The 71,278-nt window shown below is 37.6% G+C and overlaps 2 protein-coding genes and 1 pseudogene across 2 annotated transcripts; all 3 read left to right on the top strand.

The window, feature by feature from the left end:
• Window positions 1-32,024: 32,024 nt before the first annotated feature.
• Window positions 32,025-32,972, top strand: LOC104876322 (olfactory receptor 52K1). Its single transcript, XM_010644294.1, has one exon. It carries the CDS (start codon window positions 32,025-32,027, stop codon window positions 32,970-32,972), a length of 948 nt encoding a protein of 315 aa, XP_010642596.1.
• A 14,063-nt stretch (window positions 32,973-47,035) lies between these two features.
• On the top strand, window positions 47,036-48,019 carry LOC104876323 (olfactory receptor 52L1). The gene has a single exon (XM_010644295.2). The coding sequence runs from the start codon at window positions 47,066-47,068 to the stop codon at window positions 48,017-48,019; it is 954 nt and encodes a 317-aa protein (XP_010642597.1). The 5' UTR covers window positions 47,036-47,065.
• A 10,095-nt stretch (window positions 48,020-58,114) lies between these two features.
• On the top strand, window positions 58,115-59,086 carry LOC104876324 (annotated as a pseudogene).
• The last annotated feature ends 12,192 nt before the right edge of the window (window positions 59,087-71,278 follow it).

Raw genomic sequence — 71,278 nt, forward strand, 5'->3', positions numbered from 1 at the left:
AGAACACTGTAATATTTTTTAAAGTCTATTTGTTCAAAGGTATAGTTCAATTCTATTTCTTTGTTGATTTTCCGTCTGGTTTATCTATTTGTGACAGTGAGGTGTTGAGGTCTTCATTATAATTGTGTTGTTATTTGTATGATATTTTATTTCTAGTAATATTTGTTTTATGCAGTTGGGTGTGCCAGTGTCTGGTGCTTATATAGTTGTTATCTCTTCCTGTTGAACTATTCCCTTGACCAGTATGTAACGATCTTCTTTGCCTTTTTTTCTGGCTTGACGTCTACTTTGTCTGGAAATAGGATAGATGATCATGAATTTTTTCAGCTCTCATTGCATAGAATATTGTGTCCTTCTTTGGATTTTTAGTCTATTAATTGCCTTTTGGATTAAATCTATTTCTTGTATGTAGCAGATCATTGCATTTTATTTTTTGATCCAATCTGCAAATCTTGGATCAAAAACCAAAATGCTTAGTCTTTTGCTGTGGACATTCATGTTTAGAGTTATTACTGAAAAATATGGACTTCCTCTTGACATTGCATGGATTTCCTGTTATTGACCCTCCTCACCTCATTCTTCTTAATCGTTCCCCTACTTAATGTATTCATTTCTTTAGACCTTTTGACATTGTTTATGTTTATTTTCATTGTATCTTTCTAGGATATCCTTGAGAACATTTTTGGAGTGCTGTTGTGGTTGTCCTGAATATCTTAAGGTTCTGTTTATCATGGAAAGACCTTACTTATCCATCAAATTTGAATGATAGTTTTGCACGATATATCAGTCTGGGCTGGGAGTTGTTTTAGGGGTTGAAACACTCTACTCCAAGCTCTTCTGGCCTTTAAGGGTTTTGTCAAGAAGCCTGCTGTAATCATAACTTTATAAGTGATTTGTTGCTTTTCTCTATCAGTTTAAGATTCTGTTCTTTATGTAGGACTTCTGAAACTTTGACTATGATATACCATGAAAGGTTTTCTTTCTTTTTTTTTTTTTTTTTTTTTTTTTAATATCTGGGATTGAACTCAGAACCTTGTGCTTGATAGGCTGATGCAGAACCACTGAGCTAAATCCCTGGCCCTAAGAGGTTCTTTTCTGATTGCCATCACTTGGGGCTCTGTATCTGTGTGTTAAATTCCTTCTCCATATTTGGCAAATTTTATGCTGCTACAGTGGTACCTCTATTCACAAATAATTTTGTTTGAATAATTTAGTTCACAAACAGAAGTGTTTGGCAAAATTTTGTTTTTGTTTTCAAACTCTGAACTGGGTGACAAACACGGCTGTGGCCATCTTTCCCACATGAACACAAATGTGGATATCATTTCCAGAATCATGGAGTGGTTCATGAACTGAGGAACCTCTGTATTTCCATGAACAGGTTTTTTTCTGCCACTCATTCTGTCATCTGATTTTTTCACTAATTCTAGTTAATCTTAGATTAGTCTCTGCATTATCTGATAGCTGATGGATTCCCCTTTCCACAATATCTTGTTGCTTTAAAAGTATCTCTGAATTATAATTACCAGCATCAGCCCTATCAAGAAACCAGTGTGAAGAACAGTGTGTCAGAACTAGAAAATACTTTCTATGTTTGAAATATAATTTTTTTTTTATTTCTTGGCTGTCTGTTAGTATCTTTTCATGAACTCTAATTCTTTGCTAAACTTGTCATTCATGTTTTGCATCATTTTTGTTTAGCTTGGTTAGCTTTTTATTAATGTCTTCAGTATGCTCCCTAGACATTTTGTTTATTAAGTCCATTATCTGTTATATCATCTTTTAAAAAATTAATTTTATTGGTACATTTAATGTATTCAATATACTGACACTCATGGTTGGAAATTTGTACCTTTATATAATCAATCTTGGTTATTTTTCCCCCTTCTCCTGCCCTCCCCTCAATCCTTCCCTCCCTCCCTATCTACAAAGCCTTTGTTTCCATTATTTTTCATTTTTCTCATATTAATTCCATTCCCTTCTTTCCTTTCCCCTACCCCTCCCATATCCTCTTCCTTTTTGTCCCTTTTCCTATTTCACATTATCTATTATACCTTTTAATTCTTATTTACACTTTCAGTTTCTCACACTAGAGAAACTATTCACATGTGTGTCCTATTTATATCACTGAAGAGTATCATCTCAATGTGCCTCCATTTAGGTATAAATGTCTCTAATTTCTCATTTTTTATGACTGAGCAGTATTCTTTTTTTCTTTCTTTTTTTTGGTTTTTGAGACAGGGTCTCACTAGGTACTTGAGAATGACCTGGAACTCCCTATGTAGCCCAGGTTGGGCTCGAACTCACAGCAATCCTCCTGCCTCAGCCTCCCGAGTGCTGGGATTACAGGCATGCACCATCACATCCGGCTAGTATTCGATTTTATTAAAAAAACACATACACACACATTTTCTTTATCCAGTCTCCCATTGATGGGCAATTTGGCTGCTTCCAAGTTTTAGCTATTACAAATTGTGCTGCTATGAACATTGGTGCACATATATCACTATGGTTTGATTCTTTTAATTCTTTAAGGAGGATATCCAGCAGGGGAATAGCTAGGTCAAATGGGACTTCCAACCCTAGTTCTTTGAGGTATCTGAATACTGATTTCCACAGTGGTTGCACCAGTCTGCACTCCCAGCAGCAGTGGAGCAGGGTTCCTCCTTCCCCACAGCCCTGCCAGGATTTGTTATTGGTTGATATCATGATAGCAGCGATTCTTTTGGAGATGAGGTGGAATCTCAGTGTTGTTTTCATTTGTATTTCTCAAATGATCAGTGATGTTGAGCATTTTTCATATGCTTATTTGCTATTTCTACTTCTTTGAGAAATGTCTGTTCATTTCAGATGTCCATTATGGAACTGGGTCTTTAAATTTGGGAGGTTTAATGTTTTAAAGTTTTTTATATATTCCAGACAACAGACCTTTGACTGAGGAACAGCTGGTGAAAAATTTTTCCCACTTTGTGGACAACAAAGTGGGAAAAATTTTTCACCAGCTGTTCCTCAGTGCTAGCTCATATGCAACTGAGGTTTTTTTCATAAAATCTTTTCCTACATCAATGTCTTCAAGAGTTCTGCCTAACCTCTTTTCAGACTGGTTTAGTGTTTCTCTTTTAATATTTAGATCTTTAATCCACTTTGATTTTATTCTTTTTAGATTTTAAATTGAATTTATTGTTACATTCTAGGTAGGCAGTACAGTTACATTCATTACTGGGATCTTGTACCTTTACATGCCAGGTCTTGGTTCTCATTTTTTTCCCTTGTCCCCACCCTCCCTTCATCCCCTCCTCCCCTCCCCACCTTCAAACACTTTAATTCCATTTTTACATTTTCTCATATTTTTTTCCTTTTCCCTTATTCCCCTTTCCCTATCCTTCTCACTGTCCCTACACCTTTGGTCCTTTTCTTCCTATTTCACATTGCTAATTGCCCTGTTAGGACCTTGAGTACTATTTTAGTTTTTCACACCAGAGAAACTATTTGGTATTTGCATATGTATGACTTATTTATTTCACTTAGGAGTATATCCTCAAAACACTTCAGTTGTAGTTTAGCACATGGTGAGAGATATAGATCAAGCTTTAATCTCTGGAAAGTTGAAACCCAGTTTTTCTAGCACCATTTATTAAAGAGGCTGTCTTTCCTTCAGTTAGGGATTTTGACTCTTTTGTCAAAGATGAAGTGACTGAGTGTGTCTGGACTTGTTTCTGCGTCTTCTAATATGCTCCACTGGTCCTCAGGTCTGTTTCTTTGCCAGTACCATGCTGTTTTATTTTTTTCACAGTAGCTTTGTAGTATAGTTTCAAATTGGGGATTGTGATACCCCTAACTTCTCTTTATTGCCTAAAATTGCTTTTGCTATTCTAGGTCTCTTCTTCTTCCAAATGAATTTTTGGATTGTTTTCTCACGGTCTGAAGTGTGCTGCTGGGATTTCAATTGGGATTGCATTGAATCTATACAGCAGTTTTGGAAGTGTGACCATTTTTACTATGTTGATTCTTTCTATCCAGGAGAAAGGGATGTCTTTTCAATTTCTGATATCATCTTTGATCTCTTTTTTCAGAGTGCTGTAGCTTTCAGAGTAGGGGTCTTTAATTTCTTTTGTTAGGTGGATTCCTAGGTATTTCTATTGTGAAAATGCTGCTATTGTGAAAGAAATTGATAGCCCCATTTCTCTCTCAATGAGCCTGTTCTCCATGTACAGAAAAAGCTATTGATTTTTGTTAACCTTGTATCCAGATACATTACTGAATTTGGTTATTAAGTCTAGAAGACTTTTGGTGGAGTTCTTGGGGTCTTCTATATAGAGTATCGTGTCATCTGCAAATAACGACAATTTGACTTCATTTCCTATCTGTATTCCTTTTATTTCTTTCTCTTGTCTAATTGCTGTGGCTAATGTTTCCAAAACTATATTGAACAGGAGTGGTGATAGTGGACATCCTTGTCTTCTTCCTGATTTTAGTGTGAAGGATTTCAGTTTTTGACCATTTAGTATGATATTGGCTGTTGGTTTTTCATAGATGGCTTTTATCAGATTGAGGTGAAGACCATGTATTCCAATTTTCTGTAGGTTTTTTTTTTTATCATGAATTCGTGTTGGATTTTGTTGAATAATGGTTCTGCATCTATTGAGATGATCATATGGTTTTTATCCTTGGCTCTACCAATACAGTGTATTACATTTATTGATTTGCATTTGTTAAACCATCCCTGAATCCCTGGGATGAATCCAACTTGGTCAGGATGTATGATCTTGATGAGCTTCTGCATTCTATTTGCCAGTATTTTTTTTAAGGACTTTTGCATCTATGTTCATTAGCAAGACTGGCCTATAGTTGTCTTTTTTCTTTTCGGTCTTCCTCTGCTTTGGGGATCAAGGTGATACTTGCTTCCAGGAATGAATTTGGGATTATTGCTTCCCTTTTAATTTCATTGCAGAGTTTAAACAGGAGTGGCGGTAGTTCCTCTCTAAATATCTTATAGAATTTAGCTGTGAAGCCCTCAGGGCCCTGGCTTTCATTGGTAAGTTTTTAAGTACATTTTCAGTTTCATTGATTGATATCAGGTCATTTAAAATTTTTAGGTCTTTTTTTTCAACTTTGGTAATTCATATCAATCTAGGAATCTGTCCATTTCTTCTGTATTTTCCATCTTATTGACATAAAGGTTTTTGAAGTAGTTATTGATGATCCTCTGGATTTCTGTTGGGTCTGTTGTAATTTCACCCTTTTCTTTACTAATTGCATGGATTTGGGCCTTTTCTCCCCGCCCTTTCTTTTTAGATAAGGATGGCTAAGGGTTTTTCAATTTTGTTTATTCTTTCAAAGAACCAACTCTTGGCTTTATTGATTTTTTGTGTCATTCTTTTAGTCTCCATTGTAGTAATTTCTGCTCTAGTCTTTGTCATTTCCTCCCTTGTATGAGCTTTGGGATTGTCTTGCTCTTCTTTTTGTAGAAACCTAAGGTACAGTGTCAGGTTGTTTAATTGCACTTGCTCTGTTTTCCTAATATGACTATTAGGAAATTTCCTTCATAAGACTGCTTCCATTGTGACCCATAGATTCTGATATGTTGTATTGTCATTGTAGATATAGGAACTGTCTAATATCTTCTTTAATACCCTCTGTGACCCATTGGTTATTCAGGTGTGTGTTCAATTTCCATTTGTTTGTGAAATTCTTGTGGTTTCTTTTGCTATTGATCTCCAATTTTATTGCACCATGGTCTGATAATATACAGGAGACCACTTCAATTCCTTTGCACTTACTTAAACATGTTCTATGAGCAAGTATGTGGTCTGTTTTGGAGCTTGATCCATGTGCAGCTGAAAAGAATGTGTATTCTGATTTTGTGGGGTGGAACACTCTATAAACATCTGTTAGGTTCATTTGTTCAAGAGTTTGAGTTCTAGTAGTTTGTTGTTCATTTTCTGTGTAGTTGATCTATGTATTTGTGACATTGGGATATTACTATTGTGTTAGTGCTTATTTGATTTTTCATGTCTGTTAGTATTTTTATATAGTTGTGCACTAGTATTGGGGGCATATATGTTTATGATTATCATCTCTTCCTCTTGGATTGTTCCCTATAGAAGGATGTAGTGTCTTTCTTTGTCTTTCTTAGTTAGTGTTGATTTGATTTTTTTTTGAGATAGGGTCTTACTAAGCAGTTGAGACTGACCTGGAACTCACTATGTAGGACAGGCTGGTCTCAAACTCACAGCAATCCTCCTGTCTCAGCCTCCCAAGTGCTGGGATTACAGGTGTGTGCCACCACACCTGGCTAGTGTTGATTTGAAATGAACTTGATCTGCAAAGAGGATGGCTACTCCTGCTTTTTTTCAGGTTCCTGTTGCATGGAGTATTGTTTTCCACCCTTTAACTTTCAGTCTATGAATTTCAGTCTATGCATTTCTTTTTGAAATAAGTGCATTTCTTGTACAAGGTGTATTGTTAGATCTTACTTCTTGGCCCATTCTGATTGGTGAATTGAGACCATTAACACTGATGGTTATAACTGATATGTATTGACTTATCCTTATGATGACCTTTTCTTTTTGTTGGATTCTCCCCCTTTGCATTTATTTTCTTGTCATGCCTAATGGATTCCTTCTGCTGTGCTTCCTGGGGTTGTGATCCTTGTTGTCTTTTCCTAGGATATTGTTTTAAAGATTTTGGAGTGCTGTTTTGGTATTTATGAAGTGCTTTAGGTGCTCTTTGTTATGAAAGTATCTTTTATCTCCATTGATTTTGAAAGACAGTTTTGCTGGGTACATCAGTCTGGATTGGAGGCTGTTTTCCCTCAGGGCTTGAAATACATCACTCCAAGTTTTTCCCTTGAGGGTTTGTGTTGCGAAGTCTTCTGTAATTCTGATAGGCTTTCCTTTGTATGTGATTTTTCTTTTCTCTGACTGCTAATAGAATTTTGCTCTTCTGTTGGGATTCTGGAATCTAAACTGTTATATGCCTACATGTACATTTTTGTTTCTGATCATGGCTAGTTGGAGTCCTGTATGCCTCACTTATCTGTATGTCAAATTGTTTTTCCCTACTTGGGAAGTTTTCTGCCATTACTTTTGTGAACAGTTTTTTTTTTAATGTCATCTGCACTCTGTTTCTTCATTGACTCTGATCAGTTATATTCTTCTTCTTTGCATCATCTAGCAGCTGTTGGATTGATTTCTCATAGTCCATTACTATTTTTAAGAAATTTTTCTTTTCCTGTTTACTAATGTCAATCTTATCTTCTGTATCTGAAATTCTATCTTTGCAGTGGCTTATTCTGCTGTGCAAATGGAGTTTTTAATCTCCTGGAAATTTGTTTTATGGATTCCATTTGTTTCCTATGTTGGGATTCTGTCATGTTTCTCAGCTCTTCTTTTTTTTTTTTTTTCATCTGTGTCTTCTCTAGATTTATTAATCATAGCTTGCACTATGGGTACAATTCCTGCTGTTATCTGGGAAATTATTTCTGGCTTCATTTTTTTCCAGATCCTCTTTTGTTGCCAGTTCAGGGAGTCCAGGTGGTTGAATGTCAGATTGTTCCATCTTGTTTCCCTTTGGGGTTGCCTTAGGTGATCTGAAAGTCTGATTTTGGGACTTGTTTCCATGTCTTCTCATTTCAGCAGATGCAGTCTTCTGTGCCTTTATGAGACAACTTTTGGTTCGTTCAGTTTTCTTCAATTCTCAGCAAGCCACCAAGAGTCCTTTTTTCTGCTGCTCACCAGTATACCAATTCCTGGGTTCAAGCCACCAATGCTTTGGGATGGGCTTCTGACTGAAGCTTGTGCACCTGCGCAGCTCTTTCCTGAGCAGGCCTTGGCTGGGCAGGTTTGCCTGAGCCTCTTGTTTTGGGTTGGATCCCTGGCTGGGATCTGCCTCCAGCCCTACTGGTCTGGAACATACTGCTGCTCCTCAGGACTTGCACACACTCACTGATGCTATGGGGCAGGCCTCTGACTGAAGCTTGTGTACCTCTGTAGCTCTTTCCTGGGCAGGTCTTGGCTGGGTGGATTTCCCTGAGCCTCTGGGGTCAGGCAGATCCCTGACTGGGATCTCACTCCAGCTGGGCAGGTTTAGACCACACTGTTGCTCCCCTGCACACACTCAGGGATGCTATGGGGTGGGCCTCTGACTCTAGTTATATCATCTTTGGCTTGCTGACCACCTTATTGATCTTTTTTGTCTCCTTTGTTCCTTTCCATTGATGCTCCAGGGATCACCTTTGGGGGACCTGGGAATTTTTGCACACATTTTGTTGTGATGTCTTTTCATGTTTCTATTATGTGTGTGTGTGTGTGTGTGTGTGTGTGTGTGTGTGTGTGCATGCATATGCATGTATGGTTAGATTAAAGGTCAGTTATGGAAAGATTTTTTTAGTATGGAGCTCTCTTTAGTTAGTGTCTGTTTCAATTGATGCACTCTGGATTTTGCTAACTGTAGATCTTTGCTTCTATCCCCAAATCCAACCTCCTCTATTAATTTTTTGGTGGGGAGTGTGCACTGTAATTGGCTCAGTGCCCTGTCCTCCAGAAATGAACTGCAGTATTGTTGATGACTCAGAGACAAGCCAGATACTAACGTATAGGAAAAATCAATTAATAGAAACAAATACGCCATCCTGGCAACAGCAACAAAATCAGCAACAATAATAGAGTCAAAGACAAACTGGATATTGAAAGAATAAAAGTTATTCTATCAGCCTTAAAAATAGAAAAAGAGTAATTATAAAATAGACATCAAGACAAACCAAATATTGACATATAGAAAATTTCCACTAAATGTAACAACTACATTACTATTAGCAATAGAAAAGAATCAACAATGATACACAAAATAAACTAAATATATAAAGATTAATGAAGCTTAGTACTAGTGCTAATATAAATGAAGGGGGCAGAGAAGAGGAAAATAATGAAAACATTTACAAAAGGACATGAGGTGCGAAAAGTGGGATAAAGAATTCTATGAAAGAGTAAAAGAAAATAAAATAATGAGAGTAAACAAGAAAAAGAAAAACATAGCAAAAAAGAGAAAAAGAAATCCCTCCAAACCAAAAAAAAAAAAAAAAAAAAAAAAAAAAAAAAAAAAAAAAACCCCCCCAAAAAAAAAAAAAAAAAAAAAAAAAAACTGAAGGAAAAGGGAAATGTGTAAAAAAAATTCCTCCATTTTAAAAATTTTGTTTTGTTTTGTTTTGTTTTGTACCTGGAATTGAACTCGGGTCTTTGTGCATGTGAAGTAGGTTCTGGAACCACTGAGATAAATCCCTGGCCCTCCGTGTTTTTGAATGAGTGATTTCTTTCAACAGTGGGTAGTATCAGAATTCACCAGATATAGGGCAGGAATTGTTTCCCCATTCCAATTTGTGAGGGATGAGCCAGGTGTGATAGGTGAGATAGAGTGGCACAAAACTAATAAAGCCATTAAAGAAAGCTTAGTTATCTTTTCTTGATCAAGTGTTCATTTCATGGTTGTAACTTTTAACTATTTCTGATAAAGCTGATTCTGACTGTTACAGTTTAATTGCTGTTTTGAAGGAGGGAAAGAACCTTGGAATTACTTAGTTCAGTATTTTCATAGAAGTCATTGGAAAGAATTTTACATCCCAGTTCTGAAGTGTGTACTTGCCTATCAGACTTAGCTATAACTTTTACAGTTTATCCAGCACCCACTTTGAATAATATACTCAGTTGCCCATTGCCTAGCTCCTGTAGTATGTGGCAGCCAAGAGCTTCCTTCCAATACCTTCCTGATGTGGTTTAGTAGCAGAGAGATCCTACTGAAATATATCCTTGTGAAGAACTTTTGCCAGTGTTCTTTCATATAGTTTTACAGCAAGTTCCACCAGCATAGCATGGTTGCAACTTTTCTCCTTTTCAATATTCCGTTCTGTATCCTCACCAATAAGGTCTGGATTTCAGGTCCTTAAGCAATTTATCTTATTTCTAGTGGCAGGGGACACTCTTTAGACCTGTTCTCCTTGTATTCTTTATTTTTCTGTCCTTACTTGTAAATCCTTTGATATGCAATGGTTAATATTTATATTAATTATTCCCTGTCAAATGGTCATGTAGTCCACTCTTCTTCTTGGACCCAGAATGATACATTGGAAGAATGAAGTATACTAGAAATTGTTATGAATGACAAGTTTAATAGAGTTTCACTGTCAAATAGAAATGAAGTTTGCTTATATAGTTGTGAGCACTGAAAGTTCTAAAATATATTATTTTGGTAAAACAGTGTTGTAGTTGAATATGCTTTTGAACAAACTTTTAAAAATACTGGAATTAAACAATGCCTAGTTTTTCATGCTTACAGATTCTGTGTGTTGGGAATTCTAGAGAAGTGTAGTGGAGATAGTTAATTTTCACTCTGTGGTTTCACTTCCTGAGTCTCAAACAGCTGTGGACAATTAAATGGTCAAGGCTGGAATCTAAGGCATCTGCAGTGCAGTCTAACTTCTTGGGGTGGCATAATTCCAAGGCTGGATTCAGCTGGATGCTTAACTGGAGAACTCATACATAGCCCCCTTATGTGGCTTGGACTTCTCACTTCATGGCTGTTAGGTTCTGAAATGGAAGAATCCTTGAGGGAGGATATTGGAAGCAAATGTTCACAGAGACACAGGTAGATCTTTACATGATTTTTTTTGCCTTTACTTCTTCATTCTATTGGTTAAAAGTAAACTATTAAGACCAGCTCAGATTCAAGGGGAAAGGGAATTTGATTTAATCCCTTGATGGGGATTTGTTAATATGACATTGAAAATGTGTGTGTGATGGAAATAATATTATGGTCATCTTTGGAATATTCCATACCCAGCAAGATGCTTAGTGGATAACAAAAAGTTTGGAATTGGAAGGAGAAAATACCATGTGGCTAACATGCACTTTGGGTATATTAATCAAGAAGGATAAGCTTGCCAGTATCATGTTTATTAAGTTATACATGCTTCAACCTGTCAAACAGAAATATTCAATAAAACTTTCAAATATGTAAAATAAGGATGTGAGGAGATCTGTGAAAGAGTAAGTAAAAGCCCTCATAAAATATAATACAATATATAAATGGCAAGAGCACAAGAAAACATTGGAATGATTATATATGTAGAAGGAGTTAGTCCTATTGAAAGGGCGAGTTTCTCAAATTTACTTAAAAAATAAAGACAAAGTTAAAGCTGTTTTCAAAACACAGGCTGAAATTAAAAGTATAAAAGTGTCATGGAAATAAATAAATGAAAAAAGACAAATAGAAAAATAAAAATGAAGTAGTATGAGAATATTACAATTGTGTAAAGTAATACAAAGGTAAATATAACACGCATTAAAGAGAAGCAGTTTTTAAGAATAAGATAGAAGGAACAATCCTTTTTCCTTTCTTATGGCATGTGGGAAGGAGACAAAAATTAAAGACAGATCTTTCCATTGTGTTTAAATTGTTTTTATTATTTTAATCCACAAAATATTATAATAAATGTACTTGTTCTTATATTATATATAAGATATAGATAGATAAGATATTTTATATATACAGCTAGATAAGTTTACCCACAGAATAATTTCCTAAAAATGAATTGATGGTACAAATGGAAGGAATGGCTCTGATTGATGTTGTCAAAGTATCTTTTAAAATGTTATTCTGGTCCTGTATGAGAATATAGGTGTTACAACACTTGATATATAATAAAATATATTCATGGATACATTGTAGTACTTTTTACACCCATAATTGGTTCATTAGTTTGTTTTACCACATCCATGACCTAAATCAGTAATTTCCATTTTCATTTTAAAACATTTTCAATAGGGTAAGCAAAAATTGATGTTCAATTTTGGTTTAGTTTTTACTTCATTATTTACTAAACTTTAATATATTCAAAGATTTAATATATATGCTGCCAAAGTGAGCACTCTTACTAGCAATTAAAATAATCTCTTCAATAAAAAGACTAGCTGTAATTTTTTGAGTATTATATTAAAATTTATATCTTAATTATAGAAGGAACAATATCTTTATTCTCTTGATTCAATTCAGAATTTTGTTTTTCTTTCTGTCATAGGTGGTTTTAGAACTTATTTCATTTTTGTTACTTTTTTTCTCTCTTCATATTTTTTGACTGTTTTATCTAAGAAACTATACAATTATGATTACCGTTTCAAAAATATTCTCAAAACAACTATTTTATAGTACTACTTCCAAGAACTAGTACACTTTTATTTTTGTTTTTCATATTAAAATGTTTAGACTTTTCAAAACAAAATAAACAAAACTAGCTCTAAACTTTAAATAAGATGACTCTACAAATCTCTTTGGTATAGTGCTGGCTAAGGATTTTCTAATCAATAATCTTTATTAGTTTAGGTGATTTAATGTTTATTTCTGACTTTTTAAGAAAAAAATCTGACATTGGTGAATTCCATAGCTGTCTAAGAGTCTTGGGTCTATAATTTAAGTAGAAGAAGTTCCTGTTTTCACCATTCCTTTAGTATTTACAGAGAGCTGGTAAATTTGTCAGAATACATGAAGCAGGTGTTTGTTCACACTTTCTCTGGTAGTTATTTCTACTTCCTCTAACATGTACAGAGTAGATCTCAGACTCTCTTTTCTCAGTTTTTCACCAGATCTTACAAGTGAAGATTTTGAAGGAAAAGAGAGTGAGAATTGAAAGTATCAAGCTAAGAAAGTAAAAAGAAAGCCAAGAAAGATGATAAAGAGAGGCAAGGGTGACCAGGACAGAGACCTAGGAACACAGAAAGGACACTGCTTCCTCCCTGCCATCTCTGGCCTCTGGGTTATTCTGTACTCAGGGATGCAGAAAAGAGCCTCAAGAATGGAACTGCTTTCTTTCTTTTTTTCTCTTAAATTATTTTATTGGCACATTTTAGGTACACAATACATTTACATTCATCATTGGGAACTTGAACCTTTAAATGATGTATTTTTTTCTCATTGAGTTTATTGGTACATTTTAGGTCTACAGTACAGTTGCATTCATCATTGGGATCTTGTACCTTTACATGACAGGTCTTGGTTCTCATTTTTTCCCCTTACCCCTGCCCTCCCTTCACCCCCTCCTTCCTTCCCTATTTACAAATACTTTATTTCCATTTTTTCATTTTCTCATTTTTTTCTTTTCCCTTATTACTTTTCCCCTACCCTTCCCTACACCTTTAGCCCTTTGATTCCTGTTTCAAATTGTCAATTATACCATTAGGATCTTATGTACCATGATAGTTTTCACCCCAGAGAAACTATTCAGTATTTATACATGTGTAACTTATTTATTTCACTTAGGAGTATGTATTCATTTTCCTATGAATGACTCTAGTTTCTCATTCTTTGTGGCTGAATAGTATTCCATTTTATAGAAAAACCACATCTTCTTTATCCAGTCTCCAACTGATGGGCAAATGGGCTGTTTCCAAGTTTTAGCTATTACAAACTGTGCCGCTATAAACATAGGTGTGCATATATCACTGTGATATGATTCTTTTAGTTCTTTTGGAAAGATACCCAGCAGAGGGATGGCTGGGTCAAATGGAACTTCTATTCCTAGCTCTTTGAGTTATCTCCATATTTATTTCCATAGTGGTTGCACCAGTCTGCACTCCCACCAACAATGGAGAAGGGTTCCTTTCTCCCCACAATCCTGCCAATGTTTTGTACAATTAGTTGTACATGATGTAACTTAGTTTCTATTTTTTTCCCATTCCCCTGCCCTCCCTTCAAACCCTCCACTTCTCCTGTTTGCAAATAGACTTTTGTTTCCATTTTTTCTTTTTCTCATATTTCCCCCTTCTTTCCTTTCCCCTACCCCCCCATTTCCCTACCTCTTACTACTTTCTTCCTATTTCACATTATCGAATATTCATTTTAATTCTTATTTACATTTTCAGTTTCTCATACCAGAGAAACAATTCAGTATTTACATGTGTGTCCTATTTATTATATTTAAGAGTATATCCTCAATGTGCATCCATTTAATTACAAATGTCTCTACTTTCTCATTCTTTATGGCTGCATAGTACTCCATTTCATTAAAAAGCCCCACATTTTCTTTACCCAGTCTCCAATTAATGGGCACCTGGGCTGTTTCCAAGTTTTAGCTATTACAATCTGTGCCATATAAACATGGATGTGCATATATTGCAGTGCTATGATTATTTTAAGTCTTTTGGGAAGATGCTCAGTAGAGGAATATCTGGTCAAATGGGACCTCTAGTCCTAGTTCTTTGAGGTATCTCAATATTGATTTCCATAGTGGTTGCACCAATCTGCACTACCACCAACAATGGAGCAGCGTTCCTGAGAATAGAACTACTTTTTGCAGCTGCTTCTGTTCTCTTGGCTACACCTCTGTTTTATGGCTTTGTTGTTGGGAGTGCATCTCTTCCTTTCCTCTGAAGGTTGGGCTGTTCTACCAGGTGGAGCCAAAAATACCTTATACTTTGTTTGCTTTTCCCTTCCTCCAGGAGAATTTTCTAATTTTCTTCTTTTATGCCCTAAGACTTGTTCTTATTCTTCACCACTCTGGATGGTCCTAAGTGATCTAGGAAGGTTATCAAACTCAACTTGGGAATAGAAATACTCATCCCTCAAGCCCATTTTAAAATTTGTTTGTCACTGACAAATAATAATTGTGTATATTTATGAAGTAAAAATATGGTGTTTTGATCTGCGTATACATTATGGGAAGATTTAATTAAGTTAGGTAACATATCTATCACCTTACCATTGCATGTTTTTGAGTACATAGAACATGTTTAAGTAAACGCAAAGGAATTGAAGTTATCCCATGTATATTATCATACCATAGTGCAATTAAACTGGAGTTCAATAGCATTAGAATCTGCAAGAACTTCACAAACATATGGAAATTGAATAACACTCTCCTGAACAAGCAATGAATTACAGAGCAAGTTAAAGAAGAAGTTAGACAGTTTTCATAAATAAATGTTAATGCCAGTACAAAATACAGGAATTTATGGGATACAGTGAAAGCAGTTCTATGTGGGAAATTCATAGCATTGAATGCCCACACTAGGAAAACAGAGTGAGCTCAAATAAAAAACATAATACTGAATCTCAAGCTCCTAGAAAAAGAAGAACAACATAAACTCAAAGCTCATACAAGGGAGGAAAGTATAAAGATCAGAGCAGAAATTAATCCAATGGAAACAATAAAAAAATCAATGAATCAAAGAGTTAGCTTTTTGAAAGAATAAATAAAATGATGAACCCTTAGCCAAACTTATCAAAAAAGAAAGAAAAGGCTCAAACTCATGAAATTAGTAATGAAAAAGGTGAAGTCACAACAGATCCAGCAAAATTCCAGTGGATTATCAGTACCTACTTTGAGAACCTGTATTCTAATAAGATGGAAAATACAGAAGAAATGGATTCCTAGATACATATGAAGTTCCAAAATTGAATGAAGAAAATATAAAAATTCTAAACACCCCAATTAAATTCAGTAAAGTTGAAAATGTAATTAAAAATTTAGCAACAAAGAAAAGTTCAGGTCCTGATGGATTCACTGCTGAATTCTACAAAACATTTAGAGAACTACTGCCAATACTCTTCAAACTTTTCAATGAAATTGAAAGGGAAGCAATACTTCCAGATTCATTCCTGGAAGCAAGTGTTATTCTGATTCCAAAACCAGGGTAAGACCCAACCAAAGAAGAGAACTACAGGCCAATATCCCTAAAGAACATAGATGCAAGAATCCTCAGTAAGATACTGGAAAACAGAATACTGAGGGTCATCAAGAAGATCGTACACCCTGACCAAGTTGGATTTATCCCAAGGATGCAAGGATGGTTGAACATACATAAATCAATAAATGTAATACACTATATTAACAGAGTCATGGACAAAAACCATATCATCATCTAACAGATGCAGGAAAAAAATATTCAACAAACTTCAACAGCCATTCATGAAAAAAAAATGCAGAAAATTGAAATAGATGGTCTTTATCTCAACTTGATAAAAGCTATCTATGAAAAAGCAACAGTCAATGTCATATTAAGTGGTCAAAAACTGAAAACCTTCACGGTAAAACCAGGAACAAAACAAGGATGTCCACTATCACCACTCATGTTCAATATAGTTTTGGAAACATTAGCCACAGAAATTAGACAAGAGAAAGAAATAAAAGCAGTAAAGATAGGAAAAGAAGAAGTTAAACTGTCATTATTTGCTGATGATATGATACTTTACATAGAAGAACCAAAAAACTCTTCCAAAAGACTTCTAGACTTAATTGAGAGATTCGGTAAAGTAGCTGGATACAAGGCATACACTAAAAAATCAACAGCCTTCTTGTACTTAAATAACAGACTCACTGACAGTGAAATTAGGGAAATAATCCTTTTCACAATAGCATAAAAAAAAGAAATATCTAGGAATCAATCTAAGAAAGGAAGCAAAAGACCGCACATTGAGAACTACAACACTGTGAAAAACAAACAAACGTTGAAGAGGATATAAAAAGGTGGAAAGACATCCCCTGTTCCTGGGTAGGAAGAACCAATATAGTGAAAATGGCCATCCTTTCAAAAGTGCTGTATAGAGTCAATGCAATCCCTATTGAAATCCCAACAGTATATTTCAGAGAACTAGAGAAAACAATACAAAAATGTGTTTGGAACCAGAAGACATGTAGAATAGCAAAAGCCATTCTAGGCAACAGAGACATGGCAGGGGGTATCACAAGCCCCAACTTGAAAGTATACTACAAAGCCACTGTGTTAAAAACAGCATGGTACTGGCAAAGAAACAGACATGAGGATCAGTGGAATAGATTAGAAATTACAGAAACAACTCCAGACATAGTCAGCTACCTCATCTTCGACAAAGGAGCCAACCATCCTCACTGGAGGCAAGATAGCCTCTTTAATAAAATTAATGGCGTTGGAAAAACTGGATCTCAACCTGCCAAAGATTAAAACTAGACCTCTATCTTTCCCCACGCACTAAACTAAAATCAAAGTGGATTAAAGATCTAATTGTTAAAACAGAAACACTAAATTTGTTGGAAGATAGGTAGAAATCTTGAAGATATTGAAATAGGAAAAGACTTTATCAACAAATCCTCAGTAGCATGAGAACTAGCGTAAAAGAATCAACAACTAGGATCTCATCTTTTTGAAGGGCTTCTGCACTGCAAGAGAAATCACCAACAGAGCTAAGAGACAATGTACAATGTGGGAAAAAATTTTTACAACCTGCTCCTCAGACAAAGGTCTTGCATCTAGAATATATAAAGAAGTAAAAAACAGACGCCTCCCAAAATAGAAAGACCCAATTAAAAAATGGGCATCTGAAATGAACAGACACTTCTCAGACAAAGAGTAAAAGCAGAAAACAAACACATGAAAAGTTGTTCAACATCACTGGTCATTCAAGTGATGCAGATGAAAACAACACCAAGATTCCACCTCACCCCAGAAAGAATGGCTGCTATCAAGAAATCAACCAATAATAAATGCTGGTGGGGTTGTGTGAAGAAAGGAACACTTCTTCATCTTTGGTGGGAGTGCAGACTGGTACAACCACTGTGGAAATCAGTATGGAGATACCTCAAACAAGTAGGGTTAAAGGTGGCATTTGACCCAGCTATTCCTCTGGTGGGTTTCTTCCTTGAAGAATTAAAAAAATCAGTGATATATACTTACCCATGTTTATAGTGGCACAGTTTGTAATAGCTAAAACTTGGAAGCAGCCCAATTGCCCACTAACTAGAGACTGGATAAAAAAGATTTTTTAAAAAATAAAATGGAGTACTACACAGCCATATTGAATGAGAAACTATGGACATTTATAGCTAAGTGGATGCACATTGAGGCCATACTCTTAAGTGAAATTAATGAGACACACATGTGTAAATACCAAACAGTTTCTCTGGTGTAAAAAACTAAGTGTAAATAAGGACCAAAATATATAATTGACATTGTGTAAGAGGAAGAAAATGTCTAAAGGAGTAGGGGAACTGGGAAGGGTAGGGTAAAGGTAAGAAGGTAGAAGAGAAAATATGAGAAAAAAAAATGGAAACAAAGTCTTTGTAAATAGGGGAGGGTGGAGGGGGTGAAGGTAGGGCAGCAAAATAGGAAAAAATAAGAACCAAGATATGTCATGTAAAGGTACAAGATACCAATGATGAATGTAACTGTATTGTATACTTAACCTGTACCAATAAACTTAATGGAAAAAAGAAAATACATTTTAGCAATTTTGAAATATATATGTTTTTATTAGTTGGTCACCATGTAGTGCAATAGAACACTAAAACATATTTCTCCAGTATAGGTGAAACTTTGTTTCCTTTGATCAACATATTCCCTTTTTCCATTTTTATTTCACTATTCTATTGTGTTTTTATGAGATTGACATTTTAGATTTCACATGTGAGATATATCATTTGTCTTTCTGTGACTGGTTTATATATCACTTCAAATAATATCTTCCATTTCCATTCGTACTGTCTCAAATGACAGAATTTTCTCAATTTTTAAGACTGAACAATATTACATTGTGTATATATATATACATTTTTATTTCACTATTCTATTGTGTTTTTATGAGATTGACATTTTAGATTTCACATGTGAGATATATCATTTGTCTTTCTGTGACTGGTTTATATATCACTTCAAATAATATCTTCCATTTCCATTCGTACTGTCTCAAATGACAGAATTTTCTCAATTTTTAAGACTGAACAATATTACATTGTGTATATATATATATATATATATGTGAATAATGCTGAAATGAACATGGGACTCAGGTATTTCTTTTGCATATCTGTGATCTACATACACAAAAGTAAGTTTGATAGATCATGTAATAATTTTATTTACATTTGTTGAGGTAGCTTCATACTATTTCCCAAATGACTACACTAATTTTCCTTCTTACCAACAGTGTATGAGGTCCCCTTTTTTCCGCACTCTCTCCCCTATTTGTTATCATTTCCCTCTTTTGGCAATAGTAATAGCCATTCTAAAATTCTCATCGTGGTTTTAAATTGCATTTCCTTAATAATTAGAGATGAGCAGCTTTTTCATATGTCTGTTGGCCTGTCGTATCTCTTTTTTGAAGAAAGGCCAGTTCAGATCCTTTGTCTATTTTTAATCAGGTTGGTATTTTTTTTCACTTTGAAGTTGTTTATTTTTATGGCTTGCCCATATGTTCCCCTAACTCACAGATTGTCTCTTCACTTTGTTGCTCCCTTGGTTGTGCAGAAGCTTTTCAGTTTGATACAATCTCATTTGTTTATATTTGTGTTTGTTTATTGTACCTTTGGGGCCCTATTTGTTAAATCATTGCATAGACCAATGTTAAAAGCTTTCCCCTATGTTTTCTAGGTAGAATTACAGTTTCAGGTCCCTTGTCTTTAATAAACTTTGAGTTAATTTTTGTACATGGTGTAAGATAAAGGTCTAGTTTTATTCTTCTGCATGTATATCCAGTTTCCTAGCAACATTTGTTGCAGAGATTCTCTAATCTTTTAAATGGACACATTTGTCAAGAAATCAGCTGACCATAAATACATGGGTTATTTTTGGACTGCCTGTCCTGTTCCTTTCAGTCAATGTGTCTGTTTTTATGCAGGTGCCATGCAACATTGATGAAGGTTTAGGAAGAGGTGTCCCTCCTGAAATCAGCTCTCTCTTCTCCCTCCTTTTACTCCCTCCCACATACTCATCTCCTTTGAACATATTTGGGGACTATTTTTCAGGAGATGCAGCCTGTGTACTTTATCTTTTATCACTTCTTTTTTTCAGTAGTTATCCTTCACCTATATAAATATATATATATAAAACCCAGATGAAGTGTTTGAAAATGGGGAGGGGAGGAGGGGGTGAAGGGAGGGGAGGGTCAAGGGGAAAAGATGAGAACCAAGACCTGTCATGTAAAGGTACACGATCCCAATAATGAATGTAACTGTACTGTATCCATAAAATGTAGCAATAAACAATAAAAAAAAACCCAGATGCCTCCTCTGTTGGGTGTCTTTTATTTGTCCCTCCTGATCTAGTTTTTACCTTGCTGCTTGTCCAGATAGGTCAAAGTCTGTGGCCTCTGGTTTATGATTGGATATGGGCATTGGGAGATCAGAGGGCTGTGAGAAATAAAAATTGAAGAATTTATTCCTCTGACTTTCTTCCAATTGTCCCACAGTTTTTCAAAGTCTTTTTTTCCTTACTAGAGGCCACTCCTTCTGTTAAGGTTCCTTTCCGTGACTTGTCAATGTTAATAGCCACTTTTCAGTTTTAGGGATGGGAATGACTTTAATTTTTAATGTATATATTTGAAGTGCATGACACAATATTTTTCTATGCATATGTACAGTTAAGAGATTACATGGTTAAGAAAACTAGTATATCCATCATCTCATATGAGATGTCTCTTCTTTCCTCTCTCCCTCAATCTATCTCTCCCTCTATTTCCTCTTTCTTTCTCTCAAGAGAAAGCCCTCCCATAGGGTTGGAGATTGAACTCAGGACCTTGTGAATACTAGACACTTGTTCTACCACTAAGCTATACCTCTGAAACCGTTTCTTTATAAACTTCTTAAAATGTTTCTTTCAAATATAGCTTCAAATTCATTACTTCCCATACTCTTCTCAATCTACTTGAAGCTTGTATTACTTATTAAAGTGAAGCATATTAATTTGATGCTATAGATCAGGCTCACTGAACACAGACAATGAAATAGTCTAGAATGCAATAAATGTATTAGGAATTAAAGCCTGTAGCAAAAAGGAAGAGGGAGAAAGATTGGGAAGAAGAAAAAAAATCAAGCTGTAACACAATTGTCTCCAAACAGTCCCCAAACTAACAAAGAGCTCTTGCCCTATAGAATTTTCCTACAGGGAAATTTTCCTCCAGGGTCCAGTCATTATTTTACACACACACACACACACACACACACACACACACACACACACACTGTTATTGGATTCATAGCACATAGGCTTTCTGGGCTTCAAGACAGTCCTTGAAAGATTGAGAACTAGAGGAAGTCTGCTCCTGATATGCTGACAGTCCTGCTTTGAAGAAAGATTTGGGTGCAGTATTTCCATTTCTATGTTAATAAATCAAATAGAAAACTTTTAGTATTCCTCTTTCTTGATTTAGGTTCCTCAAGTTCTGTCTTAGTTATTTTTCTCATTACTGAGACAAAATATCAAACACTCACAAGTTAAGGGAGGAAAGGTTTATTTGGCTCACAGTTTATATGGGTTTCAGTCCATAATTGGCTGGCTCCATGGCAGGGCAGCATTGCAGACAGGCATCACAGAAAAGAAAAAGTTCATGACATGCAGAAGGTAGCAAAGCAAGCAAAGGGTGGCCACAGCTCTTTTTATCATTTATATCTCATCAGACGATCTATGTTCCTGGCTTCTACAAACTTCTGGGGTCTCCACTGCACCTTTGACTTCACACTCACAACTTCACACACCTCCCTTTCAAAGGCACCCTGCCTGGCCTCCCAGGCCTTCTTCTGAAATATGGGTGGAAGCCTTTCTACACCACAGCTCTTACATCCTGCATCCACCTAAAACCAGCACTACATGGATAACACCAAGGCCTGCTGCCAGCTGTAGCATTAGCCAGGCTTCCTCCTCTCTTGGTTGTAAGTGTTGAGTGCCTATGAACAAAATCTCAGGAAACAACTTCCCTAGGCTGCTACATTCTTGAACTTGGTTCTCTGGGGCTCTCTTTGTTTTGTTTTGGTTTTGGTTTTTTGAGACAGGGTCTCACTATGTAGTTGAGACTGACCTGGAACTCACTGTAGCCCAGGCTGGTCTTGAACTCACAATGATCCTCCTGCCTCAACCTCCCGAGTCCTGGGATTACAGGTGTGCACCACCACACCTGGCATCTGCGGCTCTCTTCTTAAAGCAAAGTCTTTCACCTTTACAACTCTGAGGCTGCAACGGCTGGAGTCCTGCTGGTTCTTATGATGGTCTCAGGCCATCTTTTCTGTTGTCTTCTTCTGAAATACTTGGCTTTTTATTGCTAGTCTTTTCAGCAATCAATTTCTCTTCTCTTTGATCTTTTCAGGCTGCAACTTTACTGGAACTTCCTTTCTGGCCAAACTCAAAATGTTTTAAATCTTCTGCTGGGCTCTTTGCTCTTTATTCTGAACATAAATCTGGCAAAATCTTCCAATAGTAGCCATGCCACCACCTCAACATTAGACTGCATTGAAATTTCTTCTGCTACATTAATTAGTCTACCACCCTTAATTTCAATCTCAAACAAAGTCTCTGGACACAAGGAAAATACAGACAAACTTTCTGACCAGGCATTACACATATCATCTGAAGTCCAACAGCTAATGCAGTTCTTCTGCCCATCGGAACCTTCCTGAGCCTGGTCTTTATGGGGAGAATTTCTATCAGCATTCTAGTCTTCTGAACTCTGACCAGAATTTCTCCCCAAATGCAATCTTGGGCATTCCAGCTCTACTTTTTCAGCCAGCATTTCCAAAATTTTTCTAACTCTTCCCACAAACCAGTTCCAAAGGCTCTTAAGCCACGTGGCCATGTAATGTCACAGCAATGACCCCACTACTTTGGTACCAGATTCTGTCTGAAGTTTCTTTTCTTGTTGCTGAGACAAACTACTTAGCTCCTACAAGTTAAGGGAGAAAAGGTTTTTCAGGCTCACAGCTTGTAGAGGTTTCAGTCCATAACTGACTGGCTCTAAGCCCAGGCAGCAGGGCAGACAGGCATCACAGAGATAAAATTGTTCATGGTGGGAAGAAGATAGCAAAGCAAGCAAAGGCAGCCACAGCTCTTTCTATCCCTTATATCTTATCCAGGCTACTCAGAGCAGGTAAAACTCACACTCTTAATCCTTACACCCTTGATCCTAGCATTGCAACATGAATCAGTCATGTACTCTAAATCCAGCTACCACTGAAAAGCCCCATGTATATGTGTTTGGGTGGGGGCTCAAAAGCATGAGGTTTTGGAGGAATATCTAAACACAAAGTATAACAAATCCATTAAAAAAAACTTTTATCTCTAGAATTCTAAAGATATTCTTTATTCATGAAACACTTTCTGGGTTCATCTGGGTGACTTCTAATCACTGACATCTCAACCTAGATATTGCTTCTATGAAGTCCTCCGTGATTTCCCAAGACTTGTTCAGATAATATTCCTGAGTGCTACAGGGCACAGTATAGTTCTCCTTCATCAATTATTTGATGGAATTGTAATTGCCACATTTTTTTTGTCACCATTATTTTGAGCTCTCAGAGAGCAGTGGCTATACCTCTTTCATTCATTATGTTATTTCTGATGTCTGTCAGGGAAACATGCTGATAATAAATGCTCAATAAATATTAAATTGAAATATTTTTTTCCATGTTGCACAACACCACACTTTCCATATCCATTATGTACATTAATATATGGGGTATTGAGCACAGACAACTACATTAATCTTATATATGCTACCAACTTTAGGGGTACATACTGTATCTTCAGATCTTTATTTATTTATTTTTTGCTGTTTGTTTTAAAATACACGTTAAATGCTAGTACTAGCCCATGTTCTTTGTATAACCTTATATCTTCTCAGACCCTTTGTTCTCTTGGATAAAACTCACTGCTATGGTTTTCTCAGTTAATATTAAGCAACCAGTATTATCATTTAACAGTTTTTGGAGTTGTATTTTTATGCTAATTTTCACAACCACCTTTCCTATCAAAAGGCATACTTTCTTTTTTCCTTGAAGGACTCAATGTCAGTTCATGAGAATAGATATCAGACACTAAAACTTATACCTGAGTAAATATTAAGGTCATATGGGAGACACAATTCTGGAATGAATGGTGGAGATTAAGAAAATACTCATATTCTCACTCATACAAGGATTTAAAAAAATTATTCTCATAGAGAGTAGCATAGTGGTTACTAGAAGTTGAAAAATGTATGTGGGAAGAGAGGGTGGTCAATGGGTACAAAGTGACAGCAATGCATACTGGTGTTCTATTCAATTAGGGTTACTATAATTAACAATAACATATATTTCAAAATGGTCAGAAGAGAGTATTTTGAATATTTCACCTCAAAGTAATAATATATGTTTGAGAGGATGAATAAACTAAATATTCCGGGTTTGAAACATCATATTGTATCCACATAAATTTGTACAATTATTATGTGCTAATTAAAAATAAAACAAAACTAAAAGAAACCAAAAAGAATGTAGAAAAATTCTGAAAGAAAAAGGGCCAAAGCAGAGTACACCTGGCAGAAAATGTGAGTGAAATAACATCTGGGCACTTTTTAGAGACAGGTTAATATTGCCTGTAGTGACTCTGTAAAAACATGTTTTCTCTATTAACTTTCTGGAAATTATCTGGAAAACCTAATGTAAGACCCTAAATATTGACCATTTCTAGACTGTTTCCAAAGTTGTTTTGACATTATAGGGTCTCTGAATTACATATAAATTTTGAAATTTATATGTAAAGATTTGCAATCTTTTAAAACTTTTATTCTTTTTATTGGTACATATTTGTCATGCATATTGATCACATTCATTATATGAATCTGTACCTGTGTATAACATATCTCAATTCTTTTTTACCCATTCTTTCCCCCTCACTCCAATCCTACTTACCCTCCCCATTTAAACAAGCTTTGTTGAGGGCAGAGGTAAGGGGAAAAAATGAGAACCAAGAGTTGTCATGTAGAGGTACAAGATCCCAACAATGAATGTAACTGTACTGTATCCCTAAAATGTACCAATAAACTCAATTAAAGCTGAAAAAAAAGCTTTGTTTCCATTTTTCCTTTCCATTCTCTTTTTTCCTTTTCCCTTCCATCCCTTCCCACCAACTTGTAAGATTTGCAATCTTTACAAATCAAAAAGTTTGCTAAGATTTTGATTGTGATTGTATTAAATCTGTACAGCAAAATGGGAAGATGACATTCTAGCAATATTGAGTTTTTCAATAATGAATGTAACATTTCTTTCCATTCATTTAAATATGTGATTTCTCTCAGCAGTGTTTCCAAAATATTTAATGCAGGAATCCATATATATTTTGTCACATCTATCCCTGATTATTTCATATATGTCTATGCTATTGTAATACAAGATTTATAAATTGAACTTTTCAGTTTTAATAGATAGTATGTCAAAATACAATCAGTTTTCTATTGCATTTTTATACTACGACTCTACTAAATTCACCTTTAATACATATCCTAGACCCTGTACATTTGTTATCTACAAATGGTAACTATTTTACTTCTTTCCAACGTGTATTTTTTTCTTTGCTTTGAAGTGATGAGTGTGCTAGTTTTTCCTCACTATGACCAAATACCTGAGAAAAACAGAAGAAAAGGTTTATTTTGGCCAGAGTTTCAGTGGTTTCAGTCCATGGTCCCTTCAACCCACTGCTTCTAGGCTTAGGGTAAGGCATCACGGCAGAAAGGTACAGCAAAGTAAAGCTGCTCACCTCACAGCAGCCAGGAAGCAGTAACAGAGGGAAAGCTGAACCCTAGACGAAGGGGCTGGGGGCCAGATATAGTCCCCAACGTTGCATCCTTGAACTAGGCCACACCTCCTGTTTCTATCACATGTGTGTAACACCATCAAACAACAATCTCCTCAATGGATCGGTCCATTTGATGAAGTTAGATCCTTCATGATCCTATCACTTTCCAAAAAGCCATCTGTAGCCATGTATTCCATGCTTACCCATGACAGAGTACATCCTTGTCTGAATTCTAATTTTAAGGGAAAGGCTTCAGTCTTTTACTGTATGTATTACTTTAACTGTATACTTTATATAAACACTTTATCATCCTTGGGAAGTTCCCTATAATTTATAGTATGCACTAAGTTTATTTTTAAAGTCTTGAATATTGCTTTTAAAACTATAATGCTTTTACTGTTGCCTCTTTTGAATGAGATGTATGCCTTTTCTCATTTATTTTGTTATTAAAGTGAATTGCATTGATTTATTTTTGGGTGGCAGATAATCTTGTATTCTCAAAATAAGCTCCATTTACCTCCAATACATTTTCCTTTTTAGCTATCGTGGAATTTGATTTGTTAGTAATTTGTTAAGGATTTTTATGTCTTTGTTTATGAAAGATATTGGTTTAAGCTTTCCATTTTGTAGTGCCTTTATCTGATTTTTGTCATCAGGTTAATACTGGTCTCATAACGTGTCTTGGGATATGTTTTTTGTTCCCATTTTCTAAAAGTTTGCATAGAATTATTATTTTCCTCTTAAGTGTTTGATAAAATTTACCAGTAAAGTTTTAACCAATTTTCTTTTTAAAAAACCCATTGCCACTGCTCTATTCCAGGATTTCATCAGCTCTTCCTGAATTTAGTATCACTTTCTTCTCTTTATGCCTAGGATAATATGAAGGAAATCTATGAAAGCATTTATGTATGAAAGTCGCTGCTCTACTTAGACAACTTTCTTCTCTCTTCTGTTATCTGCCTTGACCAATTATTTACTGTATTGTGCTTTTTGGGATATATGTAAATCCTCTCACAGGTTGGATACAAACTTTCCTTTAAACTTCATCTCCTTTTTTTGAAGATTTGTGTATCTGTATTCATTAAGGTGATTAGCCTGTAGTTCTCTTTTATCTATTTTTGAGTCTTTGTCTGATTTTGATATTGGGTTAATGCTACTTTTGAGAAATTTGCAGAAGATGTGATCTTTTATTATTCTTTTTTTTTTTTTTTTGGTACTGGGGATTGAAATTGGAAGCAAAACCACTGAGCCAAATCCCAGGGCCAAAAGATATAATCTTTCCATAAAAGACCCCAGAAACACCATTAGAAGACTCTTAGATGAATACACGAATTCAGCAATGTGCCAGAATACAAAACCAACACATAAAAATCCATACTATTCTGGTACATCACAATGAACTCACTGAAAAAGAAATCAGGAAAACAATCTCACTCCCAGTAGCTTCAAAAAATTAAATACTTAAGAATTAACCTAAGGAAATAAAATATCTCTATAATGAAAACTATAATATTCTGAAAACAAATCATTGGAGAAGACATTAGAAAATGAAAAAACATTCCTTGTTCCTGGATAGGCTGAATTAATATTGTCAAAATCATCATATCACCAAAACCGACATATAGATTTAATGCAATTCTAATTAAAATACCAAAAGGATTTTTCACAGAACTAGAAAAAAAAATTCATATGGAACCAGAAGAGACCCCTACTTTCCAAAGCAATATTGAGCAAAAAGAGAAAAGCAGGAACATTGCAATCTTTGATTTGAAGTTATACTACAAAGCCATAATAATAAAAACAGCACAATACTGGCAGAAACACAGACAGATTGATCGATGAAATAGAATTGAGGGTGTATTAGTAACCTTTAGCCATCTGCTTTTTGACAGAAGGGCCAAAAACATACCCTGGAGAAAAGACAGCCTCTTTAACAAATGATACTGGGAAAATTGGTTTCCATGAATCTAGGTACAAAATAAAATAAAGATGAATCAAAGATCTAGATATAAAAACAGAAACACTGAATTTGCTGGAAAAAATTGGTAAAACTCTTCAAGACATAGGCATATGCAAAGATTTTCTGAACAGAACCCAAGGTGCAAAAATAAATAAATCAATAAATGGGGTTATATTAAGCTAAAAAGCTTTTTCATAGCAGAGGAAACAACTAACAGAGTGAAGAGACAGCCTAGAAAATGTGAAAAATAATTTCTAGCTAATATTTAGAGAACTAACACTAGGATATATAAAGAACTAAAACAAATTAGATCCTTTAAAATAAAAGACCCAATGAAGAAAGGGCAATTGAAATGAACAGGCCCTTCACCAAAGAAGTACAATGACCAATAAATACATGAGAAAATATCCAACATCTTTGGCCATCAGAAAAATGCAAAGCAAAACAACATCAAAATTCCATCTTACTCAGTAAGAATGGCCATCACCATGGATTTCAAAAACAACATATGCTGGTGAGACTGTGGGGGAAAGAGACCATTTTACACTGTTTGTAAGATTATTAAACTGAAAATGCCAAGTCTTGCTGAGTTATAACCTATAACATTGAATGTTTTTGCTCTGATTTTTCCTTTGCCTTCATAATACAAGTCATTTTTCCATATCAGGTATTTCTTCCTGGATTTGAAGAGTCCTTGAAGAGTCATGCATGCTGCTATATCTTCTGTGTAGGCTGAACACATTCAGTTCTCCAATTTATCTCTACTCAGTGTAATGTCCAAATCCTTCATACTATTGGATACCCTCGCATAGACTAATTTGGTAACATTATCAGGAGTGATTTTGTTGGCTGAGAGGAGTCCAATGTAGGAAGACTAGTTAAAAAGGGCCAAAATTCTCCAATATAACCTGGATAGCAATACCTACAGGCCTTGTCCACCACCTTCCCTATATCAGATCTTTCTGAAGGACCATTAAGCAGATGGTCTCATTTTTCATGACAGGAAGCCTCTCTTTGCTGCTGGCCTCAGTGCCTTCGTCCCCTCTTGGCAAGGTATCCTGGAGTATGGTAGTCACAATATTCTCTGATGGGGCTGTTCCCCGGGGCCTCAGTAAAAGGATGGGATCTTGTTAGAATTTTATTTGAAGAGAAAGTAGAAGTACTAATTGGCATCTAGATGGTAAAATTTCACCTCTGATCCCTATAGACAGTGTTTGTTAAGGGTGCACATTAAACATCCTGTTCTTGGGATCTGATAGCTTAAATTCTTACCCCACTATAAGTCAATCAGTGCAGCTTTTTGGTGAGTAATGAGTCATGGTCGGCCAAGGAAGACATATACACAGGCTACATCCACATATTAAGTTTCCCCTAACCTCCCCGAATTTGGACAGTATTCTAGCTTGTCTGGGATGGAACTGTAATGCTTTCAATGTCACCATGGAAAGTTAAAAATGCAGACAATACTGTGTACATTGTTGGAAGTTTATTTAGATCTTTTGTATTGTGTGGATTGGGCAAGGGAGGGATTGGGTATGTTAGAATTTTTATTCCAAAGCAGTCAGACATTCTTCTTGTCCTTGCTTAGGAGTAGGCTGTTTGGAGAGGTAGTCTGCTTTGACCTGGGGTGTATCACAGGGAAACATTTGTGAGGACATTACAGTTTGTTTCTGTTTCCCTGGTTCTTAGATCCATTGTGTTTCCTGATAGAGGTAAAGGAGCTAAGCTTACTGGGTCAGGCTTTTCCTTGAGGCACAAGGATATAATAAGGGACTTCTGAGTCCTAAAGGAATAGTTGAGACATTAGGTATAATTTTTTTCTTTTTCTTTTATTTCTTTTATTTTTTTCTCATTGAGTTTGCTGGTATTTTTTAAGTATACAGTACAGTTACATTCATCACTGGGATCTCTTACCTTTACATAACAGATCTTGGTTCTCATTTTTTCCCCATACCTCTGCCCTCCCCTTTCCCCCTTCCCCCTCCCCTATTTACAAAGACTTTGTTTCCATTTTTCCTATTCTCATATTTTTCTTTTGCCTTATTTCCTTTCCCCTGCCATTTCCACTTCCCCTATACCTTTAGCCCTTTTCTTCCTATTTTACATTATCAGTTATACAATCTGGATCTTATTTACACTCTTAGTTGGAGTACTACTCAGCCATAAAGCATGAGAAACTAGAGTCATTTATAGGAAAATGGATGCATATTGAAGCCATACGCAAGTGAAATAAATGACACACATGTATAAACATCAGGTATAATTATTTCTTACAGTATTCTGAAAACAGAGGTTTAAGGATATGCAGCTTTGGGGATATTTAGAAGCGGATGTTCAGGTGGTCAAAACCACATTTCTTGACACTTGCCAGCACCCTCCCAACACCACATTCTGAGACCGCTGCAGGAAATAGTGTGTTACTGAAGAGAAGGAAGGGCATTATGAGGGAGGATATGGCGTTTTTAATTGGGCTGCTCTAGTTTGCTACCATGTAGCATCTGCCCTTAGAGCTATCTGGTTCTCTTTGCATTCTGTCTCTTCTCTCTCTCTTTTGGTACCGGGGATTGAACTTGGACAGGCAGTGGAAACACTGAGCTAAATCCCCAGCCCTTCTTTGTATTATCTGTCAATTCGGTAAGTTTATATTATGCCTCACCAGATTGCTCAAATATACCATTTATTACTTATACATCAATACAAATATTTTAATCATTGGGAAAGGTTTTAATTTTATATCTCATTCAATGCTCACAATACCCTTGTGAGGCAGAAACTTAAGTTCAAAATGGCCAGATGCTCTGTTTGAGGTCACACAGTGGATGGATGGCAGAAAAGGTGCCTGGAACCAGGATCTTGACAGGAGCCTATTCCATGATGCCAGAACTCTAGGACCCTTTGTACTTCTCATCTTCCCAGCCCTCACACCCTCTGTGATTATCACACAGCTGTCTTAGAACTGTTGTTGAAGGTAAGGGAAATGCTCAAGTGGTTTCTCTTGGAGGGAAAAATGAAACTTGGCCATTTTAAAGCAGTGCCATTTCTTCTTTCTTGGATTGTGTTCCAGGCTGACTTCTGCTTCTTTTCCCTCAGGCCAACAGACTTTTTTTTGGCAGTTGAGACTGTAAGATCAAACCTGGATGTACCTTTAATTCCTAGAACATGTGTAACTTTTCTTACCTTTCAACGCCATTCAGAACCTAGATTTTGGTATTTGTGTGTCCTTGTTTTTTTTTCTTTCACATGTGAGGATCACAGTATTCTGGTATTTAGATTTTAGAGACACATTATCCCCAAATCATTCCTCATCGGTCCTATGATTTAATCTCTGTGTACTTCCTCTTTCCTCATGTTCAAAGGATCCAGGGGATTCTTCCCTGTCCTATAGGAGGCCCAGCCAATACAGAGACAGGAAGATGTCTTTGAACTTGGTAGTCCTTGGATGTGAGCTGTGGTCTGATTCAGTAACAAAGAAGGGTAAAGCTGGATAATTTGCCGCTTTCCAGACCTCAGTTTTCTTATCTTCAAGCTGATAGTACTGAATATGCGACATCATGAGGACATGAATAATCTTATAAATCTTAGTGTGGTAGTCTACTGGAAGGCACATCTACCAATTTTCTCCCCTGGTTTCAGTAAGATGGCTGTAGTATAGAATTATTTGACCTTAACATTATTATTATTACCACAGGGTGTTTTTATTCCTGGTGAGCAGTAACTTAGTGTCTACCCCACCTTGAAGGGGAGGGGATACAGAAGGTGGTAAGGTAATTTATTGAGATATTGGGAAAAGAAGAAAGTGAATATATATTGAATTATCCAAAGAGGACCCCAATTTTGAGTAATTAGGGTCCGTATATTATTCTATAACTGTGGCAATCACGTGAGGTTTCGAAGAGTGGGATGCCTCTGAATTAAGAGATAGTCTAGATGTTATTTTTTTTTGACAATTTCTGTATGTGTTTTGTTCTTTCTTTCTTTTTTGGGGGCGGTACAGGGGATTGAACTCGGGCCCTTGCACTTGCAAAGCAGGTGATGGAACCACTGAGCCAAATCCCCAGCCCTGTATGTATTTTTGGAAGTTTCAAATGAAGTGTAGTGGGATGAGGCTAGAGAACCATCTGGGTTCAGTGTTGAGTAAATCAAGCATAGTATACAGAATTTTGGAATATAAGCTGGCTGGGAATGGCTTTTGTTCAACAGCATTTTATCTCTTAAATGTGGTTATGTGAGTTGCTCCGGGTCACACATATTTGTGGGATATATAATTTTGCAACCTGGTGTTTGAAATTCTCATCCAGTGTATTTCCAACCCATTAGCCTGTGCTTGAAGAACTTGCAGAAATATCAGCTAAACTGAAAATTATGTTTGACTCTCTGAGAGCTGTGAAGGAGAGTGATGTGATGGTGTTGGCATTAGGAAGGCCAGATATCCTGAACTCCTAATCTCCACGGCATCGAACCTCACCAGTCTACCTTTCTTGGCAGTGGGCTGTATTCATCCATGTGGGATGATGACCAATGAGTCTCATCTCTTTCCACATGCTTTCTTCTTGGCTGGCATTCCAGGGCTGAGTGCTGCCCACGTTTGGATTTCCATTCCCTTTTGCTTCATGTTTTTCCTGGCGCTGACTGGAAATGGTGTCCTGCTTTTTCTCATCTGGACAGAATATAGGCTTCATCAGCCTATGTTTTTGTTTCTTGCCATGCTCAGTTTTGTGGACCTGGTCCTCTCTCTCTCCACTCTGCCTAAGATGCTGGCCATTTTTTGGTTTGGTGCTACAGCTATCAGCTCCCATGCCTGTCTTTCCCAGATGTTTGTCATCCATGCATTCTCTGCCATGGAGTCAGGGGTACTAGTGGCCATGGCCTTGGATCGCTTCGTGGCTATCTGTAACCCATTGCGTTATGCAGCCATCCTAACCCCAGTTGTTGTCACCAAGATTGGAGGCCTGGTGGTGCTGAGAGGAGTGGGACTGACCATCTTTTTTCCAAGTCTGGCCCATCGGCTGCTCTACTGTGGCTCTCACACAATTGCTTATACCTACTGTGAGCATATGGCAATAGTGAAGCTGGCCTGTGGGGCTACCACTGTGGACAACCTCTATGCCTTCACCGTGGCAGTCTTTCTTGGTGTGGGGGATATGGCCTTTATTGCCTATTCTTATGTGCAGATTGTGAAAACAATGAGGCATTTGCCTTCACCCAAGGCACGTGCTAAAGCAGGCAGCACATGTACAGCCCATGTCTGTGTCATCCTTTTCTTCTATGGTCCAGGCTTTCTTTCTGTGGCCATTCAGCATTTTGGGCCACACACAGCCTCTGGTGCCAAGGTCATCCTTGCCAATCTCTACTTGCTCCTTCCCCCTGCATTGGATCCCATTGTCTATGGAGTCAAGACCAAGCAGATTCGGGAACAGCTGTTCACACTTCTACGCCCTGTGCAGATTGAACCCCCTTGAGTACAATTCTCATTAGTTGGAACTTAGGGGATGGGATGGCTCTTCCCCATGGAGTAGAAGCCCCACAACTACATCATTTACCTGGTGGGAACAGTGAAGATAAAGAAAATGAAGCTCTGGGTGCTTGTAAGTCAAGAAATGTCTCCTGTGATGTTCAGATATTGGGATGAAAGACTAAGAAGGGCTGTGGTATTTCAACTGATCCATTAAAAAGCCCTTTCTGTTATTTTTTTTATCCTAAAAGTTTATATTTGTATTGGTAATGTAAATGCATAAATTTATAAATACTAAGAAGCGAGACTGATAGTGCTGGATTCAAGTGACCCAGGAGCTTAGGAGAGATGACCTGGATGCCTATTTTGGTCATATGAAGAAATGGAGCACCTCACTACCATGTCACTCACAATCTGTATTTGAGAGTGGATAGATCCTGACTACCAGGGAAACTTGAACTGCAGAGAAAGAAAAATGGCAAGTTATGGAGACAATTTCACACTGTTTTATGAATGAAACTAAAATATTTGTGTTTTGTCTAACTCCAAAATTGTAGATAAAGCTTTCTTTATTCTATGTACTTTTCAGTCTGCTTTTGGGATGGATGGCTTTTGATGCCTCCTCTTGTATTATCTTTTAATTAGTACATGTTTGCAATACCCAATGTTCACATTTCTCATGTGAAGTTGGTACATTTCACATGAGATGTACATCTCAATTTCCTACAGTATTGCATATTTTTAATCTTTGAGGGTAATGATGACTTTTTTTTTCATTTTTAGTCTGAAGAGCAGATACTTGAGTTAATCAAACTTAAAGTTTATTGCCACACGATAATTATTTTTCTAGTTCTTTTTCTGCCTACTTATGTCTGTCTTCTTTCCTCTCTTGCTTATTCCCTTCTCAAATCCTATCAGTGGTACTCAATTTAAACTGTTGGTCATATATTCTTAAATTTTACCATTTTTGAAATATATAATATTGTCTGAGCATTATATATTCCTAGCATATATAAATGCCCTTCTCTAAATTTCTCAAATGTGTAGTTGTTTTTATCCAGGGTTGACATAGCCCCTTTTCATGGTAATACAACTTCCTGTTCTTATCCTCACATTATCCATTCATCTTGAACATCAGTTCCAATCTCATTTCCTTGCAGAATATTTTCCTAGCTAATCAAGTCACTCATTTTTTGATCTCAGAGTATTAAGTTTTTTTAAATTATCTATCATAATTTATAATTATATATATTTGATTGGATGAATGATCTCTGTCTTGCCTACCTAACAGATAATGATTTCTATTATATTCTTAGCATAGTTCCTAGCATATTACATGTTCTTCATGAATGTTTGTTTAATAAATAAATCTCATTTTAATGGATTGTATTACTATTAGCATATTTCTTCATCAGTCATGTTTTTAATATAATAATAGATGATTTTGAATAAACAACCACATAAATCTCCATAATAAGCATTCAGTGTATTTATATTGAAGAATTTAAGTGAAATGTTGTCATCATACTACTATTAATACTACTATTAATACTACTGCCTTTACTGTCATCAAGATCAACATCTCTTTAGCTTAGTCTTTTCAAAGTTTGAATTTAGTAATGGTGGTATTTTGGGCACTGCACAGAGGCACTGTAGGGCATAAATACTCTTGTAAGGCAGACTCACTGGTCTGTATAGGTATAGAGAAAACTGAAAACAACATTTATCTTCTTCATTTGCTCCCTCTTTCTTTATTTCATTATTTCCTTTCATTTCTTGAGTATTTACAAGGCTTCCAGTGTGATGGGGGGGTGAACTTGAAATGCAAAAATTACAATAAAATGTGATAGTGCTGTAGTAGGGATTGGTTCCACATCATGGGGAACTAATTCTCAGGAGTAGGACATGAGCTTGGTTGGGCTGAAGGAATACTGTCACTGGCGAGCATTAGCAAGACTCTAAATCTGCACTGGAAGGAACATGGCACAATTTACTTTTTGTACCCAGAGGGAGTCTACCTGGAGTCTTTCTCCTAAGTGGCTTCGGCTTTATAGCATACATTTTAATGTCATTTTCTTTGTTAAATATTAGTCTTCAATGTTGCTGGAAAGAAGATAGCTCTTCAAATCAAGTGCAAGAAGTTCAGACTGATCCTATCTTTGCTTCTGATTCATAGGTGGGAGTGGAGCAAAGATCTGGAGGAAGACTGAATAATGGCTGCCATCAATGGCTTTAGAAGACTCCAAATGCTTTGAGTGAACTAAGTTTGAACAATTCTGTTTTGAATATCTTGTGCCAGTGAAAAAAAACCTTGCTAATAAGGGCAGCTTTTCTGTGGTTAGCTTTTATTCCATGGTACCTCTAATCTTTGAGATAAAGACTTTGCACGCATGTGTGCACGCACACACACTCAAAATGCAAGCAGAACTAGTGTCACAATTATTTCCATTTCATGTCAGATGGAAATGTTATACTTCCCATTTAGTACGGACCATTTATTTTCTTATACCTTTTCCATCTCTGGGTTTATGTTGAGTTTAGTGTGCTTCTTCCCAAATACAGATCAGCACAGGAGTTCTGACCTGCTCCATTTCCAACTTGGGCCTATTCATCCCTCCTTAGGCAACCTGGTGGTCCCCACTTCTGGATGTCACCATATTGATGCCAAACTTGGTGCAGACACCTGATCAGCATAGTGCACTGCAGCCCAGAACTCCTGGACTCAAGAGATCCTCCCACCTCAGCCTTCTGCATAGCTGGGACTACAGGCACGCACCACCACTCCTAGCTTCTTCCCAAATACAATGTTCATTTTTTTTGGTGTAAAAACAGACAGGCAAACAAATAAACACAGACTAGTGCCCTTTGAGATTCATGCCATTCATGCATACCATCTTCTATTGCTCTCACTTTATGTTATCTCTTCTTGTCACTCTCCTTCATTAGATAATGACATGGTCAAAATCTTCTCTATTTTTTGGTTACCCATGATCCTGGTTGCAAACATTAATATTCATATGGATGGCTCACTAAACTGGCTTTTCATGTTCCTGGTTTCTTTATTCCCAGAGATTCCTACCCACCTACTATTCCCATGACATATCCCTGAACCTCTCTAGAGATTTCTACATTTACTTTCCAATAGTTATTATCATTGTTTATCCCCTTTCTATTCATTCTCCTAGAATAATATTTTGTTAATGGGATTGTGTATCAGTCCTCTGCTAAAAATCCTTCATGGTTTCCCATAGCTTTTTAATATAGATTCAAGGAACCTTTTTGCTGAGTCTTTTGCTTAATCTCTGGGCTTCTTTCCTAAGTACTATTACTCTGAAGTTTGAAAACCTTTTCAAGTCTTTGAAAAAACCAGATTGCCTTTCTTTTTGCCTGATAGATTTTGTGGACTCAGCTAATTCCTACATCTCCTTTTAGTTTTAACCAGTTCTTTTGCTACTATATTGGATTAAGAAGGTCTTTTGTGTGCTCTGTATATGGGTAAGGTCTTCCTATTGTACATTCAACATGCTGTAGTCTTAATTTAGAATACTTACAAATGCTACTAATTATTTATGTGATCATATATTTAATATGTATCACCAATGACTCAGAAGGACTGTTTTATCATACAACTCATTTTTCCCCATATCAATAGGTACCAGGAAGTGGGAGATATTCAAGACAGATGATCTTTGACTTCTGATGGAGTTATATACCAAGGAACTCATCTCAGATAGAAACTGTCACAAGTAAAAAATGTGTTTAATACACCTAACCTGTTGAAAATCCTAGCCCAGCCCCTGATCTTGGTAGCAGACCTGTAAGAGGTGGAACTGCCTGGAGCTGTCCTATAGTTCTTGCCCCAGCCACCCGACCTTGGTGGCAGACTGGTAGGAGGTGGGGCTGCACTGGTACTTGAAGTCCCCCCACAGCCCAGCCCCCCATGCACCTCTGGCCTCCTGGCTGTGTGGGTATCTGGATTCACACCACAGAAGCACAGGGGAGGGGGTCATAAAGCCCATTGTCCTGAGCCCTAGCCTTAATTTTTATTTAATTCACACAATTAAAGGTGATAGATTAATAACTACCACAAATTGTCATTTTCTAAGTTGTGCTTGATGCTTTTGTGTTGCTGATTGTATCACTTGCGCTAAGATGTTGTGATTGATCTAATCAGTTGTCCTTCCTGGTATAGTGAAAAAGAGATTGCCTCAGAGTCATTAGAACTCGAAACCTGAAGATAAGCTATAGCAGGAAGATCAAAGTATTAATTCAGGTATCAAACCAAGTACAGTATCAACAACAAAAATAAAAATGGGAAAACATTCAAGTAAGGCTCAAGCACAAACACAGATGTCCAGGTTACCAAGGGCAAATTCTAGGGGAAATGGAGTGGAAAAATCTGATAATCAGCCACCTGGACACCCTGAACTGATAGCAGAGGAACTAACAAAACAAATTAATGAGGCTCTAGAAAAATTCAAAACAAATAATTTCCCAGACAACTACAGAGATGGTGAACAGAATGAATGACATGATTAGAGACCTTAGAACAGAAACATTAAAAGAAAAAAAGATGAGCTCAAGACCATGATAGAAGCCATGAATGCCCAGCACAGGAAAGAAATGGAAACCATGAATGCCCAACATAGGAAAAAAATAGAATCCATGAAACTGATTCAAACAGATATCCAGGAGATTAAAAACTCTACTGAGCTGGGAGTGGTGGAGCATGCTTGTAATCCCAGCACTTGGGAAGCTGAGGCAGGAGAATTGGTGTGAGTTAGAGACCAGCCTGGGCTACATAGTGAGATCCATGTCAGTCTCAAGTACATAGTGAGACACTGTCTCAAAAAAAAAAAAAAAAAAAAGGAAAAACTCTACTGAAAGTTTACATAACAGACTGAGCCAATCTGAAGACAAGATTTCAGATAGATAAGACAGGATGAAGATCAGTGACCATGAAAAGAAAGATCTCTTAAAAATAGTAAGTGAATTTGAAAGTCAATCCAACAGCTCCTAGATGACACAAAGAAGACTGTAAGACTGATAGAAGTCCATGAAAAAGCAGGAGAAAGGACAAATGACATAAAAAACTGTTGACAGAATTAATGACAGAAAACTTCCCAAACAGAGCAAAATAATTTGACATACAGATAAGTGAGGCATACAGGACTCCAAATAACCATGATAAAAAATCTATACATAGACATATAATAATCAAGATCCTGGAAACCCAACAGAAGAACAAAATACTACAAGTAGTTAGAGAAAAGAAACAAATCACATGCAAAGGAAAGCCCATCAGAATCACAGCAGACTTTTCAACACAAACCGTCAAGTAAAGGAGAGCCTGGAGTGAGGTATTTTAAGCCCTAAAAGAAGACAACCTTCAACCTAGACTGATGTATCCTGCAAAACTATCTTTCAAAATTGATGGGGAAATAAGATACATCCATGAAAAAGAACACCTGAGAAACTTCATGATAACTATTCAGCTATAAAGAATGAGAAATTAGAGTCACTCATAGGGAAATGGATACATAGATGATATACTCCTAAGTGAAATAAATAAGCCACACATGTATAAATACTGAATAGTTTCTCTAGTGTGAAAAGCTATAATGGTACATAAGATCTTAAGGATATAATTGACAATATGAAATAGGAAGAAAAGGGCTAAAGATGTAGGGGAAGGGGGAAGGGTAGGGGAAAGGAAAAAAATAAGAAAATGAAAAAATGGAAATAAAATATTTATAAATAGGGAAGGGAGGAGGGGGTGAAGGGAAGGCAGGCTTAAGGGGAAAAATGAGAACCAAGACCTGTCATATAAAGGTACAAGATCCCAATGATGAGTGTAACTGTACTGTATATCTAAAATGTACCAATAAACTCAATGAGAAAAAAAAAACAGCACTCCAAACAATTCTAAATAATATCCTAGAAAAAGATGATGAAGATCACAACTCCATGAGTGCGGCCCAACAGAGCAAACCCAGCAGGCGAGGCAAGAAATTAAAGAAAGAGGGGGGAAAATAAAAAGCAGCTAACAACAGGATAATAATAATATGATGATAAGTCAATACATATCAGTTATAACCATCAATGTTAATGGCCTCAATTCACCAATCAAAAGAAATAGACTAGCGAATGAATTAAGAAGCAAAATCCAACAATATGCTTCATACAAGAAATGCACCTCATTCATAAAGAAACTCATAGACTGAAAGTAAAAGGCTCTTTTGCTTTTTACCACAGTTCTTCATGTAAGAGGAACTGGGAAAATTGCAGGGGTAGCTATCTTATTTGCAGACAAAATAAATTCAAATAAAAACTAATCAAGAGAGACAAAGAAGGTTACTACATCCTTGTAGAGGGAACAAGCCAAGATAAAGAGATGACAATCATAAATATATATGCACCAAATATTAATGCCCCAACTATACAAAACAAATATTAAGGGACATGAAAAAAACAAGCACTAATACAATTGTAGTGGGGGACCTAAATACACCACTATCACAAATGGACAGGTCATCTAGACAAAAAATCAACAATGAAATACTAGAACTCAACCAAGCTTTTGAACAAATGGATGTAACAGACCTCTACAGAATGTTCCTCCCAACAATGATCAGCTGTGCATGGATCATTCTCCAAAATAGACCACATACTAGCTCATAGAATGTGTTTAAGTAAATGCAAAAGAGTTGAACTTATCTCATGTTTATTATCAGACCATAGTGCCATTAAACCAGAGATCAATAGTATAAGAAACCATAGGAGCTTCACAATCACATGGAAATTGAATAACTCTCTCCTAAACAATCAATGGGTCACAGAGAAAATTAAAGAAGAAATTAGACAGTTTTTACAAATAAATGATAATGCCAGTACAGCATACAGGAATCTGTGGGACACAATGAAAGCAGTTGTATGAGGGAAATTTATAGCAGTGAATGCCCGCACTAGGAAAACAGAGTGATCTCAAATAAACAAGCTAATGTTGAATCTTAGGAGTCTAGAAAAAGAAGAGAGGAACAAAACTCATACTATGGAGGAAATTATAAAGATGATCAGAGCAGAAATCAATGCAATGGAGACTGAGAGAATGAAACAAAAAATTAATGAATTGAAGAGTTGGTTTTTTGAAAGAATAAATAAAATTGATAAACCCTTAGTCAACCTTATCAAAAAAGGAAAGAAAAGGCTCAAATCCATGTAATTAGAAATGAAAAAGGTGAAGTCACAACAGATCCAGCAGAATTCCATGGATCATCAATACCTATTTTGAGAACTTATACTCTAATAAAAATGGAAAATACAGAAGAAATGGACAGATTTCTAGATACATATGAATTACCAAAGTTGAACAAAGAAGATATAAAAATTCTAAACACCCCAATTGCAATCAGTGAAATTGAATATGTAATTAAAAATTTACCAACAAAGAAAAAAGCCCAGATCCTGATAGCTTCACTTCTCAATTCTACAAATTTTTAGAGAACTACTGCCAAATATTTTTACCAGCTGTTCCTCAGAAAAAGGTCTTGTATCTAGAATATATAAAGAAATAAAAAGACCCCCAAATACAAAGACCCAATTAAAAAATGGGCATCTGAAATGAACAGACATTTCTCTGACAAATAAGTAAAAGTAGCAAATAAATATATGAAAAAATGTTCAACATCACGGGTCATTCAAGCAATGAAGATGAAAACAACACAGAGATTTCACATCATCCCAGAAAGAATGGCTGCTATCGAGAAATTAACCAATAATAAATGCTGGCAGGATTGTCAGAAGAAAGGAAAACTTCTTCATTTTTGGTGGGAGTACACACTGGTACAACCACTGTGGAAATCAGTATGGAGATACCTCAAACAAGTAGGATTAAAGGTCCCATTTAACACAGCTATTCCTCTGGTGGGTTTCTTTCCAAAAGAATTAAAAGAATCAGTGACATTTGTGCACCCATTTTTATAGCGGTACAGTTTGTAATAGTTAAAACTTGGAAACAGCCCAATTGCCCATCAACTGGAGACTGGATAAACAAGATGTGTTTTTTCCCCCCAATAAAATGGAGTACTACTCAGCCATAAAGAATGAGAAACTAGAGACATTTGTGGCTAAATGGATGCACATTGAGGACATAGGCTGAAGTGAAATTAATGGGGCACACATGTGCAAAAACCAGATAGTTTCCCTGGTGTGATAAACTAAAAGAGTAATTAAGGGTTAAAATGTATAATTGATAATTTGTAATACCAAGAAAATGTCTAAACTTATTGGACAAATGTAAGGTGTAGGGGACAGGTAAAGAGGGAAGAGGAAAAAAACAAGAGAAAAGGAAAAAAGCCTTTGTAAATTGGGAAGGGTGGATGGTGGAGGAGAGGCTAGGGAAATGGGGAAAAATAAGAACCAAGATATGTTATGTAAAGGTACAAGATCCCAATGATGAACATAACTGTATTATATATCTAAAATGTACCAATAGAAAATATTAAATAAAAGAAAATCCTAGCCTAGCAACCCAGTAAACTATAAAAGATCACATGATCTTATGATATTCTGTCCTGATTTTGTGGCTGAGTGGCAACTCACTGTTGCTGCCCAGTAATAATGTCCTGTTACAGACTGCTAGCTTGGAAAAGATCAAAAGTTAAAGTTGCCTGGTCCCTACTGCATGTGTATCATTTTTGCAGCTTTGTAACATCAAAAAAGTATAAGCTAGGGAAAGCCTATATTTATTTATTATGATTTATTATGTACATATATATATATTTATTGTCAGCTGTGAATGAAATACTTGCTGACTATATGAATGAAAGGATTGCACCCTTGAGACATTGTTCTCAAGGAAAATGTTGTTAATGAATGGGGTGGTACTTTACTCAAAGATTGGGCTGTGGAAAGCATCTTCTGGGTGATATGGAGATATGGTGGAGGAAGGCCTGGCCCATCTCATTGGGAATTTCTTGGACCGGTCCATCTGAGAGACCCTACTTTTCACACGCTTACTAGGGCAGTGGAGGTGACATCCTTGCATGTGTCACATTCCTACACAGGTGAGCAAAGCACTCTGCTCATCTGAGGCAAGTGACAGTTGTCTTAGGTTGGGCTTTTCAGAAGTGGACTCTGAAGGAGAGGTTTGCACACAGGACTTTTATTGAGAAGTTTACATAGGGGTGATGACTGTCCAGGAGTGACAAATGTAGGATGAGAAGAGAAAAAAGTTAAACTATGACCCATTTTTTCTCAGGAACATCCGCCTACCCAGTGGGACCTCTTGAGCTGGAATAATGCTTCAGCACAGTTTCAATTGAATAAAGTGGGTTCAGTCATTGTATCCTTACCTCACCAGTGATCGTATGTGAGATGGTCAGGAGAAGGAAAAGTAACCTTGGAAAGAAGCCTTTTCTTTTTAACCATAGTAGTGATTCAATTATGATGTTCCAGCAGCCAAAACTCCTATCACTGAGAGGAGTAAGCATACTGAATTTACCGGGATCTAAGACTGTCCTGAAAGAGTAAGAAATCTAAGCTCTAGAGCAGTCTGAGTTTTCCCAACTGACAGAAAATGAGGTTTTCTAGCAAAGTTCAAGGATATATAGGCACAGGGGTGATAATTAATACTGGACAGAGCCGAGACTCTTGGCTTGGTACCGGTGCCATTACCTGCTCTGCCTCCCCGCCCGACCACCTCTCCCTGTGGGTAGTATCTTAGCTCCTTGTGCTTCCCACCAATCTGCGGGCTAACTTTGGCTTTGCCCAGGTGTTTCTCTCGGTCCTCTGGGATCTGCCAACTGATGATAGCATCCTACCACCTCGGTTTCTGTTCACAGTCACCATCCATGCTTTGGGGAAACATCAAGGCTGGATTTTCAGGGTAAAAATGACAGAACCTGTGGTGTGATGGTGGAGCAGACATCAGGCTTTGAAACTGAGGTCTGTCTTGTAGCTTACGGTTGGGGGAAGCCTACTGATGTCGGGCTTTTTCTTTTCTCACAGTCTTTGTTATGAGGATTTCTTGTCTGAGTTTTTGTGGTTCTAGTTTAGCACCTCTTAGTAATTTCAAGTTTATTTCCCTCTGAACCAGAGTAGTTGTTCTCTTCTGATCCTACCTGGGTACTTTTATGAAGAGTTGAGGATACTGACAGAAATTCAGGGAGAACACATTGCTATAAAGGAACCTGTAAGATTCCAGACACCCACTAATCTCACTTAAACTTCATGATTGGCTTGAGGCATTGACAGGGCATTTGGCATGGTCTTAGCTAGGCATTCTCACCACTCAAATCATGCATGAGTAGACAGTTCCTTTAATGAAGGCCTACCAGAGCTAGTAGTCATGCTTCACGTCTTTGGAAACTTTATAGATCTTGAATGATGTTCCCTTCATCACCGCTACTCCCAATCTAGAAAAGAAGATCATTATGGAGCTTCAACTGGAGATAGAGAACGTCTAGAGCTGAGCAAGAGGGAGGTAGCAGGGGAGGACGTAGTGAAAACTTCTGGAGATTTTCTCCTTTTCCAAGTTCTCTGTGTCTTGCTGAATCTCACGCAAAGCTTACTCAACGCTTAAAGGTGCACCCTGAAATTAATTCCAGAGATCAAAAAAATACCCCGTCAGGCACATTGTATAAATACGTGTCTCCTTTTTTTTTTTTTTTCTGAAGCTCTGCCTCTGGGTGCTTGATTTCTCTCATTTCAATCCCTTTTAGGTCCTCGTTATAGCTTCACTATTTTCCGTGTCCTCTCCTAATATCGCTCTATGTTCTTGTCTGTCTCTTATTTCCCACTTTCAGGAAGTTCAATTCACCTTTAAGAAAGAGATTAAGGAATGAGATCAGATCACACCCTGGAGAAGATCTTCCTTGCTTATTTAGAGGCAGTGGCAGAAGTGACCAACAGTGGCCATAAGAGCTCCTCATTTTTGACACACATCTAGGATTTCTTCCTATCCTCTAAGGACAGAAAGATTCAGCAGGGCTTATTATATCATGAAGCACCCCAGGTGTTATTTAGGGTGAGGAACAATAAGTTCACCTCAGTCCTATCCTTTAACTTCTATCTCTGCTTTGCCAAGTTCTTATTTATTTATACTCTAATTAATCATGTGGATATTAATTTATTTATCCAATGTTTCCAAGTGCTAACTAGATTCTAGTCATGTCTGGAGTTGCCGTGAGTCTGCTACAAGTAAGGTATAGTTCCTACTCTTTAAGGACTGACCTACTGTTGTTTTTTTTAAAATAAATGTTATTTATCCCACCACCCATCCCCCAACATAGTAGTTTTACAGCATAAGGCAATCATTGCAATGATGAGGCAGTAAAGAGATTATGATAAGGAAGAAAATTAGGCATGTCATATTGCCTTACAGAATTTAAGCACAACTTCACAAAATACAGGAGGTTTGCTTTGAATCTACATGAGTAAGTAGGACTTAAACAGTTTCAGCTCTTTGCCAATTATTTTCTCTTCCTAGTTAAAGAGTTAAATACATCTTCACCTTTGGGTTCCTGGGAACAAAGTCCCTTCTGCTTTTACTAGAGGATCACAGAAAAATCTCTCACTTAGTTTGGGTATTAACATTTAACAAGCAGCTCGAGGCTTTTCCTCTACGTGAGCACATCTTGCAATACAAAGCGGGTTATTCTCAGGAACAAGTATCTCTGCTTTCCTTCTTCACCCACAGTAGTTTGGCTTCAGCCTCACAGCCCCACTGACTGACACAGCTTCTGTTAAAGCATGGGTTCCCCTAGGATTTGCACAGGCATTCTCTGATTTCTCAGCTAAAAATGAGAAATAGGCTGCAGCTTATAGCACAGGAATTAGCTAAGACAGAGATTCGACTTTCTGTGGAATGTTAAGCCCTGAAAAGTGATTTTTCTTTTGCATGATTTTTGAAATCCTCCTGGAAGTCTCAGTAGAAATATCACTGCTGCTGACTTTGGAATAAAAACAAAGGCTAGTAGATATAGGCCAACTGGGCATTTCAAATTTTATAATTATCACGATCAGCGTTTTAGTGCAATATTGTAGCCACTACTGACTTATGAAAAAGACACACTAGGCAACCCACATGAACAGAGATGATCCTAACTTCATTTCTACTTGTACATGTGAAAGCCCCAATATTGGAAAATACTATTCCAGAGTGCACTTATCTTTTAAGACAAACGTACAGACACAAACATGTGGCTTCAGGTTTTGTATTACAATGTTTGAGGAGGGTTGAATCATATAGATAGGGTTAAATCACCCATTTATTTTGTACTTGGAGATATCAGACACACTGAATTATTAAAGCAAGCAGGATGAGAGACAGACATATTGAAAATCTGAAATAGAGAAGGAAAGTCATGGAGACAAAGAAGAAAGAGAAACCTGTGCTCTCATACTTAGTTATACGTTAATGTTGATATTACTCATAGCGACAGCTATCATTTATGCAATAATATATGTCAAGACCTTACATGCATCATTTAATTAATATTTCTTATGAGCCCATATGATAGATATCTATTCTATTATCAGATGAAGAATTCAAGACTTAAGTTTCCAGCCATAGTTTTATTCCTAGAATATTGAAAAGACATAGTTTATATCCATGTTTTTCTGTCTCCAAAGTTTTATTTATCTTACTGCATTGTGAAGTGATCCCACATGCTAGCATTTGATTACCAAGGTTAATGAACTGTGATTCTGTCTCTTGAAATAAAGCATTAAAATACTGAAGGATTTTTACAATAGTGATATTTGGAAATCTATGATGAGAAGAAGAGCATCATAAAGAGCTCCTAACATAATGTGCTGCTCTAACAGAGTCTAAATGGGAAAAAGGACTGGACTCTGACTTCTGATGAATGAGATGGACCAATTTCAATAAAAGAGGAAGAATACATATGAGGAACGGCAAAATAAGGCTGTGTACTCATATAACTCCAAGAGTGTGGTAAAAGCTAAAGCATGTAGGAACATGTTACCTGTAAGACATAATTTATACACAAAAGATAAGGTTTGAAAACATTGTATGCCTGTCTTAAATGTATGATTTTATTCCATGTATTTAGTTCACTGAAGGATTTTTAACCACAGGAGTGACATGGATTTTAGCAAAATGAAAGATTTTAACCACAGGAATGACATGATGTTCTGTGGATGTTACAAAAATCTGTAGTTTCAGGATTGAAAATAGATTGGGAAGGGACTCTAAGTAAACACAGAAAGACCGATAAAACATTTCAGGTAAGAGAGGTTGGGAATGTGACAGAGAGTGACATCAGAGGTTGAACAAAAGATGTATCTATAAGAGAGGTTAAACATATGGTTAACAGGAATTGGCAAAGGGGTAACAGAAAGAGTATATGAAGACAGTTTCCAAGTTTCTAGATCAAGTTGGATAGAAAAAGTTTGTCAAGAGATAGAAAGATTGGGGATGGTAGGTAAATTTATCCAGTGTGGAGTGTATTAAATGTATGGTAATGAGAAAATGGACTTTGTGGTTTAGAAAGGTGTTTGACTCAAATACATACCTTTAGAATAATGAAAAAAATATAAATAGTTAAATCCATGGGAATGAAGTCAATTCAGAGATAATGTATGTAATAGGAAAGGGAAGAGATGATAGCACTCTGCAATAAACTTATCATGAGACAGAGAAGATGATGAGACTGAAGCCACAGGAAAAGCAGCTGTAGAATGTTAGGGCATGGAAACTGCAGACTAGTTTCAAAAACAACAGACTCATTTACAACGTTCAGTAACATCCAGAGATTAACAAAGAGAATTTTGCAAGTCAATAGTTCCATAATATAAGTGATTGAAGAGTTTAAACATCTCTTGTAGTGCAGCACTCTAATTGCCAAATAAAACTAGACCTACTCTAACTTAGACATGTGGAGGTCTCAACTGTAAAAAGATTAGCTTCAGAAGAGGGAAATTATTCCTTGTATCTAACTTTATTTCCTTATGTTGCAGGTTAAGCCACCTCATTCTCATGAAGATAGTAGCCAGATACGACCAATGCAATAATGTATCAGGAATGGAGAAATCACGGCATTGGTTTCTTTTCTTTCTTCCGTCCCTAAGCCATTGATGATGGCCCTCAGCAACTCCAGCTGGAGGCTACCTCGGCCTTCTTTTTACCTAGTAGGTATTCCAGGTCTAGAGGAAAGTCAGCATTGGATAGCACTGCCCCTGGGTGTCCTTTACTTTCTGGCTTTACTGGGTAATGTTACCATTCTCTTCTTCATCTGTACTGATTCTTCCTTGCACCGACCTATGTACCTCTTCCTGGCCATGTTGGCTGCCATTGACCTCATCTTGGCCTCCTCCACTGCTCCCAAGGCCCTTGCGGTGCTTCTGGCTCATGCTCATGAGATTGGGTACATTGTCTGCTTGACCCAGATGTTCTTCATTCATGCGTTCTCCTCCATGGAGTCAGGTGTGCTTGTGGCTATGGCTCTGGATCGATATGTAGCCATCTGCCACCCTCTGCATCATCCCACAGTCCTGCATCCAGGGGTAGTAGGGCACATAGGAATGGCAGTGATGGTGCGTGGACTGCTTCTTCTCATTCCTTTTCCCATCCTGTTGCAGAACCTCAGCTTCTGCCAGGATACTATCATAAGCCACGCCTATTGTGAGCATATGGCTGTGATAAAACTTGCTTGTTCACGAACTACAGTGAATCGAGCTTATGGGCTTGCAGTAGCACTGCTTGTAGTTGGGCTGGATGTTTTGGCTATTGGAGTTTCCTATACCCTTATCCTCCAGGCAGTGCTGAAGGTTCCAGGGGGTGAGGCCCGACTCAAAGCCTTTAGCACATGTGGATCTCATGTTTGTGTCATCTTGGTCTTCTACATCCCTGGAATGTTCTCCTTCCTCACTCACCGCTTTGGCCACCATGTGCCCCATCACATCCATGTTCTGCTGGCCACTCTCTATCTTCTTGTGCCACCTGCTCTCAATCCTCTTGTCTATGGGGTAAAGACTCAACAGATTCGCCAGCGAGTGCTCCAGGTGTTCTACATAAAAGGATCGCTCTGAACACATCCCAGTTATTTTCTTCAGTGGCTCCTACCACGGATACAGTCAAGAACCCGAGGCTGGGGCTGGTATAGACTGTATAGACTGAGGCCAGACCACAATGAGTAGTCCTTGTATTCCTACTAGATGAATTCAAAGAATACCCACAGGCACTTAACTCCTTAGTCTATGGGATGTATCTGGCTGTCTGGATTTGTGAATACTTTTACATTCATTATTTTTAAAAATCCAGATTCCAGTGGTTCTCCATGCCTTTTACCAGAGGTGGTAGGAGATAGGAGAAATAGACAACTACTCTGCACCTTTCAAGCCATCATCCAATGCCTGATCATGCAATATTGTCTGGAATGAGAATGGAAAATCTCAGCCTTTGCCTATTTTCAGGGTTAGAGTGTCTTAACACCTCTGAGCTAGTGCAGGGAGCTGCAGATTACTGGGCTCCTGGGTAACCATAAGGTGTCTTCAAAGCAGCTAAGAAGGCCTCAAAATATCCCTCATTGTAACATGAATGTTATTTATTTAAAACAAATATAAATGAGGCAGGTACTGTATATAGCAGATCCTAAAAATAATATGAGTACAGTGTGCCTCTTTTTTAAAAGTATGTTTGTATTTCAAATTCTAAAAATATTTTTGCTTATGGTAAAGAGAGAATAAGTATCTAACAAAATGTGCTAGGTTCTTGTGTTGGTATACATAGCTTTAATACATGTTGTACTACTATAATAGAAGCAGTCATGCCACTCAACAAATTTCTGAAATAGTAGAGACAGAGTGATATCAATTAGATCTTACATTTCTGCTCTTAGGGACTGGGTAAAAATTTACAAAAGGACAGTCACAATCAGTGTATTATATCCTGCTTGTTCAACACTGTCCTAGGAGCTAGTACAACTACATTTTTTCAGTGCTAGGGATTGAAGCCAGGCCTTTGCATGGCAGGTACATACCCAGCCCTTTAAAAAATTTAATTATTTGGAGACAGGGTCTTAATAAATTGCTAAGTTGTTCAGGTTGAGCTCAAATTCATGTTCATCCTCCTGGAGTTCTGGGATTACAATTACAGGGATGTGCTACCATGCCCCAACTGGCGTAACTCTTTTATGTTCTTAAAATTTCAGTCCTCAAAGTAGGCTAGAACGTAGCATTAGTATACTGAGATATGATGAGTAGGTCTAAAATTTAAAAACTAACAAATAGTAGTTTTCTATTTTTTTCTTAGATTTTTTATTTTTCTTGAATTTGCTGGCATGTGTGGATAAAGTAGGAAGGAGTGGTATGAGTTTCTCTTGTTGCAGGAGGAATTACATGTTCTTATTATGTTGGCTTCAGGTCTAGGACTTAAACTCTGATCAGTTGTCCTGGGGAATCTTAGGCTGGATTGTGTGACTTCTATGAGAAAGCATCTTTTTTGAACCTGGAGGGATTTTGCTTTAATAGGTGATTGAAAAAAAAAGAAGCATCTTTTTCATTGTTACAATACTCAGAATGTGAATATGATGGCGAGATCTGAAGGTCTCTTTGGTCACAAGATAAAAATGGGAGTTGAAGATAACAGAGCAGCAATGTGGAGATGCCTGTGTCCCTGACACTGGGTCACCAGCCTGGACTTGGGCTTGAAACAAAAACAAACTTGTGTAGGCTCTGGGTAAGATGTTGGAATAGATGCATTCTTCACTTGACTCTGGATGTGAGAAGAGCTAAGAGTTAAAAAGAAGAAGATATATTCTGAGGACAGAAAAAGGAAGAGTTCCAGGTACCAAGAAAGAGGTGACAGAAAAGCTAAAAAGCATTCAGAAAAAGAAAAGGCAACATAGGGAAAAGTAAGAAGCAGTTTACAACTTCAACCCTGGCTCCTGGTGAATGAGAGAACCCAACTCTGGAAGCACAAGGTAAGCCTGGAGAGGACCAACAGCCCCAGTAATACATAGGGGAGCAGCAGTCCTAGCTGGAGAAGAAAACCAGGGCTCTTTCAAACTGTAAATCCAGTGGTTTACATGTATAGTTTTCTAAGGATCCTGGGTCTGAGTGCTCAGAAGATTGCTTGGTTCCTGTCTCTGCTCCCCTCCAGTACAGAATTCAGTGGACACTTGCTGTCCCTGCTCTCCACTGTGTTCTGAAATATGCCTCTGTTTGGGTGTTTGCCATGCCCTCAGGTTCATGGATAGGGGAGCCTCCGGAGTGAGTGGGCACTAGACAGCCCACACGCCACAAAGCTGTTTGGGGATAGTAGTAGCTCTGCATTCACAAGGGAAAACCAACAACAAAAAGGCCCTGAAGTGAATACAGTCTGAGCAGATAATATAGCACTGACACCTCTTAGAAAGACTGGGCAGGGCTCAGTATTTACATAGAATCAGCCTGTTAAGTACAAGAGGAGAGAAAACGTAGCAGACCCCAGGTCTGATTCACCACCCCTCCCCCAAAGCTGGTAGATACCAGTATCACAAATCTGGACAAATCTTTACCCATCCAAATACCTCAGTATGGAAGAATATTTTAGACTCATTTTTCATTTTTTCTTTTCTGTTCTTTTTTGTCTGTTTGATGCTTCCTTCCGCTTTTATTTATTTTTATGCTTTAAGTGGACTTTTAGATTTCTCATTCCATTCTCCTCTTTTCTCCTATTCTTTTCTTTTTGTAATCTTGGTTCTTCCATTTTCCTTCGCCTTGCCATTTCTAATTTTATATTTTTAATTTATTATTATTACTTTTACAATTTTCATTTTTACTGGTATGCATTTGCAGCACATAAAGATTATATTCCTTGTGGGGAGTTGGTATATGTACATAGCACATCTTAACTTTTTTTTTTCATTTCTTTCCTTTCCTCTCCCCTCCTCTTGGTTCCATTCCCTTTTGCAAAAGAACTATCCCACGATTTTCCTATTATCTGCCTTTTATTTTGCTCTTTATATATAATTTGAGTTTCTCATATAAGTGAAACCATTAGATATTTAAACTAGTGTGTCTGATTTGTTTCACTCAATGTTATGGTCTCAAAATGAATCCATTTCCCTACAGATAACTGAAGTTTTAGCCTTTATTTATTTCTTTCTTTATATATTTTTTAGTTCACTCTATATTATTTTTTATGTTTTTTGTCATCAGTGATGCTATGGGTCTTGCTTTTTACTGTATATTTCAATATCTGGTTTTTCTTTGTGTCACTGTTACTGCAATTTGTTTTCTCCTCTCTGAGCAGTACTTGAGATTTAGTCCTCCACAGAAGACTGGTCACTAAGAAGACCCTCACATAAAAATGAAAGAGATATTCATTCCAACAGATGCACAAATATCAACATAATTACACAATAAATATGAAAAAGCAAGGCAGCATGAGTCTTTCAAAGGTCCATAACTCACTAGTAAGTGAATACAAACACATCAAAATGAATAACATGCTGGGCAAAGAATTCAAAATTGATTTTTAGGATGATCAATGATTTTAAAAAAGATACAAATAACCAGCTGAATAAGTTAAGACAATACAGGATGTAATGGGGCACTTCAACAAAGAGAAGGAAATTCTGAAAAAGAACCAAACAGAACTGAAAATTAGAAGTGCAATTGCAAAAAGTCAAATAAAAACTCAGTGGAAAGCCTCACCAATACATTGGACCAAACAGAAGATAGAATTTCAGGAAGTGAAGTTGAGTTGATGAGCTGTCATACTAGTGATAAATTAAAAAAAAAATTGAACACAAAATCCAAGAGCTCCCTGATCAGTTCAAAGACCAATTTTATGATTTTTTTTTTGTGGTAGTGGAGGATGTCAAGGTACAGAGTAAAGGTGTAGAAAATCTATTTAGTGAAATTATAGGAAAGAAACTTCCTGAATCTTGGAAAAGACATGGATATCCAGGTATAGAAAGTATTTGGAATCCCAAATAGGCATGAGCAGGAAAGAGCCTCCTCTCTTCATATTCTAGTTAAAATGATACAAGTTTCAAGAAAAGTGTATTGAAAGGAAACCTGTCAGAATTATTGCAAATTACTCAGCAGAAATTCTAAAGTGCAAGAGTGCATGGAATGATGTATTTCATCCATGAAAGAAAATCACTATCAACTTAGATTGCAATGTGCAGTAAAACCGTCCTTCTTTTACAAATGTAAAAATTTCTTTTACTTCTCTCTGTGCTTTTAGTATTAGAGAATACCTACAAAGAATTAAATAAGGCTTTAAGTATAAAATAACCTAATAACTTCCTTGTGTAGGTCTGGCTCCCTGGTAAGTAATGACTGGAAAATGTAAGTGGAACCAGAGGAAAAGAATTTCAATTTCTTCCTCTTCTTTCAATGTCTTCCATCTTAGGACCTCTTCCTACTTCCTTCTCATGATATTAAAGTTAAATATCAGGCTCTAAGTACAATTAACCCATGAAGTGCAAGAGGATTGCAGGATCCCGTACTTGGAGCCTTAGCAGAATGTGAAATGCAGGAAGCAATGGTGTCTTTCAGATTTCTCTGAAAATCAGATCCTGGGCTTTTATGCCAGGGAAATTTAATATTCAAGTAAAAAGCAACAGAAAGTCCAGTGTTTGCTTCCTACCTTCCACTGGTACTTACTGCGGGTAAGCAATGTACCACTGAGAAATGTCCCCAGCTCTGACTGTGCTTTTGAAACACAAAAAAACCCCAGCCATTGTCTCCATTACTCTCACAATTATTGTCCAATTGCATTTGTGATCCATCCTCTCATATGGAAACCCAAGCAAACGAGAGGAGGGGGAAGAGGAGAAGTATTCACTTCCATCTTTCCTGGTGAGAGAAAAAATGACATTCCTCTGTCATAATATTATACCTTAATAGTCAGTATGTGGGATTCTTTCTCATCTCTTGGGCAAGAGCCTCTTGATGATGTTACATGGAGGCAGCCATGAAATCAGCCTTCTCAAACAAAGCAGGGTGTAGGAGGACAAGGATTTGTGGTCAGGCAATGGATAAACAACACACTAGGCTATTTGCCATCTGTGTGGTTAAATCTAGGAGTTAATGGAAAAAAAAATCACAGTGAAACTGACTGGTTTCACTTTAGCTTCTGTTACAGTTTAGATCTAAAATTTCTCCCAAAGCTCCCTGTGCTCAGAAGTGGGGCCTGGTTGGAAGAGGTGGGCCACTGGCCCTGGGACCTGGAAGGGTGTAATTTGGTCCCCAACCCCCCCTTCTTCTGCTGCTTCTTCCTGACATGATGTGAGCAGCTTTCTTCCTCCAGAACTTTCTACCATATTGTTTCAGCCTTGGAGTCAGGTGGCCATGGACCAAATCCACTGAAACTGTGAAATAAAATAAACCTCTCTTTCTTTAAGGTGTGGGTGTTGGGTGTTTTGTCCTAGCAACAGGGCAGTCATTAATACAACTTCATAACCACAGACCATGTTGAGGATATGCTCAACACTGACTTTGACAGGAACCACTCACTAAAAAAAGTGACTTTAAATGCATTGGAGAAGTAAGGAGAGGGATTATATATGATCTTACATTGAATAAATAAAAGTGCACATATTCTACTACATTCTAAACACTATGCTACACATTAAGTTAGTAAAGAAGACAGCTGACATAGATCCAGTCTTCACAAAAATTATAATCCCATGCATGCAGTCTTGTGTAGACCATATTAAAAGAACTGGCTTTATCTTATGAACAATAGAAGCCTATTGACAGAAGCTATTGATCTAAGTTCATGTAGTACTATAAAAGAATCTTGAAGAGGGTATGGATGATAACTACTTTATTTTCCTTTGCCAAAAGCCCCTGTGTCTAATCTAGTACCAAACACAAATAGTCAATAATAAAAAGTAAATATTTACTGAATTACTGAGATTTACATGGAGTAAGTTAGGTGTTCAAATTATTCAGCTATCACACAGTGGAATTGAATTCAGAAGACTATAAAAAGAAGGAAATTGTACAGTTCTGTTAATCCTGGAAGGTTTAATATAAGGAAATCTATTAATATAACATTTTACAATACTGGAAGCAGAATAAAGAAGTGTTATGAGGATCGTTTGTGTAGGCAACCAGATGGACACAAATTTGAATTTCAGCACAGTTTCAAATCGACATTTCAGTCACTGACACCCATTAGTCCCATTACACGAGGTCACACGAGAATCCTCATGAGACCCAGCTCTGGTCCTCAGCTGCCAGGACCCCATATCCCAAAGTACTACAGCTCCCAGCTTGGGGGTTGGGGGTGGGCACAGTGTGAGGGATGAATTGCAGATCATAAAACACTCTAGATTTTTTTTTCTCAACAGAGACAAGGATGTAGTTCCAGGGCTGGTTGCTCAATGCAGGCAGCTGACTCCTCAAGCAGGGTCTCCTCTGTTGTCTCCTCTGTATTCCAGGGCTAAGAGAATAGCTCAGGAGTGGGCTGGGTGAGTAACACCTGGGAAGCCTGAAGATTCAGAACAGAAGACTCCACATTCTTGTAATGGTTTCCTTGAACAATATGAAAATGATATGAACCGTAGTACAGGATACCTGCACATTCAGAAGTCCAGCTTCCCCCTGGAAGGATGTGCTTGTGCCATCTCAGCAACCTTTTAGCAGGGAACACAAGGGATCCTTTGTGTTTAAGGCCCAAAGACTTCATGCAAGGCTGCCCAAAGAGCAGTGTAGGGATTCCAGAGAGGGAAAGATGATTCTTGGACAAGGGCAAGATTTTGAATTTAATGTGACACTGGGTACCCAGGTCCTTGAGGCTCAGGGAGAGAACTGGCGAAGAAAATTGATTTTTGCCTTCTTCCAACATGATCCACTTAAAAAAAAAAGGTCATGAGTAAAAGCCTCCTTTGATTACAGCATAGAATTTATATACAACAGACTTTAATGTCCTCAGTATCTTTCTCTTCCTCTTCGAGGTCAGTCATATATTTGGAAGTTCTTCATCATGAATTTTTCAACAGTCTCTTTACTCTGGACATCATTTACCAGGTAGTATAGTTTGAAAAATGTTGCTTAAAGTGTGCTGACATGGACACAATATTCTAAAGTATGATTCAGCCTGAGAGGAGAAGCATAGAAATTATCACTTTCTCTTTGACGACTATAACTTCAGCTAGTGTAGTTTAAATTTCTAATAGTTCTGATTAACCGAATCTATCAAAAGTTTGTCTCATCTTCACGTCTATGCTTCTACCTGCGATAAACCAGTTCCTCTCTTTCCTTTATATTAAGTACATTATTCTTACAGAAGCTGACTTGGACGAAAGATGAGCTTAGAACAATTTTCTACAAAGTGAAGGAGTGAGAACAAGAGGTGGGAAAGGTCAAAGACCGGCAATTGTGAAGCCAGATCATAGGTGGGGACTACGAGAAGGCACAGGATAAGGAACAGAGTGGAGGCGAGGATCTTTCAAGTATAGGAGAATAATACAGAAAAATAGCAGGCAGAGAGTGAAGAGTAAGAACAATGCAGGGCTGGGATCTGGTCTGCAATGGGGAAGGTAAGACATCCATAGCAATTCTCTTCCACAAAGGGAGGAACACTATGTTTTTGCTGCAGGGTGTGTATGAAGTAGCAGACGATAGTAGCTCATAGCTCTCTCAGTTCCAATTCATATCTTAAGCTTCTTTCTGTGGCTTGCCTCAACTTCCCCATGAGTTCCTTTAAGTCTTTCCTAATGCTTTCCCATTTATTTTTTTCTTGTTTGAATCTTTAACATTTTAAAAATGGAAATATTTCACAAACATTTATTAAGACTAGAAAAAGAACCCATTGAACATTAGGTAATATAAACACAGCATGGGACAAACAGATGGAAAATATGTTATATGGACTTCAGAGATTTTTATAGTATATTGCAAAAGGGAGGAAAATGATGTTTTATAAAGTGTTTAAGAGTAATTGTTTCCCCTGAGGACCTGTTTTTTGTTTTCCTTTTCTCTCTATCTGAACATTTCTCTTCTATAGTCATTTACTTATCTATTTGTACATGTTTGCAGTAACAGAAATGACTAGATACATTCTATTGTCTTTTGCCCCTTAGTTTAAGTATATTCAAATTTCTCTCATTAAACAGCACAAACCCTACTTTAACACCTCTGCATTCAGTCAAATTCTGCTGGCTCCCCATTTCTCTGCATTCTGTCTACATTTGTTTTCTAGAATCATCCATGATTTCCTGACTGCCATGTGCAGCGCATCATTCCTTTCCTTACATTGCTGAAATTCTTCAAGTTGGCACATGGGGCCATTTCATTTCGTTTTCAATTATGGCTCTGGAAGTTCTTTTCAGGTCTCCATTGCAATGTGTTCAGTTCTTCTAGTCCTAAGCTGAAGGGTCAGTGTTTCTAAAGATCCATGTTTCTCTCTCTCTCTCTCTCTCTCTCTCACACACACACACACACACGCACATACATGTATATATATGTATGTATGTGTGTGTGTGTATATATATAAAATATCCGTATATCTGATATAGTCTATATATTCTTCTCAATTTACTAAGTCCTATGAATTAAAATATACACTATTGCATACTTTGATTTTTAATTTTTAAACCTTAACTTTGAGCTTTCAAGTGAACCAAAGCTGTGTTCTTCAACACTCTGTATTATACGTATTTTTATGATTCATAGACTCCATGACCCAACACACCAAAGTTGAGTTTATAATCTGTGCCTCTCCATATGCATGAAATCTTTTCAAAGCATGTTGTTTTGTGAAATTTACTTAGTCATTTAAGTCAGAAGAGATAATACAATTTTAGAATTCCTACTCTTTGCTTCTATATAACTAGCCAGTGTGATAATATTTATATTTTTAAATAAATCCCCCTTTTACATCCTCAGAGCCATTCCAAAACCATGTTCACACACACATTACTTCTCAACTGGACTGGTGAAGCCAACAGTCATTTGTCTGCCTCTAGGTGTCTTTTGGCTCTTTTGCTCTGTTAAATTTGGCTGTGAAAGATGAAGAGATTAGTGTACTTGTCCAAAAATGAAGCCGTGATATTTACACAAAACAAGAATGTGCCATAGATGAAAACATTTATGAGAGACTTCAGCACTTTGAATATCCATGAGAAGGGTCTAGAAGAATTTAAATACACTGGGAATGGACTAGACAATTACTAGGTCATGTTCCTAAGAAGGTCAAGGTGGATTTTGTCAAAATCAGAGGTAAGCAGTCTGCCATGAAGGAGGGGGTCAGTTCTTTCTTCTGTATGCAAAGAGAGCAAGCAAATAGACATTGCTGGATTTATGACTATAATGGGAAACTTCAGTCTGATGTCCTTGTTTCCTTCATGAAGCAACTGAAAAAGTGGTCCGAGAAAGGAAAGGATTTAGCATCTAAAAACAATTTAGAAATTTTGAAAAACGAGCAGAGGAATGAATAAACCACAGAAAGTTATTACAATTAACACGTATAGTGAACACTCACTTGAATTTGCTACTTACAAGTTTTAATAAAATCATCTGGCTTTCACCATAACTTTCTACAGGGACGTTGAATTGACCTTATGCGGGCCTGAATTAAGTATGTCCAGAATGGGACAGAAGTAGAAGTCAGAATGGTAAGGGGGTGGGGGAACATTTTTTATATTTAATCAATTTACTTTTCTCTTATCATTTGTAGTAGAACTGGGACAATATCACACATTACTTCATCTCAAGTTTATTTTGGCTTATGTTAAAAAGTGAGAAAAAGTATGTAGAAAAAATGTCAATATTCTTTTGGAAATGACAGTATAGTTAAGTATGATGTATGATTCCCTTATTATTCCTGATTCTCTAGAAACTAGCAAGGATTTATGACCTATGGGATCTATCATAGCTTGGCAGTTTGTGTGTGTGTGTGTGGCCTCACAAAATGTCTGAATGTGGCACTTCTTTTCACAACTTTCTTTCTACATCTTTAGTCTGACTTGTTCTTCCAAATTAACTTCAGAAATAATTTGCTAACTCTTCCCTCATCTATATTAATATTCATTGCACTTTTCCTTCCCTTAGGATTAGTCTCCCCATCAGTTTCTGAAAGCCAAAATATTACAGAATATTTTTTAGCTTTAATTTCTATTAATCTAATTTTTGTGTCTTATCATATATAAATCCAGGTAAAATCAGTTTAGGATTGATCTCATGAAACTATCCAGAAACTACTCCATTGCTCCAGTCTCTGAATTCCTACTCATTTGCTTCCCTAACTTCCAGAGCTGGCAGCACTGGCTGTCCCTGTCCCTCAGCCTCCTCTTCCTCCTGGCCATGGGGGCCAATGCCACCCTCCTGGTCACCATCAGGATGGAGGCCGCTCTGCACGAGCCCATGTACTACCTGCTCAGCCTCCTCTCCCTGCTGGACATCGTGCTCTGCCTCACCGTCATCCCCAAGGTCCTGGCCATCTTCTGGTTTGACAGCAAATCCATCAGCTTCTCTGCCTTCATAGAAGGCAGATGTTTATCATGAACAGCTTTCCTCCCCAGGGAGTCCTGTACTTTCCTGGCTATGGCCTATGACTGCTACGTAGCCACCTGCCATCCACTATGGTACAACCCCATCATCACTACCAAATTTGTAGCTAAAGCTACTGTCTTCATTTTGGCTCGAAATGCTTTTCTGCTTTCACCTGTCCCTATTCTCTCTGCCTGGCTTCATTACTGTGGGAAAAATGTCACTGAGAACTGCATCTGTGCCAACCAACTTGTTGCTGATTGGACTTTTCTCGATTCAGAATTCATCCTCATCTTCCTCTGCTACATCTTCATTTTAAGAGCATTTCTTAGCCTCAAGGCCGAGGGAGCTGTAATGAAGGCTCTGAGTACATGTGGCTCCCTCTTCATCCTCCTGCTGGTTGTGGTGTTGACAAATGTGTCCAGAAAGAGAGTCCCTATGGGCACCTTGTTCCTGCTTGATGTTCTCCTCTACCTTATTCTCCCTGTCTTGAACTCCAGTGTATACGGGTTTTGAACCAAAGAGTTAAAGCAAGGGTTTTAGAAGTTATTGCACAGAGGTCTTTGGATGCACCAGAGGGATTCTTTAAAGAAATGCTTATTATTTCTTGTTTCTATTGCAGATTCTCTCATTCCAGGCAATAAGCTGATGTACAGACATTGAGTGTTACCTACCCACTTTCTGTCCCACCAGTTTTAAGAATTAGTGTGGACCTATTACTATTTGTCCAAAGTTTATCGTCTAACTCATAGACCTCATATTTAAGCACTTAGTTTTGTGACTAGACATTGTATAATCAAATGATCTAGTCCACACAAGAATTCTGCATGGTAAAATTATTACTCAAAATATTGACAAAGGTTTCATCTAGTGAGTGGTAAGGTGACAGTTTCAGTGCAGGTCAGTCTGATTTCAGAGCCTTTCCACAGCACAGCACCCCTTCCTCAGATCCAGTCGGGTTATAATCTCTGTGCTTTCTGTGAATTTGCTGCTGCCAGCTGGCATCCTCTCTCAGAGTCAGGAACGACCAAACAGAGGCGCAGAGCCCAGAGATGTTGTCATCATATTTTTCTGTCAATAACACCTCAGGCTTCTGTCCCCAAAGCTGATAATTGTAATAATAGTGGCCTGTGCTCAATGGGAGCCTCGCACATCTTCAGTCTCTTTCTGAGGATGAAAGTGGAGATAGTTGGGGCTTGAGAAGACCAGCAGTGTAGAAACTGTCAAAACCGACTGTAGTGGGATGGCATGGATATACTGTGCATCAAAATCATGCTCCACACACTGTAGAGCTCAAGATCCTTGAGGACAGGGAGTAAAAGGATGGCCTATGGTTAAACTCTTGGATGTATAATGTGATAAAAATGGGGAAGGAAGCACAACCTATTATTGTAATTGATGCCAGTGATATCATTTTTATGAGTAATAAGAAAATGAGGGTTCATGGTTACCCAGGAAATGACTGAAAGGTCTGGCATAGTTCTTGTTTGAAAAATTCTGTAGGGGAGAAGTCATAGTTGCTCTGTCAAGAGGTCTTTAAAATTGATTTTGGTGAGTAAGTTCCAAAATTATTAAATGAATTTGAAATATAGAGTGGTAATTTGTTGGTTTAATAAGGTATGATCATATGAATTATGTGAAATATCTCTTTAAAGATACATTGCAACTACTGAATGAATGGATATGTGTGCCTGTGTGTGTGCATGTGTGTGTGTGTGTGTGTGTGTGTGTGAATTAGGATACAATAAGAATTTGGTGAATAGTTCTGGGGAGCTGCTTGATTTCTTTAAAAGAAAAGTGGTTAGAAAATAGCTTTAAAGGAATTTGTTTTAAAGAATGAGCAGAGCTTATCGGTTTTATGGTGTAGGTAGGAGAGAAAGGTGACTATATTTTCAAGCTTGCATGATGATATCTCTGTGGGTTTTGTCAGTCTGAATGGTTATTCAAGAAACATTGACATACCCTCCTCTTCCTACGGGGAATAGAGGATTAGGTTCTGCACAGCCAAATATAATTGACCTGGAAGGCTGGTCGTGCAGGTCTCCTTGTATCTGTGTGTATTTCTAGAGAAAATTGGCACGTGTTACAGAAAATTGGTGGGAAAGACGGAATGGGGGCACAGATGGGACAAAAGGGAAAGAGGCCAGCATGTGCTCACTCTGCTCCTTGGCTACCACATGGTAAGGAGCTCTCCTCTGCCAGGCACTTCCACCACGATGTTTCTGCCTTGCCGCAGGCATAAAAACAGTGGAGATGGCTGACCACAGGCGGATGCCTGTGAAATCATGATCCAAAATACACCTTTCCTCCCAAAATTTGTTTTCTGAGATATTTTTGTCACAGCAATATAAAGTTGAGTAACATAATACACAAGAAAGAAACTTTTGGTAGACTCTTCACTTAAAAAAAAATCTATAAGTTATTTTTTTCAGCTTTAATTGAGTTTATTTGTACACTTCAGGGATACAGCACAGTTACATTCATTGTTGGGATCTTGTACCTCTACATGACAAGTCTTGATTCTCATTTTTTCCCCTTGTCCCTGCCCTCCCTTCAGCCCCTACTCCCCTCCCCATCGACAAACACTTTATTTTCATCTTTTCATTAGTCATTTAATCTTGAAAGCCCTACCTAGTTACATATCACTTAGTTTCCAATTTCTGGGCACACTGCATATATATTATTTAGATTCCTTGTACACATTTTTGAGTCCCTGAATCACTGACTTTAGGATCACTCAGTGGGGTATTTGCTTTCATTGTGGTGCACAGTCCTCCCAAGTCACTGAAATTACAGCTCTGACATAGATCTCTTCTCAGGGGTGGGGCAGGAAGGGATGAGGCAGGGCTCATGTGGGCACAAATTTAACCATGAACTCAAAGAGGAGACAAGTAGTTGGATAGTTCTATCATTTGCTGTTACAACATGGTTTTATATTCTCAAAAGGGACTTAGCTTGTTAAGATGGGGCATCACTAAATTTACCTTCTTGCCTAACAGAAAAATTAAACAAACTATGTAGAATATTTTCCTACCACTGCAGTATATGTGCACCCATGTTTATAGAGGCACAGTTTGAAACAGATAAATCTCAAAGCAGCCCAGTTGCCCATCAGTTGGTGACTGGATGTAGAAGGTGTGTGTTTGTGAATAAATGGAGTACTAATCAGCCATAAAGAATGGGAAATTAGAGACATTTATGACATTTCTTAAGGCATTGTATAACATGTACCACAGGGTAATGATCCATGAAAGACAGGAAACAAATGTAGTGAAGAACACGAAAAGTTTTTCAACATCACTAACCATCAGGGAAATGCAGATCAAGATCATGAGATATTACCCTTATCAGAAAGACAAGAGCTAAAATGGTTGGCAGGGATGAGGAGAAAAGGGCATTCTGTAAACTAGTGATCAGAATGTGAATTACTATAGTCATTATGGAATACGGTATGGAGGCACCTTGAAAAACTAAAAATAGAATAATGATTTAATCCAGCAACCCCACTTCTGGATATACATCTAAATGAAAAGAAATCACTGTTTTATGGCGATATCTCTACTTTCATATTAACTGCAATATTATTCATAATATATTGTCACAATTTCTTTATTCATTTGTTGATATGCACTTAAGTTGTTTTGATGACATTTACATACCACAAATTATATTATTATTATTATCACTCTCTCTCTCTGTCTCTATCTATCTACCTATCAGCCATAAAAAAGAAAATCTTGCCATTAGGGTCAACATGTATGAACCTGGAGGATATTATGCCAAATAAAATAAGTCAGACACAAAGAGAAATTCTGTATGATGCCACCTTTATATTGAATCTAAAAAAATTAGATTTATAGGAACAGAGTGGAACAGGGGTTGTCAGGGACTGGAGTGTGTGGCAAATGGAGAGGTTTTGGTTAAAGGTAATAAACTTTCAGTTACAATCTGATTAAGGTCTGGGCATACAGTGTATCACACAGTAGCATAGTTAACAATACTGTGTTGAATACTTGAAACTTGCATCTTAGCAAAACCTTAGTAAAGGTTTTCTCCACAGGCACACAAAGGTAGGTAATTGGAGGGCTAGGCTTGTTAATTAACCTGATTTTCAAAATCATTTCACAATATATAGATGTTAAATAACCACTCTGAAAATCTTAAATTTATACAATTTTAGTTTTCAATTTTAATTTCAACGTCAATAAAGCTGGAAAAAGTGATCAAACTATCCTTTTAGAATTTATTGTAAGTTCAGTGAGATGTCTAGATATAAGATAAACTTAAGAAAGAAAATAACTAGTTTATACCATTAAAATCATCTGATATATTAGAAACTATACCATTTATTATTGGAAATAATATTTCTACATATTACTGATACCTGGAAATTTGCATCATAATAAGTATACAAGATTTTTAAGGGCACTATCTAAAATTATGCTTAAGATGTTTAAATGAATATTTGATTACACATCAAAAATAAACTATATACTTCAAAAATTTAAAGGATACATTAACATTTTAAAGATGTCTATTCTTCCCAAATTAATTGATAAATTCAACATACAGCATTCTAGGAAGTCGTCTAGAAGAATGTTTAACCACAGAATAAATGTAAAGTGACTGAGCATAGTTTAAAGGATAGGAATACAATAAAGGACTTATAACAAGTTCCTCTTATAGTACAACTGGTATTCAATAGTATCACTTACCAAAAATTATGTATACATACATATAAACTTGTTGTCTTCACATTTACATAGAAAAGCATTAATGGCATACCCAACAGATTGTTTGTATTATTTTTGAGGGGTAGGACTATTCTGGATTATAAATGATAAATGAGTATAAATTATAGAGTTTGAATTTTAGAATATTGATATATTATTTTGTGACAGAGGAAAAGATTAAGAACAACTATGGGTTGGGATACATTGCTTAGAGTTAGAATTCAAAGAGTTGAGTGTTAAGACTGATGAGAAAAATGTATCAGTGCTTATAAGTAAATAAATGTAAGAAGCTGATTAATTCACAGGCCCATCTGAAGGTCACCAGTTAAAATTCATGGAGAAGCAACAACAACAAAATACCAAGCGAGGGTGGGGGCACTGGGAACTACAAAGCAGCCATTCACTTTTTAGTGGCTTGATTGCAGCATCCTTTTTGAAACTTCAGTTTTGACTATCAGACTGTTCTGGCAGTGTCTCTTCAAGGCCCAACTCTGTCCCAGATGCATCCTCTCAGTAAAAATGAACAGGATTATGTTACTAAGTTCCCAGTGGAAACAGCTCCTGCCCTGCTCACCCACCGAACGTTATCTGCTTGTTCTCCTCACCGTATCTATTACAGATGGGCCCGGTCCTCCGGTGGAGTAGAAAGGCTCAGAGAGCTATCTCCAAGCAGCAGCCTCCTCCAGTTCCACTAACCCCGAACGAATTTACCAGGACACCAGGAGAATAAATATGTGCCCATTTTCAGTTTGTATCCTTTCAGGGTAATTATAACTGCAGGTGGGCTGTAGACAACAGGCAATTAAACCCGTTGCCTATTCCCTAACTAAATCATTTGCACAAAATCAGTGGAAGATACTACAAGCTAAATATTAAAACACATCTCAAATTATGTCTCTTGAGCATAGTCTTTGCCTGATGTCTAAATCCCTCCCAAACTCCCCTCACATTTGCCCTAAATTAATACTATATGTAGTTCTTCCTGTCATTATTAATTGCTTCATTCGCATGAACTTATTTTTCATCAGAATACTATTTGAAGTAATTCATGGAAGTCCCACTGCTCTGAAAGCCAGAAATGGTTGTGCGCTTAGTTCAGTCTCTGCCCAAATCTTAATCTTCCTTATTTAAAGTCTCCGTATTTTATGTATTTCATAGTTTTTGTTGATCCAACTCTAACTTTAGACTTGAAACACCTTACTAATTGCTAGCTTCATAGTCAAACTTCCAAGTATCCTTGAGGACAGTCACAACTGTTGGACACCAAGAACACCAAGCCATCGAAAGGATCCCTGTTGTATTATTTCACTGTTAACCCCTCTCTTGTCTTGAGTTTAATTAATGTCTAATTTAGTTTATGTGGGAGATCATTTAATGAAAAATATATGTAAAGAACTTAATTAATTTAACTCCCTCAGAAAATGCTCAGAGCCTCAGTCTCCTTTTCTTCACTTTTATCAACATTTATGTTTCAGAGTTCCCCATCTGGTTCCTGGCTTACGGATTTTAGGCCATTTCCTTCTTCAGTTTAAAATCACTTCACTCTGAACACTCCAAACCATTGTGTGTAGGAGTTCCACAAGACGAGCTCCCTAAAACAGATAAGTTTCTTATCTCCCAAGTCGGCTTTCCTAGCCATCTTTTCCCATTGAGGCCTAAGAAAGAGGGTAAGAATAAAGAGCACATAAACCCTAAAGTTTATTCATCAAAGTACCAGCATGTACTGTGGAAGACATTGGACCTACACAGGAAGTGTGAGCAGGAAGTAAAAGAAAGCATACTTCCTTTTCTTAGAGGTAACTTCCACTAAAAAAGACGTGAAAGGAGAAGGTGTGAAGTTAGTATAGTAACTGAATGCATTAGCATCCAGAGATTCTGAGCACTTCCATGAGGTGCTTCCTGGGTTCTCTTCCTCCCCTATTTCTTTGTACAAGTAGGTTTTGCTTCCTTGCTTGATTGTGAAGCATAGTGAAAGTCAAGGATTGGGCTTCTTGTCTGATCAGAACCGAAGTGGTATCTGAACCTTGAAATGCAGGAAGGGAGATAGAAATAGGATGGGGCTAGGCACGCTGGGTTTAGCTGGCTGTCACTTAACACCTGGCAAATGGGCTCAGGAGAAGCTCTGATGAAGAACTGGCCAATGTTCTTCTCCCTTGTTTCAGCAGAACAGTTTGAGATAGAGATAACTTAGACTGCAAGAAAAATTTCTCATAAACATAGATCTGTTCTGCTATAATTTCTTTTAGTCTAAGTTTTTCTCTTCTCCCCAAAGTAAGTTACCACTGACATTCCTGTTTTCTGCAGAACTCACATCTACAGTTTATGAAAATTTCCACCCTTTACCCCCATGGCGATCACTAAAGCCTCATAGCGTACTGTGCCTCCCTATAACTATGCCTCCGTTTGGCAAGACCTTTCCTATTACATGATTTCCTCTATTGAGTAGCACACTTCAGAATAGAGCTGAGAAAACCTGAACCTGTGCAGAATTGAGAAAGCGTCTCTACTTTAATCATGGCCTTGGAGTTCTGTGAATGCTCCACGTAACTGTACGAGTTTATACTCAGTCCGCATTTCCACATTCCAGAACATTGGGGAATCCGTTCACTTTTCCTGCTATTCTGGATTTTCTCTCCCCGACTCCAGTATCTGGGCCTAAGTGATGAACTGGGTGTTTCATGGGGCTGTCATGGAATTGTCAAGCCCACTGCAGGTGGCTGAGGAAGCTGGTTGCACAGGTTCTAGACAGGCTTGGTGTTCAACCCATGTTTAGGGAGCAACAGTGTTGCAGCAAGATCATGCAAACAACAGGCCTTGAAGATCAACAAACCTCTTTCCTGAGGTTTACACAACATAACAAGCTTCTCTTGGAAGAAGTCTTTGGGCTGGGATTTAGCTCAGTGGCACTCTGTCTGCCTCACAAGGTTGTGAGTTTGATTCCCAGTACAAAAAAAAAAAAGTCTTTGAACATCATCCTGGGTGGGTGAAATGAAGTAATATAAATGAAAGGCATGTAACATTGGTGGAGTATGCATACTTTGTCATGTTAATTGAGAAAATCTGCACAAAGTCAGTTCGCTAAAGGCTGACTACGCTTCAGTTGCGCTGGAAGAGGGTGTATTCAGAACTTGAGGAGCGGGAGATGAATGAATGGCTTTCCAACAACCCCCCACCCGCAGGTTTGCAGGTCAGCCTCATTTGCTGAAGAACTGGCATGAAGAAAACAAGAGTCTTGAGAACGAGGATCTGATAGCACTGAACAGTACTATTCAGCACCACAGCAGACTTAAATCAAGACTCAGTGGCAAAAAAGGGTAAAAAAATCCCTGGGTAATTGAAAAAATGGAAATAAAGAGTTTGTAAATGGGGAGGGGAGGAGAGGGTGAGGGAGGGCAGGGACAAGGGGAAAAATGAGAATCAAGACCTATTATGTAAAGGTACAGGATCCCAATAATGAATGTAACTGTACTGTATACCTAGATTGTACCAATAAACTAAATAAAAAGAAAAAAAACCCTGGGAATTAAACTGTCTGGAAGAAAAAGAGTCTTTTGGCAGCCAGTGCACAAAAAAAAGACCTATGTATTTTTTTTTGGGGTGGGTTACCGGGATAGAACTTGGGCCTGTGCCCTTGCAAGTTAGGAGCCAGTGAGCTAAACCCTTGGCCCAAGACCTATGTGTTTTCGAGGGAACAATACTACATTTTCACATGTCATAGGAGGCTTCTTTATGTACTGTCATCCTGATACTCCACAGTGCCTCGGGCTGTATTGTAACTGTGTTACCAACAAGAACTGATCTTAAAGACCGAGTTTGGGACAGTGAGATCCACGTTTTGTGCATCCACAAAAACGTATTGCCAAGGGCTGGGGATTTAGCTCAGTGGTGTCACCGCCTGCCTCGCAAGCGCAAGGCCTGAGTTCGACCCCTAGTACCAAAAACAAAACAAAACAAAACAAAACAAAACAAAACACCACACCTGTTGTCAAGAGCAAGAAAATTCATTGTAGACAAGTCAACAGTGCCTCCTTGTGGCAGCTACAGGAATAACAATACTGGCATGAATTCTCGCTCCCAGCCTTGCAGTTAAAGAGGGCTGACAACTCTGTGTTCAGAAAATTTCTGAGGATTTCCAACACTTGCGGGCAGGAATGTCATAATGGAAAACTTCCTGAAGATACTATATTTCCTGATTTTAGGGCAATCAACATTTGAATAATTAAAAGATGTTAGCCTAGATGTCCCTGCAAAGCCTCATGTGGTCATAGGTGGGGCTTTTTCAGAGGTGGCTGGATCTAGAGTGTATCATGCTGGGATTGATTCATACTGCAATGCTAGGATCCAGGGCACTGGGACTAAGAGTGTGAGTGCTACCTGCCCTAAGTAGCCTGGACAAGATACAAGGGATAGAAAGAGCCATGGTTGTCCCTTGATTGCTTTGCTACCTTCTACCCACCATAAACTGTTTCTCCTATGTGATGTCACCTTGCCTTGGAGCCAGCTGATTATGGACTGAAACCCATGCAAACTGTGAGCCGAAGAAACCTTTCCTCCTTTAACTTTGAGTGTTGGGTATTTTGTCTCAGCAAGAGGACAGTAATTAAGTGACATAGCATATACACAATGATTGTCTTTTCTCCTGTGCCATTTATGTTAACAGCAAATCAATGACATGTCAAGTAATCATCAGAACGGTGTATATAATTGGTATTTTGCAATCTATGACACTATCAGGAAGAATGCTTACTTATTCATTTCTTCATCAATTCAAAAATTTGTCACTGAGTTTGTAATGTGTGATTAGCATTCTGATAATAATCCATAGGTAAACTGCTTTCAGAGAGATTATGGTCAAAATAGCTCATAAATTATTATTATTCTTATTTTTTTCAGATGAGACAACTGATCAAAATGATAGGTTATATGTGGTCATTCAAGTAATAAGGACCAGAGTCAGGTGTGAAAAATTAGGCAAGCTTGCAACCTAGTTCCATGTTTCCTACTACAATGCCTAAGAATTGATCTATATTTTTAGACTTTGACTGATGGAGACTTGTAGTTTTCTAAAGTTTTGTTTTTAAATAAAATCAGACAGCTTTTCCGTGGCTGTATACAGCACCCAACACCAGCGTTGCCCGGGCAGTGGGAGCTGGGCAAAAGGACCGCCCGCAAGGGAAGGAAGTTGGATAAATGAACGGGAAGCTGTGGAGGTCACATGCGAAGTGGTCAAGTGCAACAAGAAAACAACTCATTCAAGCAGGTGTGTTTGGCCTCAACTCCCAAACCGGCCTGAACTTCAGAGGAAGCCATCTCCCCTAGGACAAGATTTTCTATGGTGCACATTTTCAGTGGGTTCAGTCCATAGTTGGGTTACTCCAGAGCAGAAAGAACACAGTGAAAGGGCCTAGAAGAGGAGATCTGCTCGTGTCACGGTGGCCGGGAAGCAGTGCGAGAACGGAGAAGCTGGGGCGTGAATATGCCCCTCCACGTCACGCCCCCCATGACCTGCCACCTTTATTACGCTCCCCTCCCAAACATGAGATTTTAGGGTGACATTTTAGATCTAAGCCATAGTATTCATGCTTTAGATTATAGGCTGTGAAAATTGACTGACAATGACAGTCAATGCAAGAAAAGTTAGTTACTATAATAATTTCTCAGTAGTTTAACATAATAAAAGTTCGCTTTTCATTCACTTCCCATTCAAATGCCTGGGGGCTTTGTTCCGTGTCAACATTTATGGACCCATATTTCTTCTGTTACAAGGATCCTTCATGTTCTGGGCCCCGAGAGTCCTCCCCTGGTACTTCTGAATCTGGCTGTCAGCTGAAGAGAGGGAACGTGTAGGAGGTTTTATAGGTCCAGAGTGGGAGACTTTCATCGTTTTCTTTACAATCCCATTGGCTATGCCTCAATGCAGACCAAGATGTCTGTAGGAGAGGTGGAGTCCCAAATAGCCATTTCTATTACTCCCACAGATAAAATACACTTGGTCATTTCCCAAGCGAAACTACCCAAATGTTAGTTTGGTCCCTGCACACAACACAAAGTCCAAGATTCCCAGGTGCGCCTGGCCTTCTCTATCAGGTCCAGGGACGATTCTTCTTGGACTGGATGTCCCTCCTTCGTCCACGTATTTAATGGTGGAGGAGAGACTGGCACCAGCTGTAAAGATTCCCGACTTGAAGGAAAGCGTAGGATTTCTTTGAGCAGTGTATTGTCATTGGTCATTCTCCAATCCTTTGGGAGCATGGATTACAGGATTATTCAGTCCTGGCATGGGACATGCTCCCTGCTAGGCACCGGGTTTGTTTGCTGGGAGGAATTCTCCTGACCATATTTATGTCTTTTCCTTTGTTTCTCGTATAATTCTGTCTTGGAGGAGTTGCATTTTTTCTATGCTCCACACGGCCATATAAACAGCAGGCACTGACTTCTTTTGGAGTCTGACTGAGACACTTTATTAGAGCCTATTTCCTGCTTGTCAAATAGTAGGATCAGTCATTTTTTTTTTTCCATTTAGTGCCAGGAATTTAAGCAGAGACTTGAAGTGGAACCAGTAGACTCTCACAGCAATACATAGAAAGTACAGTGATGAACTTGGCCTCAGATATGTATTTCAGTGGTCTGGTGCAATGTCATATACAAAATGAGTCACTTTGCAAATGATCATTTTCTGACTGTGACCACTGACTGTCACTTCTAGCACAGAACCATGCTGAGGGAATAGAAAAAGTGAGCACCCCTTCTTACCACATCTTCCCTTCTACTACCATTTTCCCTTTGCTCCTAGGTGGGTATAGCAGAGACCAGGAGCCAAGGGCCCAGACATCGCAGTAGGAAGGAGCAATCAGTCTCCTCCAACTACAGCCAGGCTGGCTGCCACTGCAGTGCCTGTGGCTGTAGTCCAGATCCCAGCCGAGAGTCCAGCTCTGGCTGTGGCAGCTGGGCAAAAGGACCACCCACCGAGGGAAGGAAGTTGGGTGAATGAATGGGCGGCCACAGAGGTCACTTGCAAAGGGGCCAGGTGCAATAAGGAAACAATCATTCAGGCAGCAGCTTTCTGCGTCAACTCCCAAACCAGCCTGCTGCATGAGAGGAAGCCACTTCCCATGGAAAAATATTTTTTAAAATTCTAAATAAACTGTTTTTAGAAGTCAAATTTGTATTTGCATTTTTTTTGCAATAAAACCTTTCAAAAAACTATTAGATTCCTCATTCATTTCTACCAGCTGAGTTCTATTGCTAGTAGTACATTTATTGTTCAGTTGAAATCCAGATTGTTGTAGGGTGGTGCTAGGAGAAATTCTGGTGACTTTTATAACTCTGTTGGTTTCTCTGAGACATGTTGTTACCCTAACAGCTCAATATTCTTGTTTGCCTCCTCCAGATCCCCCTTATTACTCAGACTATCAGATTTAATTTTAGACTCGTGAGAGGCAAAGGAGGCCTTCTAGCTCCTTTCTTTCTTTCCCAGTCAGCACCATCATCTGCAGTGACAAGGAAGGGCCACTTTTTAAGCTGCATCTCAGGAATAGAGCTCCAGAAAAAGATGCAGTTTAACTCTTCTCCAAACTCAGCCCCTAGGCTAGGCCTATCCCAACGGGCTTCTGAGTGCTGCATTGCCTTTCTGAGATGAGGTGTCAGGAGTCTGTTATTTGGTTGAAGCAAATGATTTATTCTCTGCTCAGCTTGAGAGCTTAGACAGAGTTCCTGTGGTCAGTTAAGGAATGCCACTGTTAGGACATAGCGAGGAACTAGATGAGTCAGTACTCCATGGAAGAAGAGTCAAAGGTTGATTTCTTCAACAAACCCACTGGATTTTATTGCATTTGTAGTTGGGCCTCTGTATCTGTGGATTCCATATCCAAAGATTCAACCACCTATAGACTGATGTATTATGTAATTGGGCCTATGATAGTGGTATCTGTATTGAATGTGTACAGACCTTTTGTCATTATTCTCTAAATAATACATTTATTTCCATAAAATTTATATTTTATCGGATATTAGAAGTAATGTAGAGATGGCCAGGGATTTGGCTCAGTGGTTCTGCCAACTGCCTCGCAAGCACAAGGACCCGAGTTCGATCCCTGGTACAAAAAAAAAAAAAAAAAAAAAA

This window comes from Fukomys damarensis, unplaced genomic scaffold (genome assembly GCF_012274545.1).
Source record: "Fukomys damarensis isolate Sample0158 unplaced genomic scaffold, DMR_v1.0_HiC HiC_scaffold_16, whole genome shotgun sequence".
Taxonomy (NCBI): Eukaryota; Metazoa; Chordata; class Mammalia; order Rodentia; family Bathyergidae; genus Fukomys; species Fukomys damarensis.

Bases quoted from the DNA above. Each gene is read 5' to 3' on its own strand.
- LOC104876323 (XM_010644295.2), top strand. From the start codon at position 47,066: ATGATGGCCCTCAGCAACTCCAGCTGGAGGCTACCTCGGCCTTCTTTT.
- LOC104876322 (XM_010644294.1), top strand. From the start codon at position 32,025: ATGACCAATGAGTCTCATCTCTTTCCACATGCTTTCTTCTTGGCTGGC.